This window comes from Benincasa hispida, chromosome 1 (genome assembly GCF_009727055.1).
Source record: "Benincasa hispida cultivar B227 chromosome 1, ASM972705v1, whole genome shotgun sequence".
In the NCBI taxonomy this organism is placed as follows: domain Eukaryota; kingdom Viridiplantae; phylum Streptophyta; class Magnoliopsida; order Cucurbitales; family Cucurbitaceae; genus Benincasa; species Benincasa hispida.
Genome location: NC_052349.1, coordinates 34341542 through 34413630, shown reverse-complemented (window position 1 = coordinate 34413630; position 72089 = coordinate 34341542). Strand labels below are relative to the sequence as shown.

At 35.1% G+C, this 72089-nt stretch overlaps 3 protein-coding genes and 1 non-coding gene across 13 annotated transcripts in view; all 4 read right to left on the bottom strand.

Moving 5' to 3' along the window:
- Positions 1–14501: 14501 nt before the first annotated feature.
- Positions 14502–14607, bottom strand: LOC120070449. Its single transcript, XR_005479945.1, has one exon. It is a non-coding gene; the product is annotated as a small nucleolar RNA R71 (small nucleolar RNA).
- A 27182-nt stretch (positions 14608–41789) lies between these two features.
- Positions 41790–42455, bottom strand: LOC120071964 (40S ribosomal protein S16). Its single transcript, XM_039024398.1, has one exon. The coding sequence runs from the start codon at positions 42417–42419 to the stop codon at positions 41985–41987; it is 435 nt and encodes a 144-aa protein (XP_038880326.1). The 5' UTR covers positions 42420–42455; the 3' UTR covers positions 41790–41984.
- A 20316-nt stretch (positions 42456–62771) lies between these two features.
- LOC120070161 (thiosulfate/3-mercaptopyruvate sulfurtransferase 1, mitochondrial-like) lies at positions 62772–68845 on the bottom strand. The gene is made up of 13 exons (XM_039022014.1): positions 68686–68845; positions 68433–68534; positions 68143–68331; positions 67021–67080; positions 66873–66935; positions 66573–66697; positions 66317–66479; positions 65823–65882; positions 65053–65111; positions 64707–64788; positions 63794–63857; positions 63563–63630; positions 62772–63105 (listed from the first exon to the last, which is right to left on the bottom strand). The coding sequence occupies exons 2-13, from the start codon at positions 68532–68534 to the stop codon at positions 63007–63009; spliced, it is 1134 nt and encodes a 377-aa protein (XP_038877942.1). The 5' UTR covers positions 68686–68845; the 3' UTR covers positions 62772–63006.
- A 2593-nt stretch (positions 68846–71438) lies between these two features.
- LOC120073949 (pentatricopeptide repeat-containing protein At3g24000, mitochondrial) overlaps positions 71439–72089 on the bottom strand; it is a 12105-nt gene continuing 11454 nt past the window's right edge. For 9 of the 10 annotated variants that reach the window (XM_039026877.1, XM_039026900.1, XM_039026944.1 and 6 more), the window contains one exon: positions 71891–72089. This exon is cut by the window's right edge and continues 80 nt beyond it. The gene's annotated coding sequence lies outside the window, so the exon portion shown is untranslated. Of the gene's footprint in view, positions 71852–71890 lie in introns of those variants that run through there. The other variant, XM_039026892.1, reaches the window with a different exon arrangement.

Sequence of the window (72089 nt, the reverse complement as noted above, 5' to 3'; positions counted from 1 at the left end):
AAAATGACATAATAAAAGAAAAAACAACTGCAAACACGGAATGGAGACTCAAACCCATGACCACTGGCACTCGCGTGCACCTGAGAAATTTGAAGTGTTGCAATGTTAAGGGGCAGCATTGCAACGATGAACGTCTGTCTCCCCCTAGACCCCTAGCGATGAAACACTTCAATAGCAGCGTTGTGACATTGTAGTCCAAAATGCTCCATTTGACTTCGTTTTGCCTCAAATGTGGATCGAAAAGCTTTGTTTTCTCACCGATTTTTTCAGCAACACTTGCTTCTCGACCGACACGGACTTATAGACTTGATAGAAAAACATAACTACTCAAAAAAAACATGTCCTTACATTTTAATCGGATTAAACCGTAAATCTAAGTGCCAAACGTTGTAAACATCAAATATTGCAAACCTTCATTCAAAATGCAAATTATAATCCCACCTTTCTACATTGTTTTTTGTTTCCAAAATGTGAAAAAAAAATGTAAGAAATTGACTTTGATACCAATTAAAGGGATCGAATCTCGATAAAAAAAAACGTTAGGATCTTTTTGCATTCGACTTTTCTATTTTTAAAGAAACAAAAACAATAAGTTAAATAGAACATAAATAAGATAAACAACATATATTATGTATTACAACATCCTTCAAGAAGGGAGAAACAAAGAGGAAGAATTGTTCTTACCTTTGTAGACTCATAAACTCCTCAAAATTCCTCTTGATCTTCGCATAAACATGTCCTCAACGATCACCGACACTACCATAAGAATAACTTTGTTGTTCTCAAGGATTCCAAGAACTGGATGAGTGGTCTCCAATCCTTGGAAGAGGAAGAAGTAGAGAGATTGTAGAGAGGAAATCTTTTGTGAAGGCTAGGGTAAGTTTTTCATAAAAACTAATCTTGTCCTAAATGGGCTAGTAAGATGATTATATAAGGAGAAGGGTTTACCACTCTCCAGGTAATTCCCTTTTTACCCTTGATGTCAATTAATTAAATAATCCATTATTTAATTAATTATTTAATTAATTGACACATTAATTAAATAACCACATATTAAATCTAATTTAATTTGTATAGTTAATTAATTGATATATTTAAACATCACATGTTTATATTCTTCCACTTCTCTATCATTTCTTAATCAATTAATTAACTATTGATTAATCAATTAAGTAACTATATTAAATCATTTTAATATAGAGTTAATTAATATTTAAATATCACATATTTATATGTATACATCTCTTTAGGAATCCAATTCATATAAATCCAATATTTGAATCTCATTCAAATCTATCTCTCTTACATAATTTGAATTATAGATCACATTTATAATTAATTATATATTAATTACATCAACAATTTTCTCAATTGATTTGAATAATTCAAATCATTCGTCATTATTTAGTGAACTAACAAGAGGACCTAGTGAACTTACAGATCAGAAGCTCCTCGATATGAGATTAATTGGTTAAACTCATTAACCAAATTAATCAATATTCGTTAACTATTGGTACAATCTATTGAAGACCCACAGCTGCATTCTTCTCACTGTAGATATATTTCTATGTCACGGATATAAACCAATAACAACAAGTTAGTCCTTCACAACTGTTCGTAACACCAATTGGGTCAAATTATCGTTTTACCCTTGGATTACCTTTATATCCTTAAGTACCAGTGCTCCTCTAATGAACAACCTGTTTATGACCCAACCATTAAACAGAAATCCTCTGGGGCCAATGAGAGGGTAGGATCCTTTGTTCAAGTCCCGGTGACACCACTTAAGGGAACACTCATTTATTTACCCTAAAGTCAGGAATGAGTGAATTCCATCTTGTAATATTATGTTCCCAGCTCCCCACTCAGTCTTGTCCCCAAAATGGTAGGCTTATTAAGTCGGCAAACTAGCCACTCTCACTCATACAGATCAAAGAACAATCCCTCGTGAACAAGAGTTCATAATATACTCAGGATTAAGACTAAGTTACCCATGTCATCCTATTGAAAGAGAAACCTAACTTATCAACGATGTTACATCTAGTGGTTACTATTTTATGGTTTGGTCTTATGCAAACTCATTGCACAGGATACCTCCACTTGCATGTCACCTACATGAACGCGTTGGATCATTGCGTTTGTAACAAATACAAAATGGGTTATGTCCATAGTGTCATCAAGATGAGGTACCCAACCTTATCCCTATACAATAGACCTTTTAGACTGTATCTTGAACATTGATCCATGTATGTCTCCACATACTGTTCAAGACTCATAAGACAACCTTTGATGTTATTTTATTGGATTTAGGGCTATTAAGATAAAATATAATATAATATAATCAATAACATTTATTAAAATGATATCGATAACTCTTTATTGATGATGTAATACAATCAATAATATTTATTGAAATAATATCGATAACTCTTTATTGATGCCTGTCAATTAATTACATTTACTATCTATGAGTTTTATGACATAAAACCCAACAGTAACCTACATCTTCACAATCAACTAGACCACAATTAGATTTATGATAATAAAATAAATCCATGTAAACTAATTCTCAAATAAAAACATAACATATTTTTAACTCTACTTCAATATCTTTCTTTGGAGGAATATTATATTTATGCTACGACATATAGCATATAAACCTAGTGAAAATATAAGTGCATTTATTTCTCAAAAAAATATGGTTCTTCGGGACCCAAAGTTCTTCATTATCTTTCTGACATCATATGATACAAACTTTTCAGACCAAGTGAATGAACCATCATAGGAATGATCAATGGTGGAAATAGTCCATATAAGATCTTATATGTATATATTGATGCAATTTCATCTGCTTTATGTTTTATTTGCAAGCTAAGGTAAAACTTATTATCTCAATTTATTTTCTTTGGAAATTTTATTTACCTTTGAAATCTCTTCAAGAGTTTATGCTTAAATTATCAACATATATATAAATGATGTATAGTAAATCCCATGTTCTGATTTCTTTATAAAAGCATATGGACAAATAGGGTTATTTTTATAATCTCATGTCATCAAATATTTAATAAAATGATTACTTTACATTCACTAGGAATGTTTTATAACAATCTCTATGAGATATACATACATATATATATATATATATATAATTATCTAATATTTTACTTATATGATTTTGGTACTTTTAATCCTTCAATGATATATAATTAAAAGATTCATATAAATGTACAATAACTAGATCCATAAGATGCATGTTAAGCTTTTCATGCACAGTTAGATAAATTAAATATCTCATGGTATTGTGTCCACAATAGGATAATATATCTCCTCATAATCAATATTAGCTCCTTACGAGAATTATTGTGGAACATGTCTCACTTTATATATTGCTACCCCATTCTATTTGTTTTTCTTACAAATACTCACTTGTGTCCCACATATTTGACATTCTTCAATGCTTAAACTACCAGTTCTCACTATTTGGAAAATGAATTTATTTCTATTGGATTGTTTCTTTCCACATATAAGTCAATCCTTTCTATGTCACGACATTTTTCAATATATCTGAGTACATAATACTCATTTTCATAAATAATATCGTGAGTTGTTGTATGAAAAAATGTTGTCAACTTATTTAAGTATGGTTCCATCTTTTTCTTGTCCCGACATATAATTTATCGAGATCTCTTTATTATCCTTATTTACTTCAAGATTTTTATGAGTGCTCATATTTATGATTTCTTCGAGAATATCCATATTCTCAACTGAGTTGTTGATTAACTACTTCTTTTTCGAAGATCTTTATCTTTGAAACTCATTTGTCTATCACGCTTTGGGCGTGTTGCAGACTTATTAGTATTGACAACTTGTTGTATTGGGATATAACTTAGTCACTTTCTTGTAGCTATAAATGTTCTGTAAATGCATCTAGCATTAATTTGTAATATTTTACAAATGAATTATCTTTTAAACTTCTGGTTCAAAGTGATCTATACAATGATCAAAATGAAACAATACTTATGTATTTTATTCTATTTACTTTTTCCCCTACTGTTAGAAAATTTGTCTCATTAATAAAATTTAAATTGTGTAGTAAACAATCAACCCTTCAGGAGTTCAAAATAATTAATTGATGTAAAATCAATTTCAAAATAGATTTTAATTGCTCCATCATCTTAATTGTTAGTGTGGAATAATTTAAACATTTACTACATATCTTGCATATAAAATATATTTGGCTTATGGTCATAATCTCATTAGTCATTGGTCAAGCATATATAATAACATGATCTCATAGAAATCTAGAAGTTTTGCTATTTTAACATAAGCTATAGAATATTCAACACTTATCCCAATCAATTATCAAATTTTTGGGATCCAAACTTATTAGCATTATCAAAACAAAATAATAATAAGTATATATGTTATGTGACCATCAACTGGATACACCAACAAAAATAATAAAACCATGAATCTGTTACAAAAGTAGGAAATGTTCAATTTCAATTTTAGCTAGTGAGAGTTTGATAATTAATCACTTGAGAACAGGACACCATGACAATTTATTAGATGGAAGAATCTTCTAATTCTTCAATGGATGTCAATGTATATTTTCAATAATTATTTTTACTATTGACCCAAAAGGACTCATCATATCAAAGGAAAATATATTTGGATCAATGAACTTCAGGTTCATTATTGCATATATTTCAACTACAAAAATATGTGTGAATACAATTTAAAAGAAAAAACACAACTTTTCTATATGCACTTCCCATAGAAGACAATAGATATAGTATATAGATAGCATATATTATTCTTATTATCAATCTTTCTAGATGATATCTATTACAATGTATACCTTCTAAATTTACTAAACCTCTCTTTGATTTACAAGAGCATAAAGTATATCAGTTGTCAATTTTGGTCCTCTGGCAAAATATTGTTTTCTTTTTCAAAATCTTTAATCAAGTCTACATAACTTTATATCATATTTGACTTTTCGCTTCAAGCATTTGAATTTTTGAAAACCTATTGTCTACTTTCAAGTATGATATGCACAAATGTATTATATGCAAAAACATAAATATTATTTGTTCTTACTCTCTTCAGAAGATTTAAAAATCCAAATATCTCATATACAAGTTTTCAAAAACAATAATAATCTCTGCAGGAGATTATAAGAAACTTATAACATAATATCATATTTAGGGGTTAAAAAGATAAGTTATGATTTCCTCAAGAGATTCAAATAAATTCTCAAAGCTTGCTTTTACAGGTCGTTTCTTTTTTAGTAATAAGGATTTTATTACTAATTATATGGTCGGTACAAGATTATTGTCTCTTTTGCATCACATTTGAAAAATGAAAATTTCCTTCAAAATATTATATATGTGTGGTTTTAATATAAGAATTATTTCTTCCTTTATTAACATGATCTTGATCTCAATGATTAATATTGGAACATTCACTTCAGGGAATGATATTATATTATTTGGTCAAAATTCATTATTTTTTATAGAAACATCTGCTCGTATGTTTTATTCAACCTCAAAAGATATTAGATAAATATTCATCACAATGTTTCAAACTTTCTTTCTCAAACTGGTAATACAAGAGCATAACATGTTTGAAATATGCTCATTAGCTTATAAGCATTTATTAATTAAAATATGTGCAACTACAGGTGCAGACAAAAATAATGAACACTAATTGATTTATGCAGCTTTAGGTGTATTAAATCAAAATTAGCTTTAGGAAGAGTAATTAGCTATTATGCATAACTTTCAAACTTTGCTATAAAGAAATTCAATCAAATACACACATATATATAATCACTATATATAAATTTCAAAAACTCACAAATTTATCCATACGAGAATAATTTAAACATTCAATAATCAAATAAATTTCAATTCTAGCATAGCAAATAACAATTGACTAATTCAACCCCCAAGTTAGTTTATAGGTAGAGATGTTTTCATAGGTCAACTTAAATACGTCATCCTAGCCAAAACAATCTTTAGATAGAGTTTTCTTAGTCAATTTTTATTTCTAATTCATTAATCTTTTAATTAATTTCGTGTGGAGGCTGAAACTTTTTAGGAAGAAAGAGGGTTTGAAGATCCTTACCTTACGGACTCATTTGCTAATGCTTTTGAAGCTTTATTTAAGGATGATATCCCAGATAATTTGACTGTCGTTGCTTTTCAACCATTATAATCAGTTATAATACCTTTCTCAGTTCCTTCGAAGTTTTCATCTTTCAAAGAAAATATTCACCCTTATTGTAGAAGATCTAAGGAGTTGGGGCAGTTGGTTCGTTAATTAGAGTTAGATTTTTAGATTTGAACATTAGAGATGGTGGAGTACTTTCAGAGGGTTTAATTTGCTTTACATACAGAGTGATGGATTCTAGTTTCCTGCTTTTGGAAGATTTAAGTCGTCGCGGTTTAATATCACTTGTTCAGCTATGTTTCATTCTCTGTTGGAAGGTGTTTAATATCACTTGTTTGAGCTATGTTTCGATTTAAATCAAATTAAAGAAAATTTTAAATTAATCTTATATGTTAGATGTAAGACTCTTTTCAAATATAGAAAAATGAACCAAAATATTTATAAAATATAACAAAATTTTAGAACTATCAATGATAGATATTGATAGACTCTGATAAACTTCTATCAGTGTCTATCAGTGTCCTATCAACGTCTATCATTGATAATTCTAAAATTTTACTATATCTTATAAATATTTTTAACTGTTTTACCATTTGAAATAATTTTCTTTAGAGGTATGTACAATGCTTCACCTTTACAAAATTACTTCTCTATTTTTTCCACTAATAATTTGATTCTATTTAACTCGAGCACGGAAGTATTTTAATTATGATTGAACCTAGATCAGTATGCACTAAACTATTCTTCTACCTCACCCTATTTTTGCCTTAGATTTTGGACATTCAATAAATTGTCAATTGTAAAAATATTTTATATCTCTAACTTTGATTTTGATGACTTTCAAAGTGATAAAAGAGAAATGTAATGCATAACATACGGCTTGTATTATGAACTTGATTTAAAAACACCCCTATTATAAATGTAATATATATTATAATATTAATATTATTTAGTATAGGTCTCCATAACGGTTATCAAATATCATAAGCCTCCCATTGAATTTCATGTTGTACACGAACCTTCTATTGAATTCTATGTTGTAGCATACACCATTCCATGTCCTATAAATAGTGGTGTATGGTGCATTTGTAAGACACACCACAATTGAGTTCAATATTAGTTCACTACTTCTCTTCTGCTTGTCTCTCTTGTCTTGCTTTTCTTGTTATGTTGCTGTTCATATTGTTCTTATTTCATCACACGTTATCAGCACAAGTTTCTACCACTAAGATGTTTGTAGAGGTTAGAGTTGGTTCACTAAAACATCAAGAACGTTAAAGACACACTTGAATTATCTACATAATTTCAAGGTATTTAAAACTAGAGTTCAAAGAAAGTGAATATTCTATTTTAATCATATAAGTGATTTATGTGTTGGAAAACTTATTGTTAAAATATATTTAATATTAGTTTTTACATTTGATCTAATCAAATTGTAAAACTCATACAAAGTTTTATGTGAGTATTAAAACTAAAATCTTCAATAGTGGCTTGAAGCATTTATGAGTTTTTTTTTTTTTTTTTTTGTAGCCTTATTTGCAATTTGGGTTTACATCCTTTGTTGGTTAATTTGGGACTTTGCATTCTTTGTTGGCTTATATAAAATTAAAGGGAAATATTTTACAACTATTATACTTTGTATTTAAGTAAATTAGGTCATTTCTAGAAATGTAGGAATTGAGAGATGACCTATATTCTTTTACAGCTATGTTATTTCTGGAAATGTAGAAATTGAGCATTACGAAATTTTGTATTGGGAGAGAGCGAACGAGAGATAGAACGAGAGTGAGAGAGGGCAAGAATAAGAGAGAAAACAAGAGTAAGAGGGAGAGCGAGATTAAGAGAGAGAGTGTAAGATTAAGAAAGAGAGCGAGAGTACACTTCAATTGCTTGTACAACTTAATGACAAATGTTCTCTTACTTTGTAGGATAATAGAAAAGTGCCCACTTATTCGATATGGAGGTGATTGGGATGAGAATGAAAGTACATATATTGGGGGAGAGTTGACAGGAATCATTGTGCATGTTACATTGAAGTATGAATAACTTAAATCTCACATTTACAAGGTTACAAATGTGAGTTCTTCAGAGTTCGATCTTATATTGAGAGTTAAATATAAACTTGAATATGAAGCCCTTCTACAATGCATAAGAAATGATGATGTTCGCTTCCTTCTTTTCCGAGAAGATCTTAGTAGACTTCAGTTATCTGTAACGCTAAAATTGAATCAGGACAAAAATATTAGAATGAGGTTTGGAAATGTGAGTTATGATGATATGCCTATGGACAGACAATACGAGGAATCATATGAGTTTCATCGGGAAGAGGATGATATTCCATTGTCTATGAACACTGTACCATCAACATTATCAATAGACAATGACCACATTAATCGAGCAAGATTGAATTCAATGAATTATGGTGATACAGAATTGGACGGTACTTCAGTTGTTGGTAATGAGAAATCATCTAAACTTGATTATATGGATTGCGGTCATCCAGAGCAACGTTGTGGTCCTTCAGTGGATGGCAATGAACAACCAACAGGATTAAATGAAATGAATCATGATCGTACAGATGTGTGTTATTCTACAACAGCTTTAGTATTCCATCATCTGTGTCTTCAAGTCATAAAGGAGATTTGATTATTCCTGGTACCTCTTCATCTGGGACAGATGTTGAAGTTGGTCAACTATTTTTAGTAAAAAAGACTTGAAAATGCAATTATCTATTTTGTTCATTAACAAAAATTTTGAATTTAGAGTCAACAAGTAGCCAAATCTTTGTTCACTGTCAAATGAATTGGGGAGTCTTATGCCTTCGTGTAGTGAAAATGGAAGGGTATGATATATTCAAGATCACAAAGTACTGCAGTTCACAACATGTTCCATCGAAATTCTGGATCATGACCATAGACAAGAAATTGCTACGGTTGTTAGTCAGTTGATTAAAGATAAATTTACAGGCATATAGAACGTATTTATAAACCTTGTCATACGTTGAGGATATGAGGAGAGATTATGGCGTGAACATAAATTATGATAAAACGTGTCATGCAAGAGAAGCCGCATATGATCTCACTAGAGGTAATCCAGAATATTCATACTCCATACTACATGTTTATGGGGAAGCGTTAAAAATAGAGAATCCGGGTATAGTGTTTGAGATCGAACTTGAAGATGATGTGCATTTCAAGTATATGTTTATGGTATTAAGGTCTTGTATTAGAGGTTTCGCAAGCTGTCGGCCTGTAATAATTGTTGATGGGTCGCACTTGAAAGGAAAGTACAAAGGGACCATGTTGGTTGCAGTTTATATGGACGGGAACAATTAATTATACCCACTAGCATATGCAATAGTCGACAATGAAACCGATCGATCATGGAAATGGTTTATGAAGAATTTGAAATGCAGTATCGGAGAACCCGATAATCTAGTATTTGTATCTGATCAGATAGTATCTATCAACAATGCTATTCGTGCATTTTTTTTCTCACGAAATTTCATGGATTGTGCACGTGGCACATAGAACATAATCTTATTACAAACTTTAAGGATAGTACGATTGTTGGGATATTTAAAGATGCAAGAGATGCAGTAAGGACATTTCGCATGACAGAGTTACAGACAAAATGAGATGAACTCCGTAGTTTTTGAGATGGTACTGTCACGAAATATCTGGAAGACATCGGTCTTCAAAGGTGGGCACAAGTTTATCAAATAGAACGAATATTACAACATGACGTCCAACAGTGCAGAGTGTTTCAATTCGTTAACTAAAGAGTATCGGCTATTGCCCATAATACGCTTGATTGAACATGTTAAAGAAATGCTCCAATCGTTGTTCTACGAACGGAGGAATTACTGAGCCTCTCGAATGACATTGCACTCTGACTACTGTGAAACCCGATTGGTAAGTGAGGTTGATAAGGGCAGACGATATCGGGTTAAGCCTATTGATTGTTATCGGGTCCGCGTGTGAGATAATCAATTGGACGGTATTATGAATCTTCACACGAAGGAATGCACGTGTAAGGAATTCAACTCACTTGGTATCCCGTGTTCGCATGCAATTGTGGCTGCCAAGGAATGAAACATACCCAGCTTCATCATTGGTGTGTATGACGAAACTGAATCGAACACGAATGTATGGCCTCTGTTAATGTCCTTTGCAAGGACAATCTAGTTCTCACTGATGTTCATTGCCGTATACACGAAATCCACATCTGCCCATTTGACATCGAATTTATCGGTGACATACTCCTTGTATGTGTCTTCATCCTCCCATACTAAGGTAGCCTCCAGTCTCGGCTTATTCTTTATTCGTTTAAATATCCTGCTACAAGCATTAAGGTGACTCTGCAAAATAAAATGAGAAGTTAAGTAACGAAATATATCACAGTATAATGACTCTTAACAACAAAATATATCAAAGTTTACCGTTACTCCAATTGGCAAGATAGTGAGCTTGTGCATGCACATGTCAAGTCGAGTATAAAAATTTTCTTTCATAAAATGAAATAAAGTATTTATGATCTGCACAAAAAATTACTATGTCTGTCAAAGTACAAGATATCCAATTATAAAGAAGTCAAGACTACGAAACTTACATCGCACTCAACCCACAAACTATGTTCAATTCCTTGAAAAATTGCTTCGATAGTGGCTTCAAGGAATTCTCTCAAACCTCATTATCGGTATTCTCATCTGTGATCTAGCCTACAAGGGGATGAGAGTATGAAAGGTAGTTACATCAGTGGTATCGGGATCCTGAGATGAGATGAGCGACATCATGCCATCGTCACCTGTATGTGGGATAGGTGACCTTGTCGTCACCTCAATCACCGTGGAACCCTTCAATTACTTCAATTAGTAAACTAAAATGATGAGTTCACGAACACGTAAAAACATAAAATGATAATAAATGGAAACCTTGCACATAGACTACAACAGTGATATAATGGCCGACAATTCTTCTTTCATGTCTGTCATGTTTTCCTCGATCTTGGATACACGACTATTTAAACTAGATATCGATCATCCAACCTTGATAGTGAGCTTTCAATGCTCCGCAGGTACGAATAAATTTAGGATCACTCTCTCCCTGCGGGCAGCACACTCAGGACATTCTTCATCCATAGATCGCTCTCCATGGGAATCCACAAGATGGACATCAGGTGGGCTCCACTCATTCTCATCGCATACGTCCCCCACCACATCATGGAACATATCATCACTAGGTGTGTATGTCCCTCCCTCCACCCTTCTACATTCAGCATCCTCGTGCTCAGAATGCTCATGTTCATCATTGTTACCTCCACAATGATCATCACCGTCGCTTTCAAAACTACCCACACTACTCGACCTACTGCCACTTTCAGCACTATCATCATTGGTACCTAGATCGAATATAGGTCATCTGTCTACTAGGGCATCTCGAAACTCCCTCTCAGCATTGATCATAACAAGATCCTCTTTAACCTTTGTCTGCATAAAATGGTTAATGTCAATTTAACAACCAAATAAACATATTATACATAGAGTAAAAGTATTGTTAGACTCAAATATGTCTCTCTCGACTACTTTGAAGGATACTGAGTGGGAGCAGAACCATCATAATATACGAGGCAAAGCCACCTTGCTCCTTTGCTCCGCAATGTTCCCAGCTATCGATGCTGTTAGGATCCCATACGTCTATACCTAAATAAAATTTAATATATATTAAGAACAATAGTAATGTTAAATCAAACAACACGATTATTATGTTAAGCAAATTTACCTGGAACGCTTGTGAAAATCCACGTAAAGTGTACTCCACGACATAATTTTTATTTCCTTTTACCTTCGTCTTGTATAAACTACTCTTATCATTCAATGCAGACTTTAGGGCATCAGTGTTTTCTCCCAAATAATGGTACCCTAGTCTAGACTGTTGTAGTACTCTGTGTTTTGAACGTCCTTAAAACGTTTAAGGTCCACTACACTTTTCTGCTTATTCTTTCCCATCATTGCAACCTTGGTGTAATACACTATAGTGATCTTCACAGCATCCTCGTCATCTTCAAACTCCAATTCCTTGTACCTTTTTTCTAATAGACTGATATGTAAGGTGTCCTTCGTCACTCAATTACCGAAATACTTGATTACAAGTTTATATGAGGACTACACATTCTAATCAACTCGCATAAGGGATCGCCACAAACCAGTGATCAACAAAAAATCATCCTTCGAAAACGTGACGACTTTTCAACCAATAGAGAAGAATCTCATTGAGCCAGCTCCCGTGCTCTTCACTTCTCTCATAAACATATGATGGATAATTGGGTTGTTGAACACCATGTTAATGTCTACAATCGCCCAAAAATTGTTCTATTGAACATCTCTGATTGCCTAGGGGTAAGCTTCTCTTTCACAGTCTTGTTCGCATTAGCAATGTGGGCCAAGCTCATTATTTAACCGGGAAATCGGTTGACTACAGGTATTCTGAAACGTGTTGACATCTTAAATCACTCCTGCATGAAATAAAAATTCAATCAATAAACTTCTTCCGAAAAAAAATTGTAAAAAAACATTCTGATTAAGTCTCGCTAGAACCACTCTCGCTGGTATCGCTCTCTCTGGTAACGCAATCAAATGTTTCAGTACTCAAGTGACGAAGGATAACTTACATATCAGTCTATAAATAGAAGAAATCCCACCAGATGAACAAGCAAAAATTTTAGAATCTTAGATCTTTTAGCACTGCATAATTTTGAGATCGTAAAGTTGTGCTGTGGTGATGAGAAGAACGGGAGGGAAGAGAACCACCACCATCGCCGATCAAGGAGAGGAGGAAACTCAGCTCGAGAGAGACATTTCTTCCAATTCTTTCACAAGTGGTTGTACATGAACCAGAATTGAGCTAAAAAGGATAAGAGATTGTACTCTGCAACTTGACTTCTTTCATTTCATCTTACTTATCGCTTTCATTTTCTCATTTCATTAAGTATTGGTTTTGTAAAGACAATCAGTTTCTTTATAAATTCACATATTTGATCTATCATACTTCGCCACTGTTTATTTCTTGTTTATGTTGGATGCATCTATAACTCCATGCAAAATTCCATTTAGAACGCTTAAACCAACTAAATCAATTGGTAAAAGTAGCTTTAGCTTAAATTATTCGAGAGAATAAGTAAGTCAACATCAAGTTAGAAACACTTAGTACATCTAGAGATAGACGCACTGGTGTTTTATTGCATCTTGTGTTTGACGCATACATCCTAGAGATATGTATTGTGTGATATTCGCATTGAGAAGTGTCGATAGAGTCTAATGCATAAACGGACATAAATAAGTCATCTCATTCACATCATATTCTTGTTTGTGTACATCTAACTTAGATCGACACATACCACTTGCATTAAACTCCATTTTCACACGACCCATCATTCTCTACTCGACCCTTTTGTATCTTCTTGCACACACACAGCAGTTTAGTGTAAATAACTCATTTCTACATATACTTACGATATCTCTACAACAATTACAACGCAAGGTCTGCGTTAGCTTTAATCTGAATCCATGAGTTCGACCCTGGACTTACCAGGAACCTGAGTTGGATTTATACTTGCATCTGAGTCAGGAAAACTTGAACGTCTATAGAGGAGTGTCGTGCGTCCTGTTTCACATCACTAACGCATCATTCATATTTACACATTTTTCTAATTACTAAGCCGAAGCTTGTAAACATTTATGAGCAAGGAGAGCACCCCTGAACTTGTATATGGCCCCGAAGTTGAAAAGACATTTCGACGAAGAAATCGATCTAATCGTCGTCGTAGGTTAAGGCAACAACTGCTCAGACAACAAACTAGACAACAACAAATGGCGGACGAACAAGCAAATTAAAACTTAGCTCCACAGCTAGCCCAAGCTGCCCAAAATCCTATCATAATGGCAAACAGTAGTACGCATCCCATGTGGGAGTGTGCATCTCCTGGGTTGTATGATTTCTCACCAGGGATCATATATCCAACGCCAGATGGGATAAGATTTGAGATGAAATCTGTGATGTTACAAAATGCTCCAAACAGCTGAACAATTTGGGGGTGCTCGGGGAGAAGACCCTCACACCCACATGAAATTTTTCCTGGAGACGTGTAACTTGTTTGTGACTCCTGGAATCACTCAAGAAGCTACCAGGCTATCTTTATTCCCATATTCTCTGCATGACGACGCAAAACAATAGGTAAGTTCTTTGGAGCTTGGAGAGATCACGACTTGGGAAAAGTTGATGGAGAAATTCATGCAGAAATACTTCCCACCCACCACAAATGCAAGGAGGCAGAGAGAGAGATCATGAACTTCGAGCAGGAAGAAGCTGAAACCTTGAGTGCCGCATAGGAGCGCTTTAAAGGATTAGTCAAGAATTGCCCCAATCATGGATTACCGTTAACCATCAAGATGGAGACTTTCTATGGCGAATTAAATAGAGCGTCTCAAAGGGCAGCCGATGCAGCTGCAGCTGGCGGATCATGGACAAATCTTATAATGAAGCTAAGGAAATACTGGACCGCATAGCCACGCATAATGTGGAATGGGTGGATGACACTTACGACGCAAGAGCAGAAAGGAAGAGGCGATCTCAGAATGTGAATTCTATTGACTCTAATGCAGCCACACTCTCTGCACAAATGGCTATTCCAGAATATATCACTGAAGAATGCATCAAACTTACAAAAGGTAAATCAGGTAAAAACATTCATACAGCCCATGGTTAACTATGTGGGCTGTGGAGATCCCCATTCCTACTCTGATTACCCACAAAATCCGCAATCGGTATGCTTTATTAAAAATAACCACACCACTCTGATTACCCACATATAATTCCAGATGGAGGAACCATCCAAATTTCTCTTGGGCAGGTAATCAATAGGAGCCACACCACTCAAAGGTAAACCAGCAGCAGAGGCAAGGACCGCCGCCTAGATTCCAGCCAACACAACAGCCACACCAACCACCCTTTAATAGAGGAGGTCATGCGTCGAGTTCAACATCTCTGCTTGAAAACCTCTTAAAGAAGTATATCATCCAGAACAACGCATTGCTAAAAAGCCAGGCGTCTTCCATTAGAACTCTGAAGATACAGGTGGGGCAGATTGCGAGTGAGATAAAGAATCGGTAGCCTGGAGTTTTGCCCAACAACACGGAAACCCCAAGGAATACCAACGGAGCAGTAGAGTCGACGTAGGAGGATGGCACAAATACGTTCAAAGTAAATGGGCAAGGAGTGAAGTCTTACATTGAAAATGGTGTAGAACGACAGAAGTCATCCCTCGTATTACACGAAGCCAACTGAGGCTTGCGTCGAAGCATCCCTACGTTCACATCGACACATATTCTAGGGATGCTTCTTCTATCTTCATTTCTTTTGCATTATGTATTTTATCACTGCGTTTGTGTTTACTCATTGTTTTATTGTCTTTGCATTACACTTGATTGCCTAGAAACCCTAGCCATGTCCTTTCGTCTTCTTAATAAATGAGGATGTCAGGCGCCGCCTGACGTCACAATCCTCTCTCCCCAGAGCTATAAAATGCAAATCTTCGATATTCTCTCTTCTTCCATCTTCTTTAACCCGACTTTGAAAAAAAAAACCCTAGCTCCCAAACTTCACCACCACTTCGATCAAGTTCGCTACGCCGGTCAGCCTTCAGCAACAATGTCTTCAGCATCTGACAGCCAAAACCAGTCACTGAGCTATGGAAGCGCATCGCTGGTAAGTTCTTTCTCATCTTCTTCTGTTTCAATGTCCCCCTCCCCCCTCCAAAACCCTCGCTGAACGTCAAAAACCCTCTTTCCGACCAAGCCTTCGCACGGCGAGCCTTCTCTACATTCCCAGCGACCATCTCGGTCGAAACCCATCAAAACCACCACAAACTCGAAATCCTCTAAAAACCACCAAAAACCAAAACCACCGTCAAACCTAAAACCCAAAACTCCCGCCAAACCGAGGCAGCAGCACCCTTCTTCCTCCGCAGCTGCCAAGAACCCTACACAAAAGCCCCCCACCATCGTTTATTCCAAAATATTACGCCAGTGGGTGTGATGCATGACCCTATTCCCGCTCATTCCACAACGTACCATCGCCCGCAATGCGTCCACTCCCCATTATCCATCTAACCCTTAGCCACCATTTACCTCATTGAAGAAGAAGGAGTTCACCAACCCCTTCCGCCGCGTTCACCCATGATCATTTCATCTCCTAGGTGCGCCGCATACCCCATCTGGCACCCCACCAATCATCCCTAGCTTAACTCTGATAGTCCTGCATCAGAGTGAAACATCGAGAGCTTGCGAAATTGGCTCAGAGAGATGATCAGAAATTTTTGGAAGTGATTTTGGCAAGTTTGACCAAGGTCAAGTAGAAGATGAACAAGTGATGCATCCTGACCCAACCGAATCATCAATTGAAATCGATGAAGTGGAGCGTTATGCGATGATGCTTAAAGCAGGATTGGAAGAAGAAGATGAAGAATGAGAAGGGGAAGTTGGCCCGAACGCGTCACAACCTCGCCAATCTGACCGAATGAAGGGTCATCGAAAGAAAAGAGAATGATGAGAAAAAGGAAATTATTTTTGGAGGATGAAGAAAAGCAATTCGCATCTAATCTTGAGGGTGCAACGCATGAGAGCTGCTCAATGTCTATATGTTTAGAAAAGGAATTGGAGCAATACTAACCCGAAAGTAGGGGGTGAGGAAGTCAGCCCTCAAAAAGAGTTGAAAAAGAATTAAGGGAGCTGCGCGGGAAGGCAAAGCACACGAGGCGGGCAAACGCAAAGTAACTGACACGTTACTTAAAAAGACCAAATGGAGAAAGCACCAATTTAGTGACATTCTTGCCGAGAAGGGCTTCTTCCCCAAACGCAACCCATTGCCGCCATATATAACCAAAACTATGGATGCAATGGGCTGGGGTCAACTATGCATTGGGCATACGAGGATTTGGCCCAACCTTGTCCGCCAATTTTATAGCAGTGAGTTTGATTTGAAGAGAAGTACAGCGTTCGTTGATGGTGTTTTGGTGCGCTTTTCAGCTGACAAAATTAATGAAGTGTTCAATATTACAAGTAACCCAGATGCAGAGGGAAACCACATCTTGGAACATCTGACTCCAAGCCAAGTAGAATATGCGTTAAGAATAGTGGCCAAACCTGGAAGCAAATGGCAAACATCAAGAAGTAGAGTAAAGATCTTAGCTTCCAGGAATCTAAAACCAGACGCAAACTTATGGTATTATTTGATTAAGAAAAGCATCATGCCTACAACGCATGATGAAACATTATCAAAAGAACGCATCCTGACCACTTACTGCATCATTCAGCGCATTCCTCTAGACGTAGGGAGGATAATAAGGGACCAAATCAAAGCCATTAAAGCCAAACACGAGGACAACTCTATTTCCCTTGGCTGATTCATGCGCTGTGTGAACGTGGGGCATCCCTTTGGGGGATGATTATGAAGAAATCGATGGTCTGATGGATATCAAGTTGATCAGGCGCGTGCTTCGCGGTTCGCCACACCAGCCTGCCCTACCTCGCAAGGAAGCGGCAACCAGACCTCGACCTTTCAAACGTCCAAGTGATTGAACACAGCGATGAAGCTTTGGAGAATGAAGATTACGAAGCGGAGCATGCGTTTACTGATGAAGAATCGCGGCCAGACCTAAACATCCCTCTCCCAAACTCACCTTTGGCCCCGCAAGAAGGGATTCTTGATCCAACGCAGCACGAGACTACCAATTTAGATCAAGAAATCCCTAGTCCCCCTCCTTCGCCCTTACCAGCGCCAATTCCAACCTTTGTGCCGCCTCCAATTATTTTTGAACCAACTGGGTTAGGGTCAAGTAACGCAGGAAATATTGGAGACCCAGTTGAAAGAACTGAAGAGCCAACACCGCCACAACCACACATTGATATTAACAAGTTGAAAACTTTCATTAGTGATCAACTCAGACCACTAGCCGCGTCCATTGAAACTCTTCAACAATAAAATAGGGTTCTAAAGGATTACTTGCGGCAACAAACAAGAAGAATGCAAGACCAATTTGTCTACACAACACGGTATATTAATCAGGTCCTGGTCGAAATGTTTGCCTTGCCACTGCTACTTGCTCACCTAAGGAACCCTCTGCGCTTCATGGATGAAGACCCTGTAGAAGAACGCAGAGATGATGCGCCAGTATAATAAGTTTGGGGGTGTTGGTTACTTTGTTCTTTGTTTCTATTAATCTTTTGTATTTGTCTGCTATGTTTGTTTATTACATTAGTTATCCAATGAAAATGAATGAAACTTCTATCATTTTTTTATCCTTGCGTTTATCCTTAGCATACTTTTTTGTTCTTTAGCTATTTTTCTAGTCTTGTGCGTTGTTTACCTCAATGATATTAGCAATATAAGTACAGAGTAGGCATTAGAAAAATCAACAAAGCCTGAACTTTTCTAAAAAGTCTACATGTTTTCTTTCTAACGCATGCAAGCTTTAAATCAAAACTCCTTTCAAAACTCTCAAAGCCTTTTCGAAATTTGGGGGTGAGAGAAATCCGAGTTAAGACGCATTAATCGAGTACATTAAAAAGAAAGGAAACAAAATAGAAAGATGTTAAACGCAAACTTCTCTGTCATTACTCTAAAAAGAAAACCTCAAATTGGCATAAGTTAAAAAATTGGAACAGGCACTTAGCCATAGTTGGATGCTCGCATGAAACCCATGGGGGCAAGCCAAAACGAAGTTAAGTCTCCTAGACAAATGCGTCCCAAAACTACGTTATCTATTTTAAAGAAGCTGTATCTCGAAACGCATTAATGCTAGATATGAGTTTAGTTATGAAGGGCTCTCACCCGTAGTTGGATGCTTGTATGACACCCATGGGAGCAAAGCCAAAACGAAAGTGGGACACCTGCAATAGTGCATGAGTAACCGAAAATTTATACTTTTTCTTTTAACCGGCATCTATTTTAAAAAGCATCTAACGCATTGATGGTTTAGAACAAAACAAGAATGTTTTGAGAAACGAAAGGAGTTCTTCCTTTTAGAAAACTTGCTACACCTGAAATAAAAAGTTCTTCCTTTTAGAAAAGAATCAACCCTGCGTTATATTTTCCAAACTCCAGTCTCAAACTTATAAGTGAACATGATGAGAGGTGAACTCTGCACACTAAATACAATAGAGATAACAAAGAATTATTTATGGAATGCTTGAGGACAAGTATTGTTCAAATTTGGGGGGTGTGATAACTTGTAGAAATACAAGTTATTATGTCTCAAAAGTTAGAACAATTAGGGTCTTTAATGATAAAATCTCATCATTTTTAGAGAAAACGCATGGAATTACTCGAACACTATCAAACTCATGCAAAATAATATTTATTGCTAAAATACTACGGCACTAACGCATGATATTGCAGGATCTCAACAAAAGGCTAACGCATGATTAAGAAAAGTGTCGCAGGAAAAGTCTAACACATGGGCCATGCATCGGAGGGATTCAACGCAAGGAAGATTCATTGATTCGGGCTGTTTGTGTCAACTCACCACTTGCAAACATGGGCATCTCCAGCGGGCAGCGTCTGAAAAGCATCTGAGTGTCAAGCGACCGACCAGGGTATGGAATTTAATGCTGCCCATTGTTGACTGAAATTTATATAATTCCTTATTATGCATGCACTGTGATGATAGATATTATGTTACAAGCTCATGTTGCCATAAACTTGTAACAGTGAAAATGGAATGTTATCTATCTATTGCGCTAATGAATGAATGAATGATGCTCTGTATGCGCTCGAGTGCTTTGTGATAAAGACATTTTATGCGATACTACGTTCTAAGTGAATGTGTTGATAGTGATATGCCCGTAATATGCGATAAAGTGGTGTGTGTCACAAGTTTCCTTGCGCTGAAACCAAGTATAATTCCAGTGCAAGTTTCTCAGAGTGATCTGAGGTCGAACACGGGGATTGTTGTCGTTAAATGCGATACTTATGTGATACATGCGACCAGTTTTAATAATGAATAAAGAATTTTGGTTTGTACAGAAATATAAATTACGCTGAAGTAAAAATACGTTGATAAAGTAAAGATGCATTGATAAAGTTAATTCCTAACCTACTATGATACATGATAAATGATACATGATATGTGATACAGGGGTCGAGGGCTGGCTGTGAAGTTATACAAAAGAATCGATGAATGCGATGGCAAGTCTTATGAATGAGGCAAAAAGAGAAAAAGTAACAAGTAAAAACATCGCAAGTTTGTCAATCGCGTTAAGGATGCAACTAAGGTTCCACTTTCCTTTGGCTTACACCACTCGGTGATTGGTCACGTTCCCATATGTCTATGGTGAAACAGAGATGAACGTGATGAATGCAAGGTTGTTTCCATCTCTGGAAATACTTCTTGCTTTATTTAACGCATTCTTCCACCTTCTCTCAATAGGTGGAATAACATCTTCACTTCTGCTCTCACAGGTGAAGATGCCATCGAGCATGCTTTAACTAAACTTAATTGATTCCTTACCACAGATTGACTCACTCGCTTAATTCTTGCTATTTACCCCGGGAATTAAGAACACATCATGGAGAAAATGGATGATAAATGTATGGAAAGAGACAGAGAGATGATAACGATGACGATGATAAAATTTAATTCTAAAATTAAGCGTTTGATACATGTTTGTGAATAAGGGATTAAAGAAGATGAACACAGAAGATAAATTAGAGAATAGAAACAAATACGGAAAGAGTGTCAACGTCTTGACACAGATCCTGATCGGAGACTTGTGCTTGTCGGCGTATGAATATGGTGGAGAGGAAAGCTTCCCTCTCAGGCTTGCTTTCCCGGTAGAATTAATCTTTTGCACAGAGCCTCAGCTTTGGGAATTGGAAGAATTCTTTGCTCGGAGACTCACCTTTCGGCCTTGTCTCTTAGTTCTCCCGGATTTACTCTATAAAGTTACTTCAGACCAGCCTTTCTCCTTTCAGTATCATTATATGCATGTATATATCCCCAATATCTGTATCTTTATATGTATCAGCAAATTTGAGGAAGCTATTTATAGGCGAGACCTTGGCTCTTTGAATTTGTGGTCCCCACTATCTAATTATAGTAGTTCCTAAAATAGCAGAATGGAAAATTCCTTTCTGTTTCACGATCAATCCGTCAGTATTGCACAACTAAGAACTGTACACTTGTCAGAATCATCTGTGAATACGTTGCTCTTCACATCTTCGATCTATCACCGCATGCGGTGTTGTTTTTTATTACCACATGTGGTTGAAATGCGTTGATCGCTAAAGCTCTTGATCGATTGTCGCATGCGCCATCATTGCGTTGATCATCTCTTCGTTCTTGATTGATAGGCGCATGCGATGTAGATGCATTGTACATTTTGTCTTCGAGCCATTAACGCATGCAGTGACCTATTTCCTGCAAAACAAAGACTGAAACATTCTATTTCACCATCGCAATGGTGTTAGTGGGTGTGTTTACGACATTTCATAATTGTCGTATTTCTTAGCCAATTTTTATACTATCGACACAACTTTCCTCTCTTTTTGCCACAATATATAAATAAAACAGTATAAATAACTTGTATTTCTACAAGTTATCACACCCCCAAATTTAGATATATGCTTGTCCTCAAGCATATCTTCAACTAAGGCAATTTCGCTCAATTCCTATCCTAACTTTACGTCGATTGGTTGCTCCGAATGCTCCACCTTTACAACATTACTTAACAACGTAATTTCCTTCTATCCTTTAATAATTCATCAACATGCTCTACTTTATTCTTTTATACAACAAACCTCTACTCAAAAATTCCCTTCATTTTTTGAGAAGAATGTTTACCTCTTTTTGCAAAAACAACTAGAAATGTCTTTATGCGGTGGTCTGGTTTGCGTCATTTTATTAGAGACTGTTGATCATGGTTACACCCTTCGTTTTGGCTTGTTCCCATGGGTGTCATGCGAGCATCCAACTACGGTTGTGTGCCAATCTCAATTTTAACTCTTGATTTTCAGCTAAGTTTTACTTTTGCTGATTAGAGGAGTTGTCTCTTATATTCTTATTTTCTCTCTCTTTTTCTCTTTTCATATTGCGTCGATCTTGGAAACCCACTTTCATTCTGACTTGCTTCCATGGGTGAATGCAAACATCCAACTACGAGCAGGTTCCTTTCACGACTTAACTCTTATCAGGTTGAGATTTTTCCTTGCGTTGACATTGGAGTTTTTAAATTTTTTTTTTTTATAACGAACGCATTTCCTTGATAATGAACGCTTCTGCTCAGACCTTCTCCACCCCCAAATTTAGTGATGCGTAAGGTACTCATTGCGTTGTTTGGATAGAATAGATAAAACACTTAGTCAAAATTTTGAAAATAAGGTTTGAGCAGAGTCTTGAAATAGAAAAGGTAAAGCAGTGTTATTGCTATGAATTATCTAAGTGTTAGTCAGAAAGTGCAAAGTATAAGAAATGTTGCTAAGGGTATGCATATTACTCATCATGGCAACACAATTAATAACGCAAAATTAAAGACAAGGAATATCGCAATACTTGACAAAGAATGATAAGTAAAGAGGCTAAACATATGGAAAAATAGTTACTTAGTGGTATTAAAATTAACCAAGTATACAAAGAATTACAATTATCGCAACACAAAATTTAAGCATGTACAAAAAATCAAGGTATAGCTTCTATACAAAAATAATGAAATGAATAAACTAAAAGAATGACCGCAACGAAAAATTGTAGATTTATTGAGAAGGTGGCACACCCCCAAATTTAGAGTTGAGGCTGGGGCTCTGGTGGAGGATTTTGCTGAGGAACTCGAGGAGCTTCTTCAAAATGCAGAGGTTGCTGTAAATGCGGAGGCACCATGGGACCATGTAAATAGGCTGTCAAAAAGTTAAAGTAGTCATGGTTGCGCTCTGCCATTTGTCTTTAGTTCAGGTGGATCGTAAAGATATTGCGTTGAATGTTGATCAACACCTGCCGTGTCATCGCAATACTGCGTTGAACCTCTGTGTGGCTCTCTTGTAACTCCGTTATTCGTTGGCAGAAGAATTCTTGTTGATGAGAGAGAAGAGAACGCATGTCTGCTAGTTCAGCAGCAAGGGTTGCAGTGGAATGATGCGCCTACGATGTTTCACCATCAACGGTTTAGGGTTGAGCAAAAGTGCCTTCACTCAAATCGTGTCGGTCGTCAACATGCGGCGATGGAGGAGAAAAATGCGGTGGAGATGGAGGTGAGAAAGATGCTGTTGGAAATGCGTTGGGTGAATCGGAAGCAAGGAGAAGATTTATAAAGTGTTCTGGGAGTGGGGAGAGGGGTTCAGTAGGTGGGCTTGGAGGGCGAATAACTAAAGGTAAATTGTCCAAGGGTATTTGGTCTTACGTTGATTGCTCTTGGACTTTTTCCTTGCCTTTGTCAACTTTGCACTGTTTCTTGGGCTTTGGCTGCTATAGCGCATTCAAATCGATAAGGGGCCTTTTAAGTGGAAGCTTGGGGCAATGAGGAGAGTCCTTGAGAAGCATTCTCAAGATCTTTGTGTTGATGAGACCATGGACTTCCGGCATTGGTTCTTCTTCAATACCTATACCCACAGAGAGGCATAAGCTCGAAACCGTCCAAGGAAAGAAATACTGGCCTCTCACACGCCCCACAAAACCTTGAATTTTCTTTGCGATCAGTTGGCCCACATCGATCGGAATACCACGCGTTATGCAGTATGTGACCATTACTCGATCCCTTGAAACTGTTTTGTCATGCAATGTAGGGATGAGTCGTTTTTTCACCAAGTACACCCAAAGACGCACTTCCGAAAGCAGTTTGTTGGATGCAAGGGTCTTATGCCTTTTAAAGATACCAACCAATGAGTGCCCGGTTGCGTTAATGTTCTCAGCGCATCCTCAAATTGATCTTCTTCTTTATAGCGCATCCTTGGGTAGCCCTCCCTCCTTCTCTATATTGCTGAGGATGCTCCCAAACACTTCTCTGTCATCTCTTCTCTTCTTCTCGCTTTCTAATGACAGTGTTGGGAGTAGGGCACTCTCCGTTCTCGGACCCTCTCGAATTTGGAGTGGTTTGGCTACAATAGGTATTCGCCAAGGTTTTCCAACGATTCTTTGGATGGGTTTCGGCTGGGCGGCGAGGCGGCGGCTTGCTGCGAGGAATGCCGCCTCCCTTGCAGTGACTTGGGCTGGGGAAGGTGATGAAGGTAGGGAAGATGAATGTGAGGACTGCTCAGCCATGGTTCCTGTCTCTTATACACATCTAGATGTGTATAAGAGACAGTACTTGGGCTGGGGAAGGTGATGAAGGTAGGGAAGATGAATGTGAGGACTGCTCAGCCATGGTTCCGATGAGCGATAAAGTTGGGAAAGTTCTTAGGACTTAGGAAAAAATTTCGAAGGTTGGGTATGCAGAGGATTCGCTAGGGTTTTTTTGTTTGCAAAAGATTTAAATAGACTTCCTCAGACAAAGGGGGGTGGAATTTATAGGTTGATCCTTGATAGGCCCAACGCAAATTCTGCATGGCAGGCCTCGAGATACTCAAAAAGCATGCTCGCCATGCTCCTCGCATTTATGAATTAGCAGAGAAGGACGTCCTTTCATCTGCTAAGTCATCATTTCCTTGGAAGCCTAAGCGATTGGATTACTCTCTCGCAAAAAGAATTTATCTTTTGTGTTTTATTCGGACGGATGCAAGGTTAAAGATTAACGCAATGCATCTGTTAACGCAAATGCATATTTGCAGAGGACGGGCAACAACGCATGCATTAGCGCAACACACCCCTCAACTCAGCGCATTTCTGGAGGACAGGCGTACGGTATTTCTACTGGCGCAACACTACCTCGACATAATGCATTTTCGCTAAGGACAGGCGAAAAATGCATACGTGTGCAACACACCCCTCAGCACAATGCATTTGAGTAGGATGGACGCAAAGTGTATCTTGTCAGCACCCATCATCGCAATGCATACCGGATGTTTATTAAAGTTTATTATTATTATTTTTTCATCAACAATGCAAGTCGCTAAGACTTTATGGTGTTCATTTTCTTTTAGTCACTCATTCACAAAGATTTAAAAACAACGCAACTAATGCAGAAAAGTAAGTGAATTAAACAAGGCATGGAAATAACACAATTGAATTAAATTGAAAGTAAATTTATAGAGCAGTAAGGGCTAATTTAAGAAAGCAGTAAATAACGCAATGCAGAAAACAGTAAAGGAAATTTGTAAAGAAAGCAATTAAACATAGATTTTAGGGATGTTGATTGAAAGAAATTTCTCATGATTACCACAATCCACACCTCTGCAGGTAGTCAAACTTGTCTGCGCAATGTCATCAAGGACATTGTTCCTTCCCATTAGATCCCGGGGCTTCGGAGTTACTTGGCAGCGTTCCCGGTGTTCTGTTACGAAGCTCGACTGCCAATTGCTCGACTTGGATCTCCAAGTTTCTTATTGAAGATGCCTACGACTGCATGATAGTATCGTTTTTCTCAATATATTATTTCAGCAGGGACTCCAATGATGATGAATTAACAGAGGTGTTCGATGAGGATGGTTGGTTAGGCAGTTGCCTTTGATGACTCTAATTCTGATTCTAATTCTAGTGAAAAGATTGAGGATTTCCTCGATTCCCCAAATTGTTGTTCTAATGATTACTTTGGCCCCCGTGGTTCTGATTCCCTCCCCAATCGAAGTTAGGGTGATTCCACCAACCTGGATTGTAAGTGTTGTTGTAAGGGTTGTTCTGGATAGCAAACACTTGTTGCAGGTTCGATGGACACATCTCTGCAGCATGGCCCCCATTGGACGCAACTTATTGCGGCCATTTGTGCTGGTGCATTAGGTTGCGCTGAAATTTGAGAGAGGGCACCTTGATTAATTGCCATCGTTTGTAAAAGAGAGGTCACCGCGGCCATTTGTGCAGCCAAGGTTGTCATTGTATCCGCTGGTACAATGGCGTTTTCAATTCTTCTTCTATCGAGGCCTCTTCCCCCATACTTGTCATCCACTTAGTCATCTGTGTTTCGCGAAATACGATCGAGGATGACCTTGGCTTCCATGTAGGTCTTATCCATGAATCCTCCTGTTGCGGAGGCGACACCAGCGGCTTGTATTGATCGATTCAGACCGTTATAAAATGTTTCCATCAGAACACAATCGGAAATCTCGATATGCGGAAATTTTTCACTAATCTTCTGAAATGCACCCAAGCAGTGCTTAGAGTCTCATTATCCACTTGCTCAAAATTCAACAAATCCTTTTGTCTCCTTGCGTTGACGGTTGGAGGGAAGAATTTCTTCATGAACCATTCCACCAACTGGTCCCATGACGTGATTTCATTTGGCTCCAACGAATGAGCCCACCTCTTTGCCTCATCCCTCAGTGTGTATGGGAAGAGGTAAAGTCTAATTCCGTCAGGGGTGACGCCAGGGATGGAAAAAGTGTTGCACATCTCCATAAAGCTGGTCAGATTGGCGTACGGGTCTTCACCTTGTAGACCTCCAAATTGCCCCGCATTTTGTATCATCTGGAGCATGACCGGCTTTATTTCAAATTGTACGTTCTCCTCAACCATTGGTCGTGAAATCCTGGGCGAGAAGTCGTAAAGATTTGGCACCGCATAGTTCCTCATGGGGATATTGCAGTCAGCAGCAAGAAAGACTGGATCTTCCGCTGGCCGAATTGCCCCTTGATTTCCTTTGGGCCTCTCGTTGTTGTTTGCCATATTTACTCTTCTTCCCCTGATTTATTCTGACGTGCCCCCGCGTGAAAAGTACACTCGATCTCTGGGTCAGCTTCAAATTTTGGATCAGTTCCAGTACTCATAAATTGTCAGCCTACTCTTCGCGATAAATAGACAGTATAGCAGAGATCTATCCTACAACATACCACAAAAGTATTCAACACTAACCGTTACCAATCCCCAGCAACGACGCCATAAACTTGTAAGGATACGAATGGAGTGTTATGCTATGTATGTTATGTATCGCTTATGCACTACTAATGGATGAATGTAATCATACAAGCTCATGTCCCCGGCAACGGTGCCATAAACTTGTTGACTGAAATTATATAATTTCTTATCATGCATGCACTATGATGATAGATATTATATTACAAGCTCATGTTGCCATAAACTTGTAACAGTGAAAATGGAATGTTATCTATCTATTGCGCTGATGAATGAATGAATGATGCTCTGTATGCGCTCGAGTGCTTTGCGATAAAGACATTTTATGCGATATTACGTTCTAAGTGAATGCGTTGATAGTGATATGCTCGTCGTATGCGATGAAGTATTGCATGTCCCAAGTTTCCTTGGCTGAAACCAAGTATAATTTCAACGCAAGTTTCTCAGAGTGATCCAAGGTCGAATATGGGGATTATAGTCATTAAATGCGATACTTATGTGATACATACGACCGGTTTTAATAATGAATAGAGAATTTTGGTTTGTACAGAAATATAAATTGCGCTGAAACAAAAATATGTTGATAAAGTAAAGATGCGTTGATAAAGTAAATTCCTAACCTACTATGATACATGATACATGATATGTGATACAGGGGTCGAGAACTGGCTGTGAAGATGTACAAGAGAATCGATGAATTCAATGGCAAGTCTTATGAATAAGGAAGAAAGAGAAAGAGTAAGAAGTAAAAACATTGCAAGTTTGTCAATCACATTAAGGACACAACTAAGGTTCCACTTTCCCTTGACTTACACCTCTTGATGATCGACAGCGTTCCCATATGTCTATGGTGAAACATAGATGAACGTGATGAACGTAAGGTTGTTTCCATCTCTGGAAATACTTCTTGCTTTAGTTAACGCATTCTTCCACCTTCTCTCAATAGGCGGAATAACATCTTCACTTCTGCTCTCACAGGTGAAGATGTCATCGAGCATGCTTTAGCTAAAATTAATTGATTCCTTACCACAGATTGACTCACTCGATTAATTCTCGCTATTTACACCGGGGATTAAGAACACATCATGGAGAAAATGGATGATAAATGTATGGAAAGAGACAGAGAGATGATAACAATGATGATGATAACATTTAATTCTAAAATTAAGCGTTTGATACATGTTTGTGAATGAGGGATTAAAGAAGATGAATTAGAGAATAGAAACAAATACGAAAAAGTGTCAATGTCTTGACACAGATCCCGGTCGGAGACTTGTGCTTACCTACGTATGAATGTGGTGGAAAGGAGAGCTTCCCTCTCAGGCTTGCTTTCCCAGTAGAATTAATCTTTTGCACAGAGTTTCAGCTTCAGGAATTAGAAGAATTCTTTGCTCGAAGACTCACCTTTCGACCTTGTCTCTTAGTTCTCCTGGATTTACTCTGTAAAGTCGCTTCAGACCAGCCTCTCTCCTTTCATATGCATGTATGTATGTATGTATTACCTGTCTCTTATACACATCTAGATGTGTATAAGAGACATATATATATGTATATCCCCAGTATCTATATCTGTATATGTATCAGTGAATTTGAGGAAGGTTTTTATAGGCGAGACCTTGGTTGTTTGAATTTGTGGTCCCCATTGTCTAATTATGGCAATTCCTGAAATGGCGGAATGGGAAATTCCTTTCTGTTTCACGATCAATCCGTCAAAATTGCACAATTAAAAGCTGTACACTTGTCAGAATCGTTTGTGAATGCGTTGCTCTTCACATCTTCGATCTATCGCCGCATGCGGTGTTGTTTTTTATTATCGCATGTGGTTGAAATGCGTTGATCGCTAAAGTTCTTGATCGATTGTCGCATGCGCCGTAATTACATTGATCATCTCTTCGTTCTTGATTGATGGGCACATGCGATGTAAATGCGTTGTACATTTTGTCTTTGAGCCATTAACGCATGCGATGACCTATTTTCTGCAAAACAGAGACTGAAACATTCTATTTCGTCATCGCAATTATGTTAGTGGGTGTGTTTACGATATTTCATAATTTTCGTATTTCTTAGCCAATTTTTATACTATCGACGCAACTTTCCTCTCTTTTTGCCGCAATATCAAATTAAAACAGTAAATAACTTATATTTCTACAAGTTATCACCCATCATCAAGTTGAAGAAGACCAACGCCTATAAATAGAAGAAATCTCACCAAATGAACGAACAAAAAGTTTAGAATCTTAGATCTTTAAGCACTGCATAATTCTGATCGTAAAGCTGTGCTGTGGTGACGAGAAGAACAAGAGGGAAGAGAATCACCACCATCGCCGATCAAGAAGTGGAGGAAACTGAGCTCGAGAGAGACATTTCTTCCAATTCTTCCATAAGTGGTTGTACACGAACCAGAATTGAACCAAAGAGGACAAGAGATTGAATGCTTAAACCAATTAAATCAATTGGTAAAAGTAGCTTTAGCTTAAATTATTTGAGAGAATAAGTAAGCCAGCATCAAGTTAGAAACGCTTAGTACATCTAGAGATAGACGCACTGGTGTTTTATTGCATCTTGTGTTTGACACATACATCCTAGAGATAGGTATTGTATGATATTCGCATTGAGAAGTGTCGAATAGAGTCTAATGCATAAACGGAGATAAATAAGTCATNCACATACATCCTAGAGATAGGTATTGTATGATATTCGCATTGAGAAGTGTCGAATAGAGTCTAATGCATAAACGGAGATAAATAAGTCATCTCATTCGCATCATATTCTTGTTTGTGTACATCTAACTTAGATCGACGCATATCACTTGCATTAAACTCCATTTTCACACGACCCATCATTCTCTAGTTGACCCTTTTGTATCGTCTTGCACACACACAGCAGCTTAGTGTAAATAACTCATTTCTACATATACCTAGGATATCTTTACAACAGTTACAATGCAAGGTCTGGATTAGCTTTAATTTGAATCCTTGAGTTCGACCCTGGACTTACCAGGAACCTGAGTTGGATTTATACTTGGATCTGAGTCAGGAAAACTTGAACGTCTATAGAGGAGTGTCATGCGTTCTGTTGCACATCACTAACGCATCAATGCGTCACTAACACATCATAAACGCGTCAACGCGTCATTTATATTTACACATTTTTCCAATTACTTTATACAATACACTCCTAAGCTCGAATCACGAAATCAACGAACAAGTTTTTGTGTCATAACTTGTAGAAATACAAGTTATTGTGGCTCAAAAGTTGGAACAATTAAGGTCTTTAATGATAAAATCTCATCATTTTTAGAGGAAACGCATGGAACTACTCGAACACTATCATACTCATGCAAAAGAATGTTTATTGCTAAAATACTGCAACACTAACACATGATATTGTAGGATCTCAACAAAAGTCTAACGCATGATTAAGAAAAATGTCGCAGGAAAAGTCTAAACGCATGGGGCATGCGTCAGAGGGATTCAACGCAAGAAAGATTCATTGATTTAGGCTGTTTGTGTCAAATTACCACTTGCAAGCATGGCCATCTACAGTGGGCAGCGTCTGAAAAGCATCTGAGTGTCAGGTGGCTAACCACGGTATGGAATTTAATGCTACCCATCATCAAGTTGGAGAAGACTGACACCTATAAATAGAAGAAATCCCACCAGATGAAAGAGTTTTAGAATCTTAAATCTTGTAGCACTGCATAATTCTGAAATTCTGAGACAGTAGAGTTATGTTGTGGTGTCGAGAAGACCAAGAGCGAAGAGAACCACCACCATCGCCGATCAAGGAGCGGAAGAAGTTGAGCTCAAGAGAGACATTTCTTCCAATTCTTCCACAAGTGGTTGTACACGAACCAGAATTGAGCCAAAGAGGACAAGAGATTGTACTCTATGGCTTGACTCCTTTCATTTCATCTTACTTATCGTTTTCATCTTCTCATTTGATTAAGTATTGGTTTTGTAATGACAATCAGTTTCTTTATAAATTCACATATTTGATCTATCATACTTCGTCACTGTTTATTTCTTGTTTATGTTGGATGCATCTATAACTTCATGCAAAATTCCATTTAGAACGCTTAAACCAACTAAATCAATTGGTAAAAGAAACTTTAGCTTAAATTATTCGAGAGAATAAGTAAGTCAGCATCAAGTTAGAAGCGCTTAGTACATCTAGAGATAGACGCACTAGTGTTTTTTTGCATCTTGTGTTTGACTCATACATCCTAGAGATAGGTATTGTATGATATTCGCAATGAGAAGTGCCGAATAGAGTCTAATGCATAAACGGAGATAAACAAGTCATCTCATTCGCATCATATTCTTGTTTATGTACATCTAACTTAGATCGATGCATATCACCTGCATTAAACTTCATTTTCACACGATCCATCATTCTCTACTCGACCCTTTTGTATCTTCTTGCACACACACACAGCAGCTTAGTGTAAATAACTGATTTCTACATACACTTAGGATATTTCAGCAACAGTTACAACGCAAGGCCTACGTTAGCTTTAATCTGAATCCCTGAGTTCGACCCTGGACTTACTAGGAACCTGAGTTGGATTTATACTTGGATCTGAGTCAGGAAAACTTGAACGTCTATAAAGGAGTGTCACACGTTCTGTTGCACATCATTAACACATCAACGCGTCACTAACGCATCGACGCATCATTCACATTTGCACTTATTTTTCCAATTACTTTATACAATACACTCCTAAGCTCGAATCATGAAATCAACGAACAAGTTTTCTAAGTAAATGTAGAAAAGAGTTATTTACATGCAGCTGCTGTGTGTGTGTACAAGAAGATACAAAAGGGTCAAGTAGAGGATAAGGGGTCGTGTGGAAAATGGAGTTTGATGCAAGTGATATGCGTCGATCTAAGTTAGATGTACACAAATAGAATATGATGCGAATGAGATGACTTGTTTATCTTTGTTTATGCGTTAGACTCTATTCGACACTTCTCAATGTGAAAATCATACAATACCTATCTCTAGGATATATGCATCAAACACAAGATGCAATAAAACACTAGTGAGTCTATCTTTAGATGTACTAAGCGTTTCTAACTTGATGTTGGTTTACTTATTCTCTCGAATAATTTAAATTAAGGCTGCTTTTACCAATTGATTTAGTTGGCTTAAGCATTCGAAATGGAATTTTGCATGAAGTTATAGATGTATCCAACATAAACAAGAAATAAACAATGGCGAAGTATGATAGATCAAATATGTGAATTTATAAAGAAACTGATTGTCTTTACAAAACGAATACTTAATCAAATGAGAAGATGAAAACAATAAGTAAGATGAAATTAAAGGAGTCAAACGCCGCAGAGTATAATCTCTTGTCCTCTTTGGCTCAATTCTGGTTCGTGTACAACCACTTGTGGAAGAATTGGAAGAAATGTCTGTCTCGAGCTTAGCTTCCTCCGCTCCTTGATCAATGATGGTGGTGGTTCTCTTCCCTCTTGTTCTTCTCGGCACCACAGCACAGCTCTACTGTCTCAGAATTTCAGAATTATGCAGTGCTAAAAGAACTAAGATTCTAAAAACTCTTTCATCTGGTGGTATTTCTTCTATTTATAGGCATCGGTCTTCTCCTATTTGATGATGGGCAACATTAAATTCCATATACTGATCAGTCACCTGACACTCAGATGCTTTTCAGACGCCGCCGCTGTAGATGGCTATGCTTGTAAGTGGTGATTTGACACAAACAGCCTGAATCAATGAATCTTCCTTGCGTTGAATCCCTCCGACGCATGTCCCATGCATTTAGACTTTGCCTGCGACACTTTTCTTAATCATGCGTTAGACTTTTGTTGAGATCCTGCAAAATCATGCGTTAGTGTCACAATATTTTAGCAATAAACGCTCTTTTGCATGAGTTTGATAATGTTCGAGTAATTCCATACGTTTACTCTAAAAATGATGAGATTTTATCATTAAAGACCCTAATTGTTCCAACTTTTGAGCCACAATAACTTGTATTTCTACAAGCATTCCAGGTAAATTTGCTTATGAAGGTAAAAGGAAATAAAAATTACGTCATGAAGTATTCTTTGCGTGGATTTCCACAAGCATTCCAGGTAAATTTGCTTAACATAATAATTGTGTTGTTTGATTTAACATTACTATTGTTCTTACTATGTTAAATTTTATTTAGGTGTGGATGTATGGGATCCTAGCAACATCGATAGCTAGAATTTGCTTAACATAATAATTGTGTTGTTTGATTTAACATTACTATTGTTCTTACTATATGTTAAATTTTATTTAGGTATGGACGTATGGGATCCTAGCAGCATCGATAGCTGGGAACATTCCGGAGCAAAAGAGCAAGGTGGCTTTGCCTCGTATATTACGATGGTTGTGCTCCAACTCAGTGTCCTTCAAAGTACTCGAGAGAGACATATTTGAGTCTAACAATACGTTTACTCTATGCATAATATGTTTATTTGGTTGTTAAATTGACACTAACCATTTTACTGGGTTGTTAATGCAGACAAAGGTTAAAGAGGGTCTTGTCATGACCGACGCTGAGAGAGAGTTTCAGGATACCCCAGTGGACAAACGACCAATATTCGATCTAGGTGCCAATGATGATAATGCTGAAAGTGGCAGTAGGTCGAGTAGTGGGGGTAGTTCTGAAAGCAATGGTGATGATCATTGTGGAGGTAACAATGATGAACACGAACATTCTAAGCACGAGGATGCTGAATGTGGAAGGATGGAGGGAGGGGACATACACACCTAGTGATGATATGTTGTGGTGGGGGACGTATGCAATGAGGATGAGTTGAACCCACCTGATGTCCATTTTGCAGATTCCCATAGAGAGCAATCTATGGATGAAGAGTGTCCTGAATGCTACCCACAGGGAGGGAGCAATCCCAACGATTCTATTTATTTGTACCTGCGGAGCAGGTTGGATGACCATATATCTAGTTTAGATAGTGGTGTATCTAAGATCGAGGAAAACATGACAGACTTGAAAGGAGAATTTTCGGCCATTTTGTCAGTGTTGCAGTCTATGTGCAAGGTTTGCATTTTTTACTATCATTTTATGTTTTTACGTGTTCGTGAACTCATCATTTTAGTTTACTAATTGAAGGGTTCCACGGTGATTGAAGAGACGACAAGGTCATCCATCCCACATATAGGTGACAATGCCACGATGTTACTCATCCCATCTCGGGATCTCGATACCACTGATGCGAATGTCTCTCATACTCTCATCCCCCCTGTAGAGCCTGAAAATACCACCATTACACCTACTCTCATCCCCCCCTCTAGAGTTCGATACCACAATATCACCCACTGACGTCCAACCTATAGAGGCCAACGTCCCACATGCAGAGTCCGACATGTCCGACTTACTCACCATGCCACATACAAAGACTAACACTTCTAATATTGTTACGACCACGGAAGAACGGAGTTTGTGGGTTGACTGCGATGTAAGTTTCCTAGTCTTGACTTCTTTACAATTTGATATCTTGTACTTTGACTGACATAGTAATTTTTTGTGCAGACCATAAATACTTTATTTCATTTTATGAAAGAAATGTTTTATACCCAACCTGACATGTGCATGCACAAGTTCACCATCTTGCCAATTGGAGTAACGGTAAACTATGATATATTTTGTTATTCAGAGTCATTTTACTATGATATATTTTGTTACTTAACTTCTCATTTTATTTTGCAGAGTCACCTTAATGCTCGTAGTGGGGTATTTAAACGAATAAAGAATAAGCCGAGACTGGAGGCTGCCCTAGTATGGAAGGATGAAGACATGTATAAGAACTACATCACCGGTAAATTCGATGTCAAATGGGCAAATGTGGATTTCATGTATACGGCAATGAACATCAGTGAGCACTAGATGGTCCTTGCAATGGACATTAACAGAGGCCATACATTCGTGTTCGATTTAGTTCCGTCATACACACCAATGATGAAGCTAGGGACTTGGCTAGAACAGTTGACTATCACAGTACCATCCCTACTTCACTACTGTGATGTGGATCATTCAAAGTCAGACCTATCCACATCTCATTGGAAAATCACTCGACCTATGAACGCCAACATACAACATGGGTCACTTGATTGTGACAACTTTGCAATAAAATTACTAGAACATTTGATGACTGATGTTGATCCTTCCATAATCACTCAGGAGAAAATACGTGAATATATGATGCAGTTAACGTGTCAATTGTAGGTGAACACTCCATATTTTTTATGTGTATAAAACATATATTTTTTATTGTCTATGTAAAACATGTATAAAACAATTTTATCAAAGTTCAAAGTTCAATATCATACATTTTATCAAAACATGTATAATTGAGTTATTACTCTTTTCACTATATCAATAGTATATAAAACATTATATCGAAGTTCAAAGTTCAAAGTTCAAAGTTCAAACATTAAGAGAGTGAGATTTAGAGAGAGAGCGAGACTGAGAGAGCGAAATTTTGAGAGAGAGTGAGATTTTGATAAAGAGCGGGACTTTGAGAGAGAACGAGATTTAGAGAGCGATACTTTTAGAGAGAGCAACACTTATGGAGATTGAGACAGCGAGATTTCACATTCTGATGGTATTCATAAGAGTCTGTACATAAGCATGAGTGACATTCTAAGAGTCTATACATAAATTTGTATGGATTAGTGACATTGTGAGAGATCAAGACAGACAGAGTGAGTACATAATTGGGTCTATATTTAGACAATCAACCTCGACCAAAATTTGAGTCATTTCTATCATTTTTAGTACGTTGCATAGTTGTGAGTGGTTCGCTACAGTTTTGGCGGTTATGCCCGTAATTCCCACACCTACCACATTTTATTTGTTTGCGAAATTCTCCTCTAGATGGTATTTTTCTCATTCTCCATCGCCCGACTTATGCCACAAACTTTGGAGGAAGGAATGTATTTTCTACATATCCAGGAGCTCTCTTCCATTCAGATATTTTTCCAAGTGGATTTATAGGCTCTGCATACGCAATCATTAGAGAGTCCACTGTATAAAATCGACTACAAAGACTCTGAATGGGTATGTTTCGTTCCTTGGTGACCACAATTGCATGCGAACACGAGATACCAAGTGAGTCGAATTTTTTACACGTGCATTCCTTCATGTGAAGATTCACAATACCGTCCAATCGATTATCTCGCACGTGGACCCGATAACAAACAATAGGCTCAACTCGGTATCGTCTGCCCTTATCGACCTCACTTGTCAATCGAGTTCCACAGTAGTCAAAGTGCAATATCATTCGAGATGCCTAGTAATTCCTTCGTTCATAGAACCACGATTGGAGGATTCCTTAAACATATTCAATCAAGCATACTATGGGCAATAGCCGATACTCTTTAGTTAACGAATTGAAACACTCTGCACTGTTGGACGTCATGTTGTCATATTCGTTCTATTTGGTAAACTGTGCCCACCTTTGAAGACCGATGTCTTCCATATATTTTGTGACAGTACCGTCTCAGAAACTACGGAGTTCGTCCCATTTTGTCTGGAACTCTGTCATGCGAAATACCCTTATTGCATTTCTAAATATCCCAACAACCGTACTATCCTTAAAGTTTGTAATAAGATTCTGTTCTATGTGCCACGTGCACAATCCATGAAATGTCGTGGGAAAAAAATGCACAAATAGCATTGTTGATAGATACCATTTGATCAGACACAAACAACAGATTATCAGATTCTCTGATACTGCATTTCAAATTCGACATAAACTATTTCCATGATCGATCGGTTTCATTGTCCACTATTGCATATGTCAGTGGGTATAATTAATTGTTCCTATCCATATAAACTGCAACTAACATGGTCCCTTTGTACTTTCCTTTCAAGTGTGACCCATCAATAATTATCACAGGCCGACAACTTAAGAAACCTCTAATACAAGACCCTAATGCCATAAACATATACTTGAAATACACATCATCTTCAAGTTCGATCTCAAACACTGTACTCGGATTATCTATTTTTAACGCTTCCTCATAAGCATATAGTATGGAGTATGAGTATTATGGATTACCCCTAGTAAGATCATATGCAGCTTCTCTTGCACGCCACGTTTTATCATAACTTATGTTTACGCCATAATCTCTCCTCATATCCTCAACAATATGACAAGATTTATAAATACGTCCTATATGCTTGTAAACTTATCTTTAATCAACTGACCAACAATCGTAGCAGTTGCTTGTCTATGGTCGTGATTCAGAATTCCAATGGAACATGTTGCGAACTGCAGTACTTTGTGATCTTGAATATATCAGACCCTTCCATTTTCATTGCATGAAGGCTCCACTTACAAGACTCACCAATACATTTGACAGTGAACAAAGATTTGGTTACTTCTTAACCCTAAATTCAAATTTTTTGTTGATGGACAAAATAGATAATCGTATTTTCAAGTCCTTTTTTACTCAAAAATACTTGACCAACTTCAATGTCTATCCCAGATGAAGAGATACCAGGTATAATCAACTCTACGATCACAATCTATTTCATTCAATCTTGTTGGTTGCTCATTACCATCCACTGAAGGACCACAACGTTGCTCTGGATGACCGCAATCCATAAAATCAAGTCTAGATGATCTCTCATTACCAACAACTGAAGTACCGCCCACTGGATTAGTGCGGTCGTTGTCTAGTGATAATGTTAATAGTACAGTGTTCGTAAACAATGGAATATCATCCTCTTCCCAATGAAACTTGTATGATTCATCGTATTGTCTATCCACAATCGTATCATCATAACTCACATTTTCAAACCTCATTCTAATATTTTTTTCCTGATTCGATTTTAGCGTTACAGATAACTGAAGTCTACTAAGCTCTTCTCGGAAAAGAAGGAAACGAACATCATCATCATTCCTTATGTATTGTAGAGAGGCTTCATATTAAAGTTTATATTTAACCCTTATTATAAGATCGAACTCTGAAGAACTGACATTTGTAAGCTATAAATGTGAGATTTAAGTTCTTCATACTTCAATGTAACAGGCACAATGATTCTTGTCAACTCTCCCCCAATATACGAACTTTCATTCTCATCCCAATCACTTCCATATCGAATAAGTAAACACTTTTCTGTCATCCTATAAAGAACATTTGTCATTAAGTTGTACAAGCAATTGAAATGTACTCCCGCTCTCTCTCTTAATCTCGCTCTCTCTTAATCTCGCTCTCTCTTACTCTTGCTCTCTCTTACTCTCGTTCTATCTCTCACTCTCTCTCCCAATACAAAATTTTTAACTCAATTCCTACATTTTCAGAAATAACACAGCAAAAATAATGAAACATACTCAAAATAATGAAACACCCTTCTGAAAAACCTGTCATGTTCTGAAAAAGTCTCGTCTTGGAAATCCCCGTTTGAAAAAACTTCGTTCAACAAAACAGGGAAGTAATCATTGCTGAAATGGAGTTTAGAGTTTAAAGAAATCATCATTGTATTGTGTTTAGGTATTATTGATTTGAGGCTTCAGTCGTTAAAATTATCTAATCATTCGTACACTAACGAGCAATCACATCAAACCAGGGAATTTAAAGCAAGAGCAAGAGTGTTTGACCAGACGAAAGCAAGACTTATAACGTGAGGCACTTGTGAGGGCAATTTATGTAATTTGGTATGGCGATGATGTCAGTAGGGGATTAATTGACATTATTTTTTAAAAAATGGGTCATTTGACATTTTGGGCCCAAAAAATAGGTCATTCGTACAAATTTTCCTCAGTAAAAGGGTAAGAAGACAAAGAGATGAGGGTAATTTATGTAATTTGATATGGTAATGCTGTTAACAGAGGGTCAGTTGGCATTATTTTTTAAAAATTGGTCATTTGATATTTTGGGCCCAAAAAATGGGGCATCCGTATAATTTCTTCAAAATTGGCGGATCTTTTCTTGAAGCGGACTACATATTAAATACCTTTAAGTCCATTATGGTGCAAGGGAGTTGCTACACCAAGGAACACGGTGGAGGATAGAAAGTCAAAGTGAGTTTAGCTTGCGTTTATCAATTCGTTCGAAATTTTGGGTGCAATCATAATTAGATTGCATTGTAAAGAGAATGGGTTGCATTGGATATTAGTTTACCTTTCAAGGTTGTTTACTAAATCGAGTTCATATCAGTATACTTTTGGTTTTTATTTATTCTAGTCCCTATACTTTCAAAAGATTCATTTATATTGTTTATTCTGGTCCTTGTAATTAGATTTTGTTTACCTTTCATTATCTAACTACTTTCTGAATTCATCACAATAAACAAAAACTTCCTGATTCTTCTCCCTAATTTACATGTGAATTTATCTTTTATTATCAAATTTCTTTTTATTTAAGAAACTTTCGATTTATTATTAGATGTTATCTAATTACTTTTCGAATTAATCAAAATAAACAAAAACATCCCTACTTTTCTCTCCAATATTTGAATTTATCTTTTATTATCAATTTTTTATATAATTTAAATAATTTTGTATTTGTTAAATGTTTGTTATAGATACAATTGTATCTAAATCTTTTTTCATTATTTTATACATATTATCATCAAATTAATTTGATCTTTTTATTATTATATTATTATTCAACTATCTAAATAAAATAAAATAACCAAAAACCCTAAATCTCATCTACTTCATCTTCTTTCATTTAGCCACTCCAAAATCTCTTTCCCCTTCTCAATCTCATTCATTCACTTAGTTTTCAAGATCTTGTTGGCAAACTAGTCACATAGAATGAAGAAGGTATCTCATTTCCAATAGTCACATCATCTTGGGTATCTCATTTCCAATAGTCATATCCTCTTGAGCTTGTAATTACAATGAACTCTCCTCTCTCAATTTGGAGGAAGTCCATCACAATGGACATCCACAAATTTCTAATGAAAAGACCATATTGAGTGATCTTTCTCACCTTGGAGGAAGTCCATAACAATGGACATCCACAAATTTCTTAATGAAAAGACCATTATTGAGTGATCTTTTCTCACTTGAGGAAGGGTCCGACACCTAAAATGTATTATGATATTTTGAGTTATTTTGTAAGTAGTTTATCTTTACATTTTCATTTGTACTTAATTTGGTTTTTTAGGATACTTTTGTCATTTCTAATTAATTTATTTTCTATTATATAAATTCGTTTCTATTTTACATTTTGAAATCTTTTTGTCATTTGGAAAAATGAAATTTTAAATTTTACTATTTTTCTTGTCAACCCAAAATTAAATGTATGGGTTAAAATGTCTAAAATAATAATTTTGTGTTTAGATTTACTGGATAATCAATGTTTGGAAGTGAAATTAAGAAAAACAAGTAATGTAGTGTAGTCATAATTAAATTTAATTATTTAATATCTTGTTATATTGATTAATTATTTAATTACTTAAAGTATCACTAAATGAATATTTTTAATTTAAAAATTATTTTAAATTATTTTATTCAATTAATCAAATTAATTAATAAATATAAATTAAATAGAATATTAATGACTAATAATAAAATTTTATATTAAATAATTAAGAAAATATAAAATATCAATGGTAAATGTATTAGATTGATATCAATTAGACCCTATTGAATAAAAATCCCAAGTATGGAGGGTAATAAAAAAACTCAGATGGGTTTAAAGTTCCTTGGATAATATATCGTAAATTATATTATCCTAAATTTTAAAAAGTGAAGTCCTGAGAAACAAAGGATTGTAATCTGTCCTAAGAGAATAAACTGAGTTGAGTACAATAAAAATACCTTCAATTCCTATCAAAATTTTCTAGCTCGAACCTTGTTATAACATCAAATAGAAGGTAATCCAAGCCAGATTTTCTTAATTATCCAATCCCTCCATATACCAAAATCAATAGGCAAGAAGGAAAGAATGAAGAATCCAGTCTTAGTTGTTCTGTTCCAAATCGACATAGAAGAAATTGTTGATTTCTTCCGCTAACTTTAGATGTGGAAGTTTCTGTCAAGCAATTTGTAGTTCTCATGAAAGATTTCTACATTCGTTTCTTATTGATTAATTTCGTCGCCTTTTACCAGAAGTTTCTGTCAAGCCAGATTTTCTTGATTTCTACATTCTTTTCTAAAACCTTATTGATCTCAGTCAAACAGAACCTTAATCAGTAAATGAGTCTCTTTCAATGTGAAGTTCTTAGGTTAGGCTACAACCCAACACAGGAATGAGCCATTTGACAATGAGAGAGGCCTCTAACAATCATACTTGATCAGGATTTGTTCTATAGGTTGTACATCCTTGAATTCTAAGGAGACAATGAGAGACCTCTAAAATTGCATAGATATGGAACTACATGGTATAAGAAAGTTCAAAAGAATGGATTGTGATCCTATTCCTATCTATCTATATCAACAAAAGTATGATCATTTGGTAAAATCAGTATGCTTAGTCTACAACAGTTCTAAATTGGATAACCTGCTCAGAAATTCTATATGGGGTGAACACAAAGTATGCGTAATAGACCCCATTGCTGATTTGTTAGAACAATCTTCAATCTATAAAGTAGTTCTAAATGTCACATAAAGGAAATTCAGCTTCCAATACGAACAATCAACACTTGGAAGAAAAATATGATGTTTCAGAAAAGCATTTCGATTGTAATTATCTCAGTAATCAGAAATTCAAACTTCGAGTCAAAAATTCTTATACTACAATAATCATAAACGGATAAAAAATTTCAAGTCTCCGAAGGTAATTAGAACAGAAAACCCAAAAATAACTATTACCAACGAGCGAGTCTCCGCCATAGACGCCCTAAAACTCTTGGATCAACGATATGATTTCTGGAATCTAGCACGAGCTCCACGACCACCAAACTTCTTCGGCTCACAGCGTCTGGGATCAGCGACGAGCAAAGTCCGATCGTAGCGGACGAGAATGTCCTTGATCTCCTTCTTGCTCTGTTCGTCAACGTACTTCTGGTAAAAGGCGACGAGAGCCTTAGCGATACTCTGACGGATGGCATAGATCTGTGACGTGTGGCCTCCACCTTTGACTCTGATTCGCATGTCGACGCCGGAGAAGCGATGGCGGCCGAGGAGGAGGATGGGTTCGTAGGCCTTGAAGCGCAAGATCTCAGGTTCGACTAGCTCGATTGGGCAGCCATTGATCTTGATCAAGCCTCGCCCGCGCTTGCAGTATGTCACAGCTACTGCCGTCTTCTTCCGGCCGAAGCATTGCACAGACTCGATTGGAGCCGCCATTGTTAGGGTTCGTGATCGAAATGAAAGTTGCAAATAAGAAAGGTATTTATATGATATGTGGAGGGGTTTTGTGATTGTCGAAAATGCTCTCAATTTGTGGTTTAAATTTTAAATTAATAAAAATGAAATTCTTATAAATAGAAAAATTTTAAAAATATTTACGCAAAAAGTTTTAAATATTTCTTATGTTTAAAAGACCCCTTAAAAATTCTAAACTTTTATCTTCTATTTCTAGATGCTTAAAAATAATAATAAAAAAATTCGACCAACCCAATCCATGGTTATCCACTCATTTGAGCTAAATTAAGTTAAAATAAATGAAAATTTTATCAGTTGAATTAGTTAGTGGGTTTATATAAAATAACTCAAATTAATCTGAACCAATTCGAATTTATTATTAATTTTAAAAAATATATTTTTTTACTTTTAGTACAATTATATATACAAATATTTATTTTAATTTAATATGATTTTTTAGATTATTTATTATCCAAGAATTATTAACAACAAATTTTTAACATTAAGAAAATAATTTTTTTCATAATATAAATTGAAATTTATTTGCTAATCTTAAGTCAATATGTAAAAATAAATAAGCAAATTCTTTGTATATTAATGTGTTACTTTTTTTAAAACAAAAATTTTAATAATGACACGAGTAATCCGAACCAACCCAACCTAAATGTTTCATGATTGTTTGGGTTGAAGACATTTATAATTGGGCTGACAAGAGAAATAACATATTTTAAAGTTTCTTTTGGAAAAATGGCAAAAAAGTTTCAAAATTATAAAAATAACAAAACAAATTTATATAATAGAAAAAACTAATTAGTAAATGACAAAACTACCAAAACAACAAAATTAAGTACAAACGAGAATGCAAAGATACGTTGTTTCAAAAACAGCACAAATACCACAAATATATTCTACCTAAACATTCTAGAACCACAAATACATAGTATCTAAACATTCCAGAAGCAAAAATAAAAATCATCTGATATGATCCTTAATGCTTCAGCCTGTCTTTTAGAATGTACGTATGCAAGGGAAGATGATGACCATACAGTGGGGTCATTAGAAACTTATGAATGTCTACAACGATGGATTTCCTCTAAGGTGAAAAAGGGAAAAGTTGATTGTACCAGTGAAGTTGTTGGGAAATGAGTATCTGAAGGAATTGCAACTTTAGGACGATGCAACTATTGGAAATATGATTGTGTTTGACACCAAATCGGAGTTTCATCGTCTTCATTTCATGTGATCATTTTGCTTTTAGGATCTTGATAGCCAACTTTAAACACTATTAATCCTAGAATGTCATTGTTGAAAATGATGTTCAAATTAGAAACAAAAGTAGAAACATATGTGCAAGCAAAAAAGATCAGCAATCTGGCAAGCGTGGTTGTCAAAAGCTAGCCAAGACGATGGAAGTTAAGAAAAGGTTCTTAAACCAACGATCACAGACATGAGATTGAGACGGAGAAAAAGAGATCTCAGGGGCAGTTAAGTGAAAAAGATGAAAAAGAAAAGATTTATGGTTTTTTTTGTTATCTTATAATAATAATAATAAATTGAACATTATATATATATATATATATATACATGTTTCAAACATTTAAGTTTAGTTCCTATTTATAAGCCATTTTTACGTGTTTCTATGAAAAATTGAAAATATCAAAAATATGAAAAAAAAAAATCAAATTAATTTGATAACAATATGTATAAAATAATGAAAATAGATATAATTGAATTTGTAACGAACATTTAAACAAATCAAAAGTTAGTTAGATAAAATCAAATTTGATAATAAAAGATAAATTCAAATATAAATTGGAGAGAAAAATAAAGAAGTTCATGTTTAGTGTGATTAATTCGATAAGTAGTTAGATAAAATCTAATTTGATGATAGAATATAAATTCAAATATAATTCGTGAGAGACAAATTAGGAAGGGAGATCGTTTATTTCATAATTTTATTTTTATTTAAGTAGATAAAATCTAATTTGATGATAGAATATAAATTCAAATATAATTCATGGGAGAAAAATTAGGAAGGGAGATCGTTTATTTCATAATTTCATTTTCATTTAAGCTTCAACAATTATATTTATAACTCCATCAACCACAAAACCTACAATAGAAGCTTAACTCATTATAAAGGCATAACAAAAACAATAAGATTGCAAAAGCGAATATTTATTTGTTTGTCAAAAGACAAATTGATAGTATAATAATATAATAAGATGATAAGGAATAAAAGGTGATTAAACAATACAAAAAAATGATAAAATTTAAATGAAATATACAATTAGTTAGATGATAATATGTATAAAATATTAAGTAAAATCCTAATCAGGATAAAAAAAATTAATCCAAATTTAAAATAATAAAAAAAAACAAATAAAATAATGTAAAGATATATTATAAATTAAAATCAAAATGATGAAAAACAAATTATAGATTGATTAATTTTGAATATTTTCAAGAAGTTGTTAAATCAAATCAAAATAGATATGAAACTATCAAGACAAATTTCAAAATGAGAGAAATCTGACACCTTTATCTCTTGAATCCATTCCATTTACACGTTATTTTTATTGAGAATTGATACACGGTCTTATAACAAACGATTCCATTTACATTGTACTTCTATTAAGAATTTATATACGGTATATTATATAGTACTCGAGAAAACGGTTAATCGACCATACTAGGGGCAATTTGGGATTAAAAAATATATATCATTTGCATGGCACGCTTTTGCCAAAAATCTTATTATTTTCGTTTTTTTTACATAAATCAAAAGGCACTCCTCGATTTTGCTATTTCCTCCAATTTTCCTTTATAATTCAAACAATTGACTTGGATCTAAAAAATGTTTCAACCTAACTCAAGTCACGACCATCCTAACCATTTCCTTTTTGGCTTTTGTAACCTTGGATTATAAATTATATAGAATTTTAAACCAAAAAATGGAGATTTGAAATAATGATGATGAAAGACTTCATTATAGAAAGGTCACTGCACCATTGCTTCTAAAAATTTAAAAAAAAAAAAAACACATTCTTGCTCTATTTTCGTGGCCTGATTTTATTTTTTTTTTTAGTACAAATGGGGTGGAGGATTTGAACATGGGTTTTTGGTGCTCAACACATATGGTTGCCAGTTAAGCTAAATTAATTTTGACATGGCCCAATTTTGGCTTGAACTTCTACAAATTCCGTTTTTTTTCCCTAACAAACAAAGTTAAAAAGGTATTTTTCTATAGTTAATATAAAAGTTTAGTCTCTAGCGCATCAAGGAACAATATTTTCACCGTCCAAACATATCCAAGTACACCATGCACACTATAGAAGATAATCGAGACTGAGGCCGACCTTAAGCACACAAAGGCTAGAGATCACCCCAATCTTAACGTCTAGAAGGTTGCGTGAACCCCAAGTGTCCAAGGTTAAGGTCAAATCGATGTCGAGGTCGACTTGTTGAGGTCAAGGCCGAGCTAATTGACGGGATCACGAAGCGGCATAAGAAAGAATATATCAAGTGGGGTCTACATTGTTAACTCACAACTACAAAATAGCCAAATCTCGAGCTAAAAGTGACACTAAGAACAAATATGGGCAAGGGGGTTGGCTTAAGCCTGGCTCAAGCCATCATGCTCGACCTCGGTCAAGGCCGATGTCGACCTTTGCCAAATGCCTGGGCAAGTTTTACACATATCTCGGCCCAAAAGATCATTTTATGATTGGGGTATAGTAAAAGAAAAACGCTCGACTGAGGCCAAGGTCAAGGTTGACCCTTGCCAAGTACCTAACGGTGCAAGTTTTATGCATGTCTCGACCTAAAAGATCATCTTAGGCTCAGAGTGTTGCCAAAAGAAGATATTCAGCTTCGGCTAAAGTCGAGGCTGACCCTTGCCAAGCATAAAATCGGGCACTCCTCATGACCCGCTAGGTTATCTAGCTAACATGAAGATACTCCAGAGAACATGTGAGCAAGATGCAACTTCTTGTTGATGGAGTTAGTACTAAGAACTTAATGGGAGTGATTATGAGTGAGAAATGATGAGTGCTAAATGTATGTCAACCTAGTTGGGATATACTGGTTCACCTATTGATCCACACTATGAAAAAAAAAAAAAAGGAAAGATTTCACCTTCTCTTTGTTCTTTTAGTTATATTAATGAATGATTAGGAGTGAGATATGATGAGGGAGCTAGTGTGTCAATCTAGTTGAGATACACTAGTGTACTTACAGAATCAAACTCTAAGGGAAAAAAAAAGGGAGGAAATAGTTCATCTTCCCCTTTATTCTTATTGTTATATTAATGAATGATTGGGAAAGGGATATGATGAGGTTGTTATATTGTTCAACCTAGTTGAGATACCTTAGTGTACCTACTGAAACACACTCTTAAAAAAAAAGAAAAGCAAAAGAGGCAAAAGGTTTCAGAATGATGGAATTTTCTAGCTTTTTACACTGGAGAATTTTTACTCAAAATTATTTAATATGAGCACAATGTGGATTAAAGATTATTGTGATAACATAAAGATCGGAAACATTTATCTGTTTTTATGGATAGTTTTGAACAAATCTATGTTTCAACAATGATAGGAATATATTATAATCAAGTCAACGCCTAACAAATATTCTATCATATCATCTCAAAATTCTATCAATTTTTGAAGTTTTGACTTGGAATTGTGCAAAGTAAGGGGCTGAAGCCCCAAGTCAAATGGAGGTTAAGGCTGACCCTATGAATAAGGAAGTGGAGGCCGATCCAAATAAAAGAGAGGTTCAAGCTGACCCTATGGACGGGAAAGTTGAGGTCGACCCAAGTCAAAGTGAAATTGAGGCTGAACCAAGTCAAATGGAAGCTGGAGGTGATCCAAACAAAAAGAAGGTTAAGGTCGACCCAATCAAGCAACGAAATGAAGATCCATTTATTCATTGATAAAGTCATACAACAAGTACAAGAAAGGGAAAGCTACAATATCCAAGGAAATAGCAAAATACAGAACAAAGATAAAATCAACAAGTAGGGAAGCATCATAGTATTGGGAATGACCTCAACTCGCAGTTCGTAAATTTGTTAACATATTCTATTTATCAATAAAACTGTTATTGAGTTTTTTTATTCAATAAATTACTATTGATATTGCATCCTTCTATGAAAATCCAATAAACGAATCCATGGCTATAACATGAATACTTTAACTTTATGTGATGATATAAAAATGGATTAAATTTTAGTATGTAGCCAAAATGGTCTATAAGTATATGAATGAGATTGGGTATTTCATCCTGGTGAAACTATTGAATGCGACCCATTTTGTATACTGATACAAATGATGTAATCCAAAAATAATTCATATAGATGAAGGATCTCTTACTGAAGAGTTTCATGAGTGCATTCGGATCACTCCGTTCTCACAGTGACCGAGATACAACATTATACATTCATATAAACAGTTATGCAAACAAACACTAATTATCTGCATGCTATGAACAAAAAAATAACAAGGGAAAGAGTGCCAAACCAGTTGAAGACATTCTTCAAACTTCAGCACTCAAAGTAGTGGAAAACTCCAAGGGATCTACCAACGTCCAGCAGCATGAACAACTGCATGAACACGAACGCCACAAGGAGGACACCACTAATAAAGAGCCCCGGGTATTCTCAGAGTTGAAACCCAAAGCGTGGTATTTGGTGAATTTGGTAGAGGAGGAGGGAAAAACGAATCATGTAGGCGATAAGTAAGTGGAGGGAAAAAGACGCTATCGCATAGCAGACTGCTTATCGTTTAGGAGAAGCTACCACGATCGTGTAGAATTTACTAAACGATCGTTTAAGAAAAGGTATATGATCGTTTAACTAAATCGGCACACTATACGATCGTTTAGAGAAGCTATGCGATCATGTAGCGACAGTGTGCTATCGTCTAAGCGCGAGGTGGACGATCATTTAGGAGCGAGGCAACTATCTTATAGGTTTTCGATTTTTTTAAGCGATCGTTTAGGAAACACCAGCGTGCTCTCTCACGATTTCTCTTCGGGTTTTTTTTTTTTTGACCAAAATGAAAACTATTTTTATTTTAACTCATCGATTACAATAACCGACGTTGCCCACTAAACCCACGTCCGAACATGAATTTTGGATTAATTATCATATAATTAACCAACTAATTAATTAATAAATATAATCATATTATATTTTTATCCTATAGTTTGGTATCACATTTCTACTATAGTATTTTCTCCTCTACTTGATATAAATCATATTTATATCTAATTTCCTCCAAAATAATGTATCTCATACATTTAACCAATTATATCATATATAATTAACCGGTCCAATTATATCATATATAATCGAACTTCCTATTGTCAATTTGAACATTTCAAATTAACCTAAATATTGGTTCTCGACTTTGTCCAAGCTATCCAGTGGACCTAATGGACCTGTGGCTCAAAGCTCTAACGGTCCGTGAATAGCTGACTAAACTCTTTAGCCACAAGATCCACCATCCGTTAACTATCAGGCATTCCACTAAAGACCAACAGCTGAACTCTTCTTACCAAAGATATATTTCTATGTTCATTGGATATAACCAATCATGAGTACGATGACCCTTCACAAATACTCGTAAGTACAGTTGGGCCAAATTACCATTTTGCCCATGTAGGTACACCTCACTCCTTAAGTACCACTGATTCCTCTAATGAACAATACAACATAGTCCAACTATGTGTGAACACCTCTCGGGCCAAGAGAAGGTGTGTGGCGCCACATCGTTTAAGCCCCGGAATCAGCCCTTAAGGGAGCTATCTATCTACTTACCCCTGCCTTGGGGAAGAAGTGAATTCCATCTTGTGTAGCTGAGCTCCCATCTCTCAAATCAGACGAATCCCCAAAATGATAGGTTTGAATCGGTGACCTGGCCACTCACACCCATACAAATCAAAGGAACGCCCTCAATAGCAGAAGTTCTCAACTCACTCAGGATTGAGGTCATGTTACCTATATTCATCCTAGTGAAGTGAAGTCTCTGTCATGAATGGTGTTATATAACAAGACGTTAACACTTCGTGGTCAAGTCTTATACAAACTCTTTGTATAGGACGCTCCCGCTCGCATGTACCCAACACGAATGATCAGGATCAGACTATCTGTGACAAGTCACAACACTTGTCACCATTCCACAAAGTGGGCCGCATCAGTAGCGTTACCAGGATAAGGTTTCCCTCCTGTATCCATATACTACAGACCATTTTGGTTATCACTCAAGACATAATCCACTTGTATGTCACCACATACATGCTTGAGTCACATATAGATAACCAGGGATTTTATGTTTATTGGTTTGTGGTAAAGCAAATAAAACAAATAACTGAGCAAAATACAAGATGTGAAGTAAATATCATATATTAACAATACAAGCGTTTGTACATACTATTTACAAACTACAAGATACGAGACTTTAGGGTATCAATCCCAGCAGTAGAGACATGTGAATGGGGGCATCCTGTGCAATGAGTTTGCATAAGACCAGACCTCGAAATAGTCACTTTTCTTTATACCAATTGTTTACTGTTAAAACTAACTATCTCAAACTCAATGACCTAGGGTAATTCGATCTTAATCCTGAGCTAACTATGAACTCTTGTTTATTCGGGATTATCCTTTGATCAGCATAAGTGAGAGTAGTCCAACAGTACTACTCAATAAGCTTCCCATTTTGGGGATAAGACTAGATAGATAGTTGGGGACATAGCTTCGCAATATGGAATTCACTCCTACCCGATTTTTAAGGTTAGCAGATGGGTTGTTCTCTTAAGCGTTGATGTCTTATCTTGAACAACGAGGTCTCGCCCTTTCATGGAAGAGAGGATTATGATTTATAAGTTGGACTATAAATCAATTATTCAATGGAGGATCAGTGGGAGCTTAAGGAGCAAGATGTATTTACAAGGGTAAAACGGTAATCTTTGACCCAACTGCAAATATGAACGACTTGTGAAGGATTGACTTATCGATTATGGTTAAAATAGACAAAAATATATCTACAGTGAGGAGAGTACAACTATTGAGCTATAGTGAACTATCTTGGTAGTTAACGAATAGTGATTAATTCAGTTTAAAGAGTTTAACCAATTAATTACAAGTCGTTGGAGTTCATGATCTGTAGATCCATAAGGTCCCTTTATTAGCTCGTAATTTGGATTAGTAAATTGAGTAATCTTGATAAGATTTGAAATTAGGGTTTAGAATTTGAAATGTTCAAATTCAATTAAGGTTTCTATTTATTGTAATCAATACAATTAAAATATTTAATTTTATCGAAATTAAACGAAATTGGAGAAACGATTAATGTTTAAAATATGATCTAAATATTAATTGTATTAGATCTGTGAAGGATTGACTTCTAATTTGGGGACCATGTTCATATCGTTCTATAAGATCTTAAAATGGTGGGTCACACTTATAAAATTACTAAGTGTTAGTAAGTTCTTGACCGGAAAATGGTAACTAAATGACTGTCGAAATATGAATTATTCTAGAATCGTATTTAGTCAAGAATGTCTTGCTTTAGTGAAGGGATATTTAACTATCTCCGTTAGCACTTATTATAAATCACTATAGGGATATTTGTTTATTTTCCATCATGTCAAACTCAATTATACAACTTCTAGCTTCTAAAAAATTTTATGAAGAGGGTTATTCCAACTGGCAGTCAAATTTAAACATGATATTTGTAGTTGATGTTTTGATATTTGTGTTAACGGAGGAATGTCCTCCTATTCCCAGTTCGACGACAAATCGAAGCGTTCGGGATGCATATGATAGGTGGGTGAGGACGAATGAAAAGGCTAGGGCCTATATCTTAGCGAGCATATCTGATGTGCTCAACAAGAAACATGAACCCATGCCCATAGCCCGTGAAATTATGGTGTCATTATAGGATATGTTCGAGCAACTATCATCTTCTGTTCAACACGAGGCTATAAAATATGTTTATAACTGGGAGAATGTCAAAGGGTATTTTAGAAGTCCTAATTTATTGTATTTTTTCTCTCTTTATTTCTCAACATTGTAAACATTATATATTTATAGTTTATCTCATTAGAGTGTTAGTCCAAGTGGGAGATTCTTGGGAATGGCCTAAACTCGCAGTTCGTAAATGTTGTTAACATATTCTATTTATCAATAAAAATGTTGTTGAGTTTTTTTATTCAATAAATTACTATTGATATTGCATCCTTCTATGAAAATCCAATAAACGAATCCATGGCTCTAACATGAATACTTTAACTTTATGTGGTAACTTAAAAATGGATCAAGTTTTAGTATGTAGCCAAAATGGTCTATAAGTATACGGATGAGATTGGGTACCTCATCCTAGTGACACTATTGGATGCGACCCATTTTGTATACTGATACAAATGATGTAATCCAAAAATCATTCATGTATAGACATGTGAGTGGGGGCATCTTGTGCAATAAGTTTGCATAAGACTGGGCCTCAAAATATTCACTTTTCTTTCTAACAACCGTTTACTGTTAAAACTGACTATCTCAAACTCAATGACCTAGGGTAACTCGATCTTAATCTTGAGCTAACTATGAACTCCTGTTTATTCGGGATTATCCTTTGATCAGCATAGGTGAGGATAATTCAACAGCACTGCTCAATAAGCCTCTCATTTTGGGGATAAGACCGGATAGATAGTTGGGGACATAGCTTTGCAATATGGAATTCACTCCTACCCGATTTAGGATTAGCAGATGGGTTGTTCTCTTAAGCGCTGATGCCTTGTTTTGAACAACGGGACCCCGCTCTCTCATGAAAGAGAGGGTTATTAAGTTGGACTATAAATCAACTGTTCAATGGAAGATCAGTGGGAGCTTAAGAAGCAAGATGTATTTACAAGGGTAAAACGGTTATCTTTGACCCAGCTGTAAATACGAACGACCTATGAAGGATTGACTTGCTGATTATGGTTAAAATGGAAAGAAATATATCTACAGTGAAAAGGGTACAACTATCGAGCTATAGTGGAATGTCTTGGTAGTTAATGAATAGTGATTAATCCGGTTTAAAGAGTTTAACCAATTAATTACATGTCGTTGGAGCTCATGATCTGTAGGTCCATAAGGTCCCTCTACTAGCTCATAATTTGGATTAGTAAATTGAGTAATCTTAATAAGATTTGAAATTAGGGGTTTAGAATTTGAAATGCTCAAATTCAATTAGGGTTTCTATTTATTGTATTCTATACAATTAAAATATTTAATTTCATCGAAATTAAATGAAATTGGAGAAATGATTAATGTTTACAACATGATTTAATATTAATTGTATAATACTAATTAAATTATGATGGAATTATTTTTTTATTAATTTAATATTAGCTATTAAATTAACAAAATTAATTAAAAGGTTTAATTAATTAGTTTTGTTTAAAAATTAATTAATTGAATTAATTTTTATAAAATTAATAAATCAAATTAAATAAGTTTAATTTAGAAAATGATTTCTGAAATCATTTTTGAAAAATCTTTGTTGAAAAATCATTTTGAAAATCAAAGTGGAGATTTCCAAAAGTTGGAAATCTCCACTAAGATATAAACCACCTTATTCACTTAATTTCATTTTCTCCATGAAGTAGGAGTTGGCCTTCATGCAAGCCATGAACATGCATGATGAAAGCTCTATAAATTAAAGTGTTGAGCATGAATCAAGCATGAATTTGATTCATGCTTGCAAGACTTCCTTGAAGAACTCTGTAGAAATCCATTACCCTCAAAACCATTTTCACATCATATATATATCCAGCTCAATTTAGTGTTTCTACCACACAATCCTTGTAAGAGAATAGTAGAAAAGATCTTCATGGTGGTCTACTTGAATATTGAAGCTCTTTCACGTGGAACTCACCTAGGCTTGAAGAGAATTCTTCAAAGGTATTGTGTTCAGCAAACCCTCTTCTCTAAAAGTTACTTTGAAGCATGTTTTAAACTCAAATTAAGTATAATTAGAGTATTTGTTGATTCTGTTTTTCTCCGCTACACGTTAATATACTCTAACAAGTAGTTGAAAGGAACTTCAAGTGTCAGCATCAACATTCTCATCAGAAAAAGTGAAAATCATAGAGGTCCTTGCACAAAGTTTCAAAATCCTGAATCAAATAGTCAAAGCTCATCTCATGATGATGAAATAAACCCTTCTCTTTACTAAAGACCACACCATCTTCTATACAAGAATCCTGCATTTTTTTATAGGCTTCAGTTTGCACAAATTTCTATTCAAGGTATGTAGTATAAAAAAGAAGAGATTCAACTCTCTCAAATTTGGCTTGAAGAGTTAACATATCAGCTTTAGAAGATTGAAGATCTACCTGAGAATCAGAAAGAAGACAGTTGAGGCGAGTAATGTTAGATTAAGCCTGAGTTAACTCTTTATGAGGTACGTGAGACTCCATTAGATAGTTGATATAGTTAGCCATGCTCATTATTGAAGTAGCAATACGGGAAAAAGACTGAGGAAGGAAAGATAAAGGAGACCATTTAAAGTTAACAAACTAAAGTGGCTGACCTGACCCAAGCATAAGCCGAGGGTGACTAGAGAAAAATAAAAGAGAGAGAAAAAGATAGAGTGAAATATAACAACACACATCACAAAAGTCATTAAAAGTTCGAGAAATAGCAGTAGTGAGGTCATCATATCCAGTTGGACGAGACAAGTGCCTCGACCCTACACCTTGTTAGAGAACAAAGCTTTAAGCAAGTAATTCAGCTTTGCCACCCACCTGAAGTATCCACAAGGAAAATGGAACAACATATTTTCCAAACAAGAATCACCTAGAAAGGAAGGAGTCTAACTACGAAGCCGAGGTGATCGACGACTCATCGGAAGAATAAGACGATAAGGAAGATGAACGAAGTGTTGCTTGATAGATTCGTCATCAATATGGTCGGTTATGTCAGCCTCCTAGATGTTTCGTCTGTTTCAACCCCTTTCTGATTTCACTTACATTAGATTTCCGATATTGAGGCTTTACAAGACAAAATCTCTGAGAATCCAAAGAAGGAAGTAAAATAAAAAGGACCGAACTCGAGGGGAAAGCCAGAAGAAGATAATAGACCGTGAGGAGAAGCAAGACCAAGAGAAACCAGTATGTGTTGTTGAACTAAAGTAGAACCGAAGCGACTAGAGTTGTCAACAAACAACATCTAAGAAAGAAGCTATGCCAGAAGATCCTCTGCAAGTTTTGGGTACTGCACATGAAAAATAACAAGGTTAAAGAAGTGGGATCATGAAAGGTGGCTCCAACAAAAGGGAGGTGATGGTAACAAACTGTTTCCCCTAAACTCTGTTGGAACCGCGTAATGGGAGTCTTTCGAGGAAAGAAAGAGCCAGTTCCCATTGACCCAAAATCAATAATTTTTTCAATTTTTTACATAAGAAGTTATTCGTACTACAATTCCCTCTTTGGCACTCAGATAGTAGAAATATTCACCAAACCTCGGATTACGACTTAAGTTATGAAAATACATAAAAGTCGTTGCCAATAAAGGGCATCCATTGTCGTGTTGAGCCCAAAGAGCATAAAAATCCAACAAGTGACTAACTGAAGGGGATCCATTGGGAACAATCTGAGCGGGGGCTAACTGAACCAATGCCAAAAAACTTTGAAGAAAGAAGCATAAGGGAAGACAAATACCAAAAGAAAACATGGTCAGATAAAAAGCAACGTCACCGAGAAGAGGATCAGTTATACACTCATCCAGATTGGGAACCCTCATATGAATGTATTCTGAAATATAGTAGTCAAGCCTCAATCCCGAATGAGATTCGATGATATAAGATGACAAGTAAAAAAACAACTTTCGCACCCCCCCCCCCAATTTCAGACCTTAGAGCTTAATTAATTGTGATAATAGTGGTGTTGTGGCAAATTCCAGGGAGCCTAGGAGCCATAAGAGAGGGAAGTACATTGAGCACAAATATCATCTCATCCAGGAGATTTTGCATCAAGGAGACGTGATCGTCACAAAGATCGCTTCGGAGCACAATGTTGGTAATCCATTTACAATGACCCTTACGACTAAGTGTTTGAGGGTCACCTGAAGAGTTTGGGTCTATGATACATGCATCATCTAGTCTAGGGCATGTGGAAGGTGTTACTAGGCGTAGTGTATGCCCTAGTTTATTGTTTTGTGTACTGTACTTTAGTTTATACTTTGTATTTGTACACCCCACTAGCTTTAGGAAAAGTGGGAGATTACTGAGGTTGATGTGCTAAATCTCATGGTCTCATAGTTTGTAAATTTATTTGTATAGATAGATTATTTATTTAATAAAATTATTTGATATTTTATTTGGCATTTAGTTGTATTAACCCAAATCCAATAAACTAAGATTCTAGGTTATTTAATGTAGCTTAAATATATATGTGGTGACATACAAGTGAATCATGTTTAAGTAATAACCTGAAAGGTCTGTAGTAGATGGATAAGGCTGGGTACCTTATTTTAGTGACTCTAAGGATACGACCCAATTTGTAATTGTTGCAGTTGTTGTAAGTGTTACAAATTATTTGACCATATTCATTTATATGGAGACATGTGAGTGGGGGTATCCTGTACAAAGAGTTTATATAAGACCGGACCAGAAAATTATTAGTCTCTCTTTATAACACCATGATTTAAATAGACTTACATTTCACTAGGATGACCATAGGTAACTTGACCTTAATCCTGAGTGAGTTGTGAATTCTTGCCTATGATGGCAGTTCTTTAATTTGTATGGATGAGAGAGGCCAGTTTCTTTCTCAATAAGCCTATTATTTTGGAGATTCGTCCGAGTGGAGAGCTGGAAAACAACTACACAAGAAGGAAGTCACTCTTTCCCGTTACATAGGATAAGTAGATAAATTGCTCCTTTAAAGGCTGATTCTGGGTGTCGAACAATGAGGCATCTCACCCTCTTACTAGTCAGAGAGGGGTCTAGTTATAATTGTACTATGACTAATTATTCATAGGAATTAATAGTACTTAAGGAATTAGATGTAACTACAGGGGTAAAATGATAATTTTGACCCAACTGTAGTTATGAGTAATTTATGAAGGTCCAATTTACTATTGATTGATTATATCCAATGGACACAGGAAAAATATCTATAGTGTAAATAATGCAGCTGTCGATCTTTACTGGAACGACCGACAATTAATGAAGGTTGATTAATTAAATTAAATAGTTTAATTAATTAATTTCATATCATTATCTGTAGGTTCATAAGGTCCCTTACTCACTCAATAAGGATTTATGAGAATCAATTAATTTTGAATTAATTTGAATTGTTTAAATTAATTAAAGGAAATTGAATATATGAGATACAATTAATATATATATGTGTGTGTGTGTGTACGTATGTATGTATGTATATATATATATGTATGTATATATAATTCAAATATTATTTATATGAATGAGATTCAAATAAAAACTATAGGTTAAAATTAATATGAATATGATTTATATTAAAACTATAGCTTATATTTCTCATATAAGCTATATTATATATGATATAATATAAACTATAAGTTATATATTATATGAGAATAATATATAGTTTAATTGAATTATATTAGTTTAGTTAACATAATTAAAGTTATATTTGAAAATAACTCATTTGGGAGTTATTTGTTAACTCCCTCACATCCTCTCATAGGAAAATAACATAGCAGCAGTTCATTGAAAAAAAAATAAATAAATAAATAAACACAATTTGGTTTTTCCCTCTGCAAGATTTTCATCATTTTCCTCTGTAGGAACACTCTCTCAAGATTTTCCTTCTCCTTCACCCAAATTAACCAGGCAAGCCTTGATTCTCACCTTGAGAATAGTGAAGAAGCTTTGTATGTGGTGGTGTCCATGTTTCACTGCTTTCCTAACGTGTTCGTTGTTGACATGTTCGAGAGGAGGGGAAGTGTTCATGACCAACGGAGAGGAAACGCAAAGAAAAAGTTCTTCAAGGGTAACTTTATTTCTCTTTTCCTTTCCTCTTTGTCTTTCTAGAAAGCATGTTTAATGTTAGATGTTTATCGTTCTGTAATTCTTTTTTGTTGTAAGTTATTTCAAAATTAAATTCATTGACACAAGTGATCACTCACTTCCGCTGCAGGAATACGATTCCTTCAAAAGCATGGGAAGCAAGAAAGGACATGACATGATAATTCAAGGAAAAAAGAATCAAGGTTTTTTTCTGCTAAAAAACAAAAAGGCATGCAAGAATCAATGAGATTCCCTTGAGCGTTGAGAAAAGTAATGTAATAGCCAAAAAAGGGGAGACTTCAAATCTAAGGATGTCAGTTGAAAGGCAACTAAGCTAGTCGACCTCAGTCCATAGCCAACCAAAGAGGGAGCAACACGTGGTACTAAATGAACTAAAGACCAATGGCAGATGGCATGGAAGCAACATGTGAAGCGAAACCATCGAAGGTTTCTCAATGGAAGCGTGGAACGTTCACATTTTAGTTTTCATAGAATTCATAAATATTATAGAATCAAAGCAGAGATTATGCATTAATAAACAAAAATCTACAACATGCTTTTGAGGGAGAATTAGGGAAGAAGATGACACTTACCTTTGAAGCCAATCAATTCTTCACATATTCCCTCGGCTCGAATCTTCTTCTTTTAAATATCCAATTTGAAAATCCAATTAGGCACCACCACTTGAGAACCCTCTATATTCTCTTGGGATTAAGAATTCAAGCAAGAGTTATGAGTTTTGCTTGAATTCTTGGAAGAGGAAAAGGAGTTTGAGAGGGGGAGGAGAGTTTTTCACTGAGAACTCTTCTCTAACATTCAGGGAAAGAAAATGAAAAATGGAATGAATTGTTCAACTGTTCCCCACCCACTGTACGGTTTTCTTGAGAGAATTGGGGGAGAGGGAGAGTTGTAACTCCGTCCCTTTAATTAAATTTAAAAAAAAATAATTTAATTTAATTTAATTTAAATAATATATATATAATAACTACTTTATNCTACTTTATTATATATATTATATCAAATATAACATATAACTTATAATTTTATATTGTATCAAATACAATATAACCTATAGTTTTATTTTCTCTCAACAATGCGTGACTTTTAATATAAATCATATTTATATTAAATTCAATTTTATGAATTTCATCCATATAGTTAATATTCGAATCATAATCAAATATTTTAATTTCTCTCAACTATTTATGGTATTTAACATAAATCATATTTATATTAAATTTAATTACGTGAATCTCATTCATATAATTAGTATTTGAATCACAAAATACTTTATATTATAATGTATCAAATACATTTTATTAATTATATCACATATAATTAATTAATTTGATTAATTATATCATATATAATTAATTAATTTGATCAATTCAAATTAATCCAAAATCAATTCTCAATTTAATCCCTGTTGAGCTACAGAGTGGATCTTATGGACCTGTAGATTGAAGCTTCAATGGTACTTGGATAATTCATGAAACTCTTTAATTAAATTACCCAACATCCATTAACTGCTAGTCATTCTACTAAAAATCGACAGCTGCACTCTTCGCACTACAGATATATTTTTGTGTCCATTGGATATAACCAACCAATAGTGTGATGACCCTTCACAAATTGCTCGTAGGTACAACTGGGCCAAAATTACCGTTTTGCTCCTGTAGTTACATCTAACTCCTTAAATACCACTGATTTCTTTAATGAACAATAAATTATAGTCCAATTATGACCAAGTCCCTCTCGGGCCAAGAAAGGGTGTGATCATATTGTTCAAGTTTCGAAATCAGCCCTTAAGGGAGCAATTTATCTACTTATCCCGACATTAAGGAATGGGTGAATTTCCTCTTGTGTAGTTGTGTTCCCAATTCCCTAATCAGACGAATCCCCGAAATGGTAGGCATATTGAGTTGAAAATCTGGCCACTCTCATCCATACAAATCAAATTACCACCTTCATAGGCAAGAGTTCGCAACTCACTCAGGATTCAAGTCATGTCATCTATGGTCATCTTTGTGAAATGTAAGTCTCTATTATTAATGGTATTATATAATCAGACTAATCATTTCGTGGTCCAGTCTTATACAAACTCTTTGTACAGGATACCCCCGCTAACATGTCTTACATGAATAATCAAGATCAGATCATTTGTAGCATTTTACAACACCTGTAACTTCTACAAAGCGGGTCGTATCCGTAGTGTCACCAGAATAAGGTATCCAGTCTTATCCATCTACTATAGACCATTTAGGTTATTATTTAAACAAGGTCCATCCATATGTCTCTACATACTTGTTTAAATTACATAAAATAACCTTGGATCTTAGTTTATTAGACTAAGTGTATGCTCATAAAATAACAATTATTTTATTAATAATAATTTGTTTATACGATGTTTATAAACTACGAAAATACAAGAGATGTAGGACACCAATCCCAACGCACGACCATTAGTAACAAAATAGGCAGAGTTGGAAGGAAAGGTAATATGACAAAAAAGATCGACAAAGGAGAACCAGCAAATTATCCAAGGAACATAAAGATAAAAGGACTATAACTCCGCATAAGGGACAAAGGATTGGGCTAGTAAGCTGGTTGAATCCTAATATGGTTGGCCAAGCAATATTCCAGGTCAGCTCACAACCTATACAGCTTGGTATGAAGGGCAAAAAATTGAGTTGAGTCCATCCTTGAAGTGGGCCTGACACAGCTAGGTGCCTAACTTTGTCATGAGATGGAGAACCGTATTGAAAAATTAGTTGGACCTCAAAAGGGTCTAGTTCGATAGGCCCAACAGCCCCAAGCAAGTCTGAAATGAGTTTCACGACGGGGTGGCACAGAGTTTGAAGGAGAGATTGTATTACCAAGATAGGTTTCAAGAATTAAAATTCGCGAACAAAACCCTGAAAAACCACGAACTCTAACTGGGGGTGGGGGCCAATGTTGTGGGTAGATTCTTGAATCAATGGTAAAATGGTCAATGAACATCAAGCGAAGGAGAGGAGATCAAGCCCAAAAGAAAGATGGGCTTGGTTGACCTTGACGAGCCCATCAATAAGGGCTCGGGTTTGATGAGCCCAACATAAGCTTAGCCAAGAAGGGATGGAACCCTTAAAGCACTAAGTAAGAATGTTGGACTAATCGACCTCGACCATGAGGAGAATGATCAAAACCTATAAATATATCATTATAACTCCATATGAGGTAACGTAAACTTTTGATTTCTTCTCTATTCTATAATTCGCCTGTTTTCTTTATTTTGTAGGTCCTCTATTTTCCAAATTACAAACTTACCGTTGTTGTCACATGAAGATCAAGTGCGTTTTCTCTAGCTAAAATTTGGCATCAACAATACTAAATAGACAAAAACTTGAAAGATTAGACACTCATTCTATCTCTAAATTTCTTATTTTCTTATCTATTTTTTATGAATATTTTTTAAAATCAAGCCAAATTTAAATTATAAAAAATATGCTAAATTTGTAAATAGGTCTATCAATTAGACAGAATTTTCATTTTTACTACTAACTCTAAATAACATTTTCTCCTATTTTTTCTCCTGCTATCTCTCGTTTCAAAAGCCCTATTTTCTCGAATATTTCTTAATTAGACCATTTCCAATTTGATTAATCAAATATGAGTTCAACGCAAGTACAAATACCATAATATTTTTTTAAAACATATTTTTCTAATATTTTAACAAATATCTTAGAGAAAAAAAATAGTATACAAGTTTTTAAATAGTTGATCTAAAAAAAAAAAAAAAAAACTAGTAAAAACCGTTCTTGTTTTTTATCAATCTCTTTCTCTTCCTTCTCACCATGACTGAAGAGGAACTTCCCATCAGAACAATTTTGTTAAGTTTTCTTATATTAGTAGTAATGGAGGTTTTTCTGCGATTCAAATCACAATGGTACGATTGTAAGGTAGAAATTCAAACCTCTGATCAGATTATTTTTTATTTACTTTAACCTCGGAGTTTTGTTTAGATGCAGATCAAGCTAATTTTCTTCAGCAAACTCATTTCAATTTTTCATTTTCTTAGACAAAAAAATTATTCTATAGGTACTGATCTCTAGTTTTTTTTTTTTTCCTTTGTTTATCAAAACATTAATTAATGTATAATGATCACAATTAGTTTTGTTTCATTTATATTATTAAGGCTTTAATTTCACCTTTTTTTAAAATTTATTTATGTACTAGGGCTTTTAGCCTTTGATCAAAAAATGATGTCAGAAGAGAGAAACAACACTGCTCTAGCTACCACGTTTAATTTATTCTTCTTCTTCTTCTTTAATTACAATTCAGCATCTTGATAATAGTGTTGATTTATGATGGTCATTGATTTTCATTCGTGATGGATAAATTAGAGCTTGTTTGGTAACAGTTCAATTGTTTTAGATTGTTTTTAGTTTCCAAAACGTTTTCTTGTTGCGAATTCTTATTATCATATTTAGTAACTAGTTTCTTGTTTTCGGGCGGTAGCATTTCATTGATGTTGTTTCTTTAAAAAAAAAAAAAAAAAAAAAAAAAGGATGCTAGTACAAACCAATAAATGAATGACAAAAAAAGGTGAATGGTGAATTTTGATTAGTACTTTTGTGTATATGAGAACAATCTTGTAGCTTTTGGTTGGATGGGTCATTCTGCCACTCAAAGCAATGGAAGATCTTAGAGCAATGTTGTGTTGATAATTGATATAAGATCTAATGAGTTGTCTTACCATCATCTTTGAACAGAAAATCATTTCTGATATAACACGATGACAATAACTCTGAAATCTTGAATCCCATAGGGATGTTTAAAGTAAAAAGGGAAATTGACTAAACTGTTGTATCCATGATTAAGTTACAAAAGGGAAAGGAGATAGGAAATGAAAGCAATTGTTGAAAGATTCAAAAAATCGACCGTAACCTTAAGATGTGTAAATCAGAAACAAGAGCAACATCCACGCATTAGGATGGAAATTTAAGCTAAATTGTCGATACCTGATAATATCATGTGGAATGAGAAACTCGAACATGGCAAAAGCTTAGGATAAAGTCGAACCTTTCTTATAGTTGTTAAGCAAGAAATTTATTTTCTAAATCTGCAACAATCAAACTTATTGTGAAACATATGTAAGTGAATGAAGCAAACCTATTATGAAGGGATATGCAAGTGAATGGACTGTTATTAGGATGTTCAAGCTAAGCATTTTATGCATTAGGATTACCTATATTTCATGACTTAAAATCTTAATTGCTAGAAGAAATAAAAAGATACCAATTACTATCCCAAATAAGCGTAAATCCACGTTGGAACCTTAAGGAAATTGCATTCTCTTGCTAAAAAAATACAACGTAAATTTATCTTCATGAGACAAGACGAGAGTCATCTGAGTTACAGTTTGAGATAAAGAAATAACAACACAAATGTAAATTGAGTTCTCAGATCAATTGAAAAGAAATAGAAAAGAAGATAACCAAGTTCTAAGCATTTACAGGAAGAAAATTTATAAGGAATGGCAGCCGCAGTTATGAAGCAGTCTCAACGGGTGTGTCAGAATGAGCTCCCCATTCAGTCCAAGATCCATCATAAACTGGAACATCATGTTTCCCAAGTCGATGGAGGCCCTAAACATAACAAAATTTCAAGTCAATTAAGCAATCAAATACCCAAACCTAATAATTCAAAGAAGCACGGATACAGATACGAGATATGAATATAACATAGTATGAACATAACGACATTATTTTTTTAAAAAAAAAAAAAATCTAAGATATGAATATGACAAGGAAACGTTTATCTAGATATATATTTTACAAAAATGAGTTTGATGTATTTCACTTTTGAAATTTATTATATCCTTTTAAGGCTATATTATTACGTGTTCAGTATGCTTTAACAAGTATTCAATGTGTCTAACAAAAAGTTGGACTCATATTGACTTTTATGACTAGTGTCAATTGTGCTTAACAAGTCTTCAATACGTGTCCAACAAGTGTCCGACACAAACATGTTAGACAACTTATAGTGTTCATGCTTCTTGGATCTAACATTAAGAATGTCTAATGTGAATGAGAGATATACCAATGCAAGAATGCAGGCAGTAACACCAGTGCCACAAGAAGTTACAATAGGACTTTCCAAAGAGATGCCTGCAAAAATTGATAGACTTTAGTATACCATCGTGTAGCTTTGGGACCCGAGACCCTTGAAGAATGGCGTTTTGTTCTTGGGTACGTGTGGAACAAGAGAGCAAAACGAAAAACAAACACCATTTTGGTGATTTGACTCATTTTTGTTAGGTAAGGAACTTACCTTCTTGTTCAAACCGTTTCTTGAGCTGATCTGCTGGTAAAAGTGACTGTGAACTATCCAGCATCTGCAAAATATCCATTTCATTTATCAATTGTTTTTGTGGCATTACATTTTATTTTTTCAAAACATCAACCATATTAAGTCATATAGATGTAGTTGCAAAAGGCTACATGAGAATAATGCTAAAATTATAAGTACAAGTTATAACAAATGAAATGAAGAGCTTATAAGAAAAACGATATATCCGTCTATTCTAATGCTCCCTATATACCCTAAAAAAACACTTCTATTTATTTCCAGCTAGATGCTTCACAGAATCACATTTTGACATTTTTTTTAAATGAAACAACCTTCGTTGAAAAAGAAATGAAAGAATACAAAGACATACAAAAAAAACAAGCCCACAAAAGAAGGGAGCTCCCTACAATAACGGATTCCATCTATGTGAAAAAACGTTTATAAAATAGTAACAAAAGTGTTCAAAATTGCAGCCCACAAAAAAAAAAATGAAAGCAAACGAAGGATCAAATCTAACTAGGGCCCCTTACTACTCCCTCTAAGCACTTGACTATTCCACCCACTCCACAGCCCAATAAGATTGCACACAAACACTAGAAAGCTCATAAAAAGCAGCCATTCTCTTAAAAGGTGGATCGAGGAGATCATAGCACTAGGGAGAGATGGAATGCTACAAATAATACATAAAAGTGTTATCTATAATTATAAGATCTCAAAGAAACACAGAATTTAAACAGCCTAAATGATGGATAGTATGCCACACTTCAGCAAAATTGGAAATTTTAATGCGTACCACCAAATACGAACTCCAAAGAAAAAGGGTCGGTTCAATGTGAAATTTTTTTTAATCCTAAATATGAACCACAAAGATAAGGTACTAAATATTGATACAAACCTGGGCAAAAGGAATGCACTTGCTGCCAGGAACATGGCCACTTCTGATTCCTTTCCGAGGCTCTGGGACAGCCCCATCAAATCTGCAAGAAGGAAATGTAATTCAAGGATACAAAGGAAATCTTTCAAATTTCAACAGTGAAAAATTTATCACAGATTATTCAACCAAATACTTCCTCACTAAATTGAGGGAGGGAGGGAGAGAAAGGGACAGAGACAGATAAGGAAGTTGATAGATAGGATATGAAGAAGTCGGTATGATAAAGCTTGATTTCGAAAGCCTTAAAAAAAGTTAAAAGGAAATATTCATCAATAGAACAATCAATAAAATCTAGAATCTACCGTACCTGGCCTTTGATCGGGCATCTATGTGCTGGTGAGTTCTTCCTGTAACATTCTCTTGAACCTAGAACATGTCAGAGAGAAAAGGTTCATATCCAAAGTGCCTATAAAACACAATTTAATCTTTTGGACACGTCCACTCTACATTTAACTATTTGCATGCATAATAGAACTCAAAGATCCTTAGTTTTAAGCTGGAGGTCAAATGCTATGATAGTTCTTCCAAAAAAAATACTTGGGTGCATCATGGGCTGCACCCAGCTTTGTGTAGCTCATCTAGGTGCACAATCAGAAGTTGCCAAGCGACAATCTTTTCTTTTCTTTTCTTTTATAAAAGATACCTTTTATATATTTTTTTTTCCCCTTTGTGAAAGGGGGTGAGATTGGTGCAGCCCAAGCTACACCCAAGTATTATTCTTCTTCAAAATCTATCTTTTTCAGGGCCAAACATATACCAATAACCAACATTGTAATATGAACTGCCTTCGTCAGAAGAGAGTCTTAATTATATGCCCCCCATCACTCACCATGAATGACAAGTTAATACATTAACTCAAACTTCAACTATTAAAAATCCTTAAACATATCAGTAATAGCTACATAATTTTATAAAGCATTATATTATTCATATCCTATACAAACAGTTTTTTTTTTCCCTTTTCTTCTTCTGCTTTTTTTTTTTTTTTTTGGGGGGGGGGCGCTAAGGAACCAAACTTTCATTCAGAAAAAAAAGGAAAGAAAACTCTAACAACAGCCTTGTTATAAGCACCCTAACCTTCTCAAGGTCCCAGACCAGATGTGGCTGAAACTTAGTCTGAAATGTAATTGGCCCAACCTGAAAAACCAAACCAACTACAGTGAAACCTATGCACAACAATATTGGAAGTGAAAAAAAGAAAAAAGGGAAAGAAAAAAAAAAGTCCCAAAAAAAATTGAAAACAAGAATAAAAGTTGTTCAATTTTAGTTGGAACACAACATGGGCTTTGGGTAAGGACCGAGTCATGTAAATCTATAAATTACGATTTCAGATTCCTCTACAGCTTCTGAATCCTATCAAATTATGCAAAGAAAATTAACAAATGAAGAAAATATACTTAAGGTAATGTTAAAAGAAGTAACTGGGAAAAAGAGTAATTGTTGTCATTGTAACATTTAAGTAACTTAGGAGATATAGTGTTTATACAGAGACAACAAATTACACAAACTATGATGGGACCAGACGCCTTCATACAAAATATAGGATAAAACACATGAAGTCATGAACTTACAACTTGCCCCTGATAAATTTTCTCTATTGCCTCACTTGCAGCCGTAGCTTTCAAAATAGCATCACCAGATGCACTGGATTCAACATCATATCCTAACGTACGCCATTTCGGCAATCCTCCATCTAGCACCCAAATTCTTTCATGCCCAAATACTCTGAACATCCTATATTCAATTACCAAAATTGATTTCTTCAATTCACGTACAACATCAAAAACATAAACTCTTCCAAGTTGATTGTTTATTTCTGTATCTCACCACCAGACACGAGCTGCACTGAAAAGTCCTTTTCCATCATAAACAACCACACCATCTTCGTTGCGAATGCCAAGGGCGGAGACAACAGCAGCAAAAGCTTCCTCTGACGGCAGCATATGTGGTAACTGGAGATTATTTCAAGTTTTTAGATTGGCAACTGAAATGAAGAAAATATATATAAATCTATTATAAAAACTATTAAAACAAATGAAGGCCAGATGTACTTTTCTTTTCTAATTCAATCACAAAATATAATGACGATATATTTAAGGGAAACAAAATGAAAAGAGATTGTTTCACCTTTGAATTTCGGTCAGATACTCCATCTATATCGAAGAAAAGAGCACCAGGGATGTGAGCAACCTATTAAAATTATAACCACACCAAGAACAGATACTTCACAACACAATATAAAATCCAGTTCACAACGCATCTATAAATTGACTACCTGGTATTCATGAATAGGATTCCTTTGTTCATCTGGCATGTACCATGATGCATCTAACACCTGAAAACAAGCAGTTTAAAAGGTAGAACAGTTACAGAAATACAAAACATAGAGCTACGAGACTGAGACTTACATGTCACAATTATTCTAGTCAAGATCAAGATATATTAATAAGAAATGAGCCAGAATATTCATATATGAATCTGCAGAAATCAACGACAAAGACATGGTCCCAAGGCAAAAGCAATACGTACTGCCTAGTTTCGGGCATAGTGAAACTTGTTCAAGATAAAACATCAACCACAATCAATTACTTGATGGAGATAAGCGAACTGACCAAATTAGGAATACTGCAAGTATTGGGGGACACAAGATATCAACACACCCCCACAGAGGAAAGAACTAGAAGCATGAATATTGTAGGTTTTAAGAGCATCTAAATAACCAAGAGGACCAAGCAATTATCAAGCGAGTTTATTCAATAAAGTGTTGCTTCTCTCTAAAAAAAAAAAATTATAAGAATAATTGAGGTGCACACAAGCTTGACCAAACAGTCATGAAGATTAAAGAAAATGGAGCATATATCCAAGATAACAAACTACAATGTCAATCATCAGTACTTTAAACACTCCATTTAAAGTACATGATAAATTATAGGTTAAAGTACCAGTTTGGTCCCAGAACTTCTTGTTCCATTTCATTTTAGTTCCTATATTTTTAATAAATCTTAAATGTAGTTCTATGATAATAATTTATATGCAAGAAAGGACACTATGCAAATATATTTTCACAATCTATGAAGCGTATACTATTACTAAATATTTCGGGGAAAAACCTGTAGGGACAAATCTTAAGATTTATTAAGTACCAGTCTAAAATTGATCAGGGATCCAAATGGATGGAAACATGAAGTACAGGGGCCAAAATGGTATTTAAACCTAAATTATACGAATCCAATATACAACAATAGATAACAAGAGACCAAAGTTTACAAGCCTAGAATGAATTAAATCAAACAAGGCACAAAACTACTTCATCGCAATTAGCATATTGAACAGCATTTGTTAAAACAACCACTGGAGTAAAAACTACAGTTGAATTGAAACCAACAAGAGGGGATACCTTCAAGTCAGGCTCTTTGAGATTAGAATGGAGCCAATCAGGGGAAACAACAGGGTCATCCGTGGATAAGGATTTTGATGAAAAATGAGCTCTAGCCCCTGCTACAGATGAAGCCATGAAAGAAGAAAATCGCCGAGTCCGATTATATACTACACGCGCTGAGTTAGCTTGAACGCGAAACAATTTCTTCTACAATACAGAAAAATCAAAACAGAGCAAATTCATAACCCTTTAACAGACCAAAAACCCAGATAGAAGATGAATTCAAAACAAACAAACGTTTCACTTACACTGAAGACGGAAGTAAGAATCTGAGTCTTGCCAGATGGAAATGATAGAGAATGAGCGAATCGATTAGCCAAAAGGGTTTTGCTCAAAAGGGTCGATGCCATCTACACGAAGAACATAGAAAAACTCGTAGCTTCGAGAAAATTGACCGATTTAAAGAGAAAAAAAAAAAAAAAGAACGAGGGTTTTTGCTATTGAAGTGTGATATATGATTACAGATAAAGGAAGAAAAGAACAAACTAAACAACAATTTACCGGCAAAATGTTGAACCGAATATAGAGAATCCGAAGAGAGTGATGGGTCGAGGTTGAGAACTTGAGAGTAAAAATTAGCGGCAAACGAGAGAGACCCAGTAAGAATTTGTGAATTGTCCCTAAAAACGACGCTACAAGGTACAACAACCAGTATGAAGATGATAATTATGCTCCGTTCATCTTATTCTAATTTCATTTCAAATTATTTTTATTGTTAATTGTCTAAGATAGGATAAATTTGTAGTCCTACAAAATTACAAAATTTCTATAAATTAAAATTTTCAACTCTAATTTTGATGTAAAAGGTTAGAAAAGACTCTTGGACTTTGGCTACATTTGACATTGTTAACTGTATCAAAAATTCATTGAAAAAATCTTCTGTGTTTTTTACATTTAGTAAAATAAATTTAAATTAAATAGGTTAAAATCACTTTGAAAAATACATTAATTTCACGTTCACTTTAAAACCTATATCCTTCTAAATTAGATATAATTTTAAATTGATATTTAGTTTTAAATTTTATATTTTAAAAAGAATATTTATTTTATATATTTATCTATTTCTCACCTAATCAAAACTATTTTCTTTTTTTTTTCATGAGTTAAATGCACAACTTTTAAAAAAAGTATACCATATTCATTACTTAATATTTAGAATTTAATCTATAGAAAACAAAATTTAATCTAGACAAAATTTTGAGTTATGGAAAATAAGTCTATTCTAGTTATTATCTAAAATAAGTTGTTTTGTATTTATTTACCAAACGCTCTAACTTACTTTTTCAAGTTCAATATAAAATTAGAAATACTTTTTACCTTTTTTCACAGTTGATTTTTCTATAAAAAAAAACGCAATCGTCAACAATTAATTTTAATGTTACAGAAATCTCAAACAAAGCGTTAGGCCCATAGCAAAAGTTAAAAGGAGTGGGAAAATGTTGTCGCATATTGGAGAATTAAGTAATACCTAAAAGGTGTAAATACCAAGGCATGTTAAAGGTAACTCAAAAGTGTGGTGATGGTTGAAGTATAACCATTTTACCATGCATGTCATCCCCACACTTGAAATTGGACTCTGTGATTAATCTCGGGAAGAAACCGACACAATGATTGGCACCAAATTGAAGGGCTTATTCAATATAAAATTGAAAGTTGAAAACTAAATAGACACAAACTTTAGAGGAAAAAATAACAATAAGGTTGTCAAGTTATATCAATCTTTATTTTGGACTTTCAACTATCATTAGATTGCAACCCAACATTGGACAAATATTCCGATCTTAATTTTAAACTTGAAATTAAGATCGAAATAATTCAACTGTTTATACTATCAACCTCATGATCTCAGGTTTGATTCTCCTACTCCACACTTTAATTACAATACCTTTACATATATTCCGATCTTAATTTTAAACTTGAAAGAGTTGAAAATTTTATTATATGATTAGTTATTTTTTGAAATTTCGTTAAGAAAAAAAAAAGGTATCTTCATATATGTTTAATGATTTATAAAACATAGGTATGACATAAAACTTATGAGATTTTAATGAAGAACGACTTTGGAGCTAAATTTTGTGGGTTTTAACCAAGTTATTTAATGTCTAATTTGTGCATTAATTACATTTAAATTTGTGACTTAATATTATTAAAAGATTAATATTTGGGTTGCACTCCTTCGATAACAAACGGAGAAAATATATATATATATATAGTTTTAAAAAAAAGTTATCACAGACAATTTTTTATTAGATATTTATACCAACTGAATAAAGATTGGTGCAACTTGAGATTCACGCAATTATTTTTCTCATTGAAATGATCATTAATTTGTGCTAATTAAACTAAAATTCGTGCATAAAGAAAAAGTTAATCTTATTGGGATCAATACATTGTGAAGGTTCTTGCTTTTTTTTATTTTTTTAATATTTATCTAAGTTTAGCATTTGATGAAATAAGAGTAGAAATTATTTATTTATTTAATAAAACAAATCTATTAGATATATAAATCAAGGCCAGACTTTAGTTTAAAATGAATATAATTATGAAAAAAATATTTAGGCGTATCCCGAATAACATCTATTTTTGTGTATTCCACTAAATTATCCAATCTTAATTTGCGATGTGACAAATACACTTTACTTGAATGTATAGGGATGGTCCAATATGAAGTTTTCATTGATTTAACCTTGTGTAAATCAACCTTTAACCTAAAATATAATTCAAAGTTAAATCAAACAAATAATAAAATCAAAATAATATATTTATCCCCAAATTTGTTAAACCAATATCTTCTCACTACTATAAAGTATATTGCTTCATATTCTATTAACTTTCGTTCGAGTCCCAACCTTGAGATATCTTCTAGATTTTTTTAGTTCAACAATATACAAGATAGGAGATTTGAATTTCAACGCTTTCTTTATGCCAATTGAGTTATGTTCATGTTCGACAAAAAACCTTCCAAGTTAAAATACAACAAAATGATCATATTCATCTAAACCTTATTGACACTGGAGGTACATTATAAGGGAAAATCATCCAAGATCAACGGTGCAGATGACTATTCAAAATTCACCATATTTTCTTATCTTAGCATCTTTTAGAGCCCTGAATTTTGTATGTTTCAACCTCTCACATCATAAACATCAAGTTCTTGGAATCATCATGGCAAGTGAAACATGAAATCTTGCTAATATGCATCACATAAAGGCATTCAGTCAGTCAAGACAACGAAATTGGATTGGACAATAACATTCACCAACAAACCAAAAAGTGAAACTACTTTGCAAAAGAGTGATTAGTTTTTGTTAGAAACCAAGGGGCAAACAAAAAGAGTGACAAAGCTTCTAAATTTCTCATAAAATCTTCAAATCTTTCTCCTTGCTGCTTCAGTTCTTCCCTCCATTTTCTCCTTAGAGAGCTTTTCTTCCAAAACAATTTTCTCTTACAACTTTGATATAACTCAAAATAATGATTTCACCATTAGAGAGCTTTTCTTCCAAAACAACACTCCACCAGCCAAAGACTAACTACCTGCACATAAACTCTCTACATCGTTTTCCAATCGAATTGTCTATATCATAATCAAACACCCCACAATTCCCTTTATAACGACGTTGTTCGATCTCCTCGAGTAAGTGTATGAGAAGAAACAAGTATTTTTCTCCTGAAATATTCTCATAGCGAAATGAAACCAAGATATCAATAAGAAATTTTAAAGCACTGATTGATGGAGAGGAATAGTAGGCACAATGTTCATTCTCATTTCATTAACTTGATTAGGAAGGAACATTGAAATTCGTGAGACAGCTACAAAGAATTGAAAACTTGAAAGAACCAATTACATTCTAAAGCACTTTGGACTCATAAATAGCTACCTCTTCTTGATGGGTATAGGCGTATGG

Coding starts and splice junctions, on each gene's coding strand:
- LOC120070161 (XM_039022014.1), bottom strand. CDS start 68,534: ATGGCATCGACCCTTTTGAGCAAAACCCTTTTGGCTAATCGATTCGCT. Junction 66,480..66,572: donor AGTGCAGCTCGTGTCTGGTG/GTGAGATACAGA, acceptor AATTGAATATAG/GATGTTCAGAGTATTTGGGC. Junction 65,883..66,316: donor AAATTTATCAGGGGCAAGTT/GTAAGTTCATGA, acceptor TTGGTTTTTCAG/GTTGGGCCAATTACATTTCA.
- LOC120071964 (XM_039024398.1), bottom strand. CDS start 42,419: ATGGCGGCTCCAATCGAGTCTGTGCAATGCTTCGGCCGGAAGAAGACG.